The following is a 60,020-nucleotide window of genomic DNA, read 5'->3' as shown; positions in this document are numbered from 1 at the left end:
ATTAAAACCAGATTCCTATCAATGGCACTGTTGTGTAGGAAGTGAGCTGCACGAAGCAGCAACAGATCTGTTCTCCCTACTGAGGAAAAGTTTTCCAGAAGTGACCACAAATACACACACTCTGCTGAAATGACATTTTTAAATTCTTCCTCCCTTCCTCTATAAAAAGCACGTCCAGACTAATGCACTTCTCTTTCTTTAAGCAGAAACACAATGTACTACATTACATGTTCCAGGGCTGCATATCTGAGCTCCTCCAGTCAATCATTTGCCTTCATAGGGCAGCAAGCTGATCTGCAAGTTTTGTCTGCAAAAAAAGTAACTAAAACTCTCATACCACAACATGATTCTTTTTCTATTCCATCCTGCAATTATTTTTAGTTAATATAGTTCAAGCACTAATATAAAAAGAATCAAGAAGTGTAACTTAATGCAAAAGAGCTTTTTCCAATAGATAAACAAATGTCACTGCAACATTTGTATCTACAGTGAAAGGAACAGTTCTTCAGTAGCTGACAGTCACTGCCTAGTGTATAATTCTTTCTGACCCGACATATCAGTCATTATAAGAAGTATGGATACAAATACCAATTGGCTTGAAGTTTACTCACAAGAAAACTAAAAAGCATTATCTGTAAAATAGTCAAAGAACAATTGAAATGGGAGGGTCAATACCTTTAGTACTTTAATATGATTAAAATTTCCTGCGCCAAAGAAAGGTTGAGAAACCAATTCTGCAGCCCAGTGCTTCCTTCTGGCACACCCCCAGAACTCTGCTCCCTGCACCGGTAATAATTTTGCAGAGACTGGAGAAAAGCACCCCACGCACTTACAGCTCTCTGGTTAGCACAGCCAACTTCCCCTCCTGTCACCTAAGAGCTAGCTGTTGCACTTGCTCCCAGAGCAGCACACACTGCAGCACCAGGAGCCCAATTTACGTGACACCTATCTTTACCTCCCAGTTTAATAAGAGAGGCAAAAATCCAGTGTGAGAGTATGGGAATGTGAAGGAGAAGGTAACAGCAGGGACAATCCTCCCCAGCAAGTTGGCTGCTTCTAAGACTGCACTGCACCAGACATGATGCCTAGAAATTAAATATTACACAGTCAAATGCTGCAACGCTGAATGTTGCAATGCACAGATCCCAGTTGTCATCCTATCACTCTGAGCCCTGGCAAAAATGCAAGAGATGAGTTTAGATAAAGTCTTGCAAAAGTCCTGTGCTCACCAGCAACCCTATGCAGGGAGTGGGCAAGAGGAGGCAATGTGCACCCAGTGGGGACAGCCCACACCTCCCTCCACCAGCACCCTGAGATTTGCAAAGGCCACAGCACGGGAGCATCTGGTGGTTTGCAAGAGGGATACAGCTAAGTATGAGCTTGAAAACACTTGTGTGTTTGAGAATGAAAACCCTATGAGCATTTCCAATCTGGCTGTTAGTTGCAGTATCAACTACAGGCTTGCAGCAGAGTGGCTGGAAAGATGCACAGAGAAAAAAGAATCTGGAGATGATAGTTTACAGCCGGCTGAATGTGAACTAGCAGCATGCCCAGATAGCCATGAAGGCCAACAGCATCCCAGCTTGTATCAGAAACAGGGCAGCCAGGAGGAACAGGGATTGTCCCCCTGTACTCAGCTCTGGTGATACCACACCTCAAGTGCTTATTCAGTTTTAGGCCCCTCGCTACAAGGACATCAAGGTCCAGGAGTATATCAAAAGAAGCCGTGAAGGGCCTGGAGCACAACCTTGTGGAAGGTGGCTGAGGGAACATGGATTGTACAGTCTGAAGGAGACTCAGAGGAGACCTGATCACTCTTCAATACCGCCCACATTGTAGCAAGCAACTTTGAACCTAATGGATGGCTATGGTTGTTTGTTTTTTTTTTCCTTTTTGTGAACACACAATCCTGGCTGCCAAATTGCTAAGACACTTGATCACCTCTGAAGTATGCAGTCTGAGCAGCCCAGTCAGTCTCCAGCTTTGGTCCCTCTGTAAATTTGCCTGATGACTTTCTGACTGGAGACAAGTTTATGCCTGTTCCTGGTTCCTTTAAACAGCCTGTCACTTCTCTCTGTTATGCTACTGCTGCTGTCAGAAATGCATGGTAAGAAAGGAAGAAGCAAACTCATCAAAACAATGAGATTTCTATTGTGAACATGAGACGGAAGTCAGCTCACATTTACACACTCACTAGCTTTACTGTTATTTGAAAAACCATTTCAGCATCAACCGAGCTAGAAACCGTCAGGTATTTTCTCATGTCTTAGAGTGATACAAGGACCCAACAGCATGATTCAATAGCACTGTAATTTATTTTGGTAGGCAGATGGCAAGAAAACATGCAAAGCATTCAAATAATCAGTGTGGGTGTTGCTAAGACATGAATTAAAGTTTACAGGCCATAAAATCTAGGATTTTATAGAGATGAACTGCATTATAGACACATGCTTTCGGTGTGGGCTCATCAAAGTTATGAAAACGAAGATCATGGGAAACTGATGGATGCTTCTGGGGTTGATCTAATTATGTGTCACCAATCCAGCTTTGCCTACGTCTAGCTGCTTCCTGCTGTGGGAAACCCTGTCAAGCTGAGCCCTCTGGAATGTTTTCAAGGACTGAAACCCATTCTGTAAGGTACATTAAAACCAAATGAAGTTGTGCCCTTGCACAGATTCTTTCAGATCAAACGTCACATAGGAGACTAGGAGTTTCATTTAGTTCAGACATTTTACTCCAATTTTACTAGAACTTCACTGAAAACATGTTTGGGGCAGGATGCAGTCACCTAAATCAGTGCTCTAAGTACATTCTAGGTGCTGAAGGATCCTGCCTGGATTCCAGCAGTAACTATAAAAGAGACTTTAGGCCTCCCTGTGAGATGTTGCATCTACCTGTTCTTGCAGATGCCTCGACACCAAAGGTCACATTTAGTACTTACAAATACCTGTACTTAGGCAACTACATCCTTCCTCAGCTGGCTAGTCAGCTGACTTGCTATTGAAGATGTGCGGGATACAACTTCCATTGGGCCATTAGCTTGCAATGATCTGTGAACATCCACTGCCTGTGGTGGCAGGTCAGACACCTGGTGCTTATGTGGACACTTGCTGTTGTCTCATACCAGTTCCTATAGAACAATAGGCAGCAGCAGCCAGCACTGGCAGCAAGATGATGTGAGGAACAGAAGTTTCACAGACCACGGGAACAGAATCACAGAAACTGTTCCTTAGTCTGGCTGCTGACAACAGAGAGGAGATACCTGTTAGTAGGATTGCACTGGGAGACTTCTGTTGTCCCTTCAAGGGATAAAGCGAATGTTTTAACATCAGCCCAATAATTACAGAAGGAGGCTATGGGCACCTATCAGCATCTCTGTACTGACCACCACTAGCAGGCTATAGATGTAGGGCTATGTAGGGTCTGTAGATAGCCACCTTTGGGAGCGCTACCATTAATGCCTCACCTGTTTCCTAGCTGAGCAGCATTATTACCAAAACGCATGCTACATATCAGCGAATGGCTTCTAGAGCCTGGCACAGAGCACATGGGTTGTACAGCACAATGTCAGGCAGTGGTGACAAGAGGAATGGAGTAGGTCTTACATATGACATGCACAGATGTCTGAAATCATTTCTCCTCTGAAGAATTTACAATATGGATGGAAGCATAAATAGAGCCATGGTTCAATACAAAATCAAAGTGTCTCTATTCTTTCCAGATCCTAAATGAATATGTTACAGAAAAAAAAGACTACTTAAGAGTTCAGCAGCGACAGCTTATGCCTACTGCAAAAGATTTAAAGACTAACATTTTGCGGTAATAAGAAATACCAACCATTGTGGTATTAAAGAGTTTAGTTTTCAAAATGATAGAGGTATCCCAGATTCCTTGAATATAGGTCCAGATGCTGCTGTGAGATGGCATAGCCTTGGACACAGTATGTGCATAGCTCTTGCCACACAACATGCAGTAATGTTCTGCAGAAAAGGCTTGTCTTGTGCACCTGGCTATGTTCCTTAGATCTGTGTACTTAATTTTGCTGTCACACTTTGGCTGCATTGCCACTCAGATTCACAGACAACCAACTCTCGTGACTTTGGTCCAGGAAATCCTTTCTCTTCTCTGCATGAACCATCACAGTTACACGTGGAGATGTTTGCTTACTTGAATCATCCATGGTAGGCCAGTGCTAAACCCAGGATACCAGACTTAAAAGGTTAATGATCTATCCATTATGCTAAATCCTCTGCAGCAGCACTAATTCCTCCTATTCAGTCACACTTTTCCCAAGAGCCTGCGACAATACCATAGACATGGAAGGGTAGCTGATGTATTGCTTACATGCAAAAGGTCAGATAAAGGAAGGCCAGACACTAGAGGCTGTTGCCCTATAAACTTAGTTTCTGACTGGTCTGTTTGCCTTAAAAGTATTCTTTGACACTGAGAAATTACTACAAAAATAACACAGAGCCTTTCAGTACTCCAATTATCTGTACTCCAATCAAATGTGAAAATAGGTTTTGTTATAATCTAGCATCACATACTCACTCTGCAATGAAAGATAAGACTTTCAGATTTACCATGCTAGCTACGTGTTCATGTTGGGGAAAATGATTAAAGTTATAACGGAAGATAACACATAGTAAGGCTGTAGTTAAGAGTTGTGTTATTAATCTACAATAATCAGTGTCAACAGAAACAAGGAGTAAACATTTTTCCTTTAGAATAAACAGGTATATGACACTTTTCAGCTCAGAACTGCAATTTATGTCTATGAACAAAGCATATATCAGTATACATGCATGAGTACAGAAATGTGCTTGGATGTAGCATTTTTGTTTATGTATATACAAATATACACATAATATAAATGTATTAATTATATATAAGCATGCATATTCTCTGTAAACAGAGGGGACACAAAAGACCTGAAGCCATCGCTTCTGAGCTTCTCTCTGTAGGAGAGTTAATTTCTGACAGCAAGATAAATGAAGGGGCAGCTGTGTTCATTCTCCAGCGCTCATGTTTATTTAGTATCCTGATTAATGATGAGTGCTATACTTAGTCTAATTTATCTCTTACAAGCCTTTATACGCTGTTCAGAAGCCAATGTAAAGTTTATGTGCAGATGCACCCACACAATAAAACGATTCCATATTGAAAATGACCACAGTTTAATTTCCAAGTGAGTCCCCAAGGAACTTAATGCTAGGGAGGCAGTATCTCCGCCTGCCTTGTCTTAAAGCTCACATTGCAGATTCATTGGCAGCCCACAGGAGAGTTATAACATGCCATTAAAAAAAAGATGCAGTGGAAATTGTGAGAAAACTGTGACACCCAGTCACTTCCAAGATAAATTTTATAGATTATTTCGACTCTATAGAAAGAGATGGAAGGAAGGGAGGATACCGATCGAGAAAAAGCTTTATATACTAAAAGCCCAGCCTCAGAAGACATATCTGATTAAGCCAAGAGACTCCAACCTGTATCCAAGGACTCCCCCTTGCTTTGTGAAGTCATTCCATCCCAGAAAAATGTACACGGGATGAGTCTTCAATAGAAAAAGCAAATTAAGGAGATCTGTCGTGCCCTTATAAAAGCTTTTTAATGACATTTCCTTTTTCAACTGAAGAAATATTTTAAAGGATGAAAGTAATTGACAGAATGGCATAAGTGGGGATCACCAGAAGGGTTTTCAACTCCACTTCATGGACCAGTTTATCGGAAACCTTTGCAATGACAAAGAACTCTATGAGCAAACTCTGCATGGTCTGAGCACCAAGAGCTTGAAGAAGCTTGGAAATGTCCTTTGGTGGGAAAGTGGGTAACAGGAAGAAGCCATTTCATAATAAGGCCAAATGCAGAAGATTAGCCAAACGCTAACTCAACAATATTACCCAGTTTTTAGAAAGTCCAACAGAAATTGGGAACAACTCCCAAACTGGTACGTAAGCTCTTAAAAGCAGAAGAATTAGTAGTCAAAAAACAAAGGACATCCTAAGTAAAAAAATTAGAAGTGAAAGAAAGTTCTTCACAGTAAAGAAAGAAAGAAAACAGCAAAGAAAAAAAGCCAATAGAGTACATATGTGTTCTTTACATTTAGGTAATTCTTGCTTTCTGATGAGATGAATGACACCATCTCTTTGGCAGGATACAACTGAGACCTGCTAAAGGCTTGCACTTCTCTATTGATTGACCCACTGGACATTGAGCTTGAGTCTAATCTTAGAGTTGCATTTTCAACTTTGTGTATTTCCTCTTTGTTTAGTATTTCACTTTAAGTTTAAACTGACGCCTTTTGAGTGCAATTTCCCTAAATAACACTACTCTAGGATGATAGAATCATAAAAATCACAGAATAGCTTGGGTTGGAAGGGACCTCGAGGATCATCAAGTTCCAATCCCTCTGCCATAAGCAGGGTTGCCAGCCACTAGATCAAGTACTAGATCAGATTGCCCAAGGCCCCATCTAACCAGGCATTAAACACCTCCAAGGACAGGGCATCCACAACCTCCCTGGGCAACTTGTTCCAGGACCTCACCACTTTCTCAGCAGATAATGGATATGGATATTCTTCTATTCAGATTTTAATAACAGTTGGTAAAATATGTAAACAAATCAAATTCATCTTTAAACTGTGAGATTTTGTGATAAATATAGCATTTATTCTAGTCAAGCAAATCTTCTCTGACACGTCTTGTAGGACATGGACACTGATAAATGTAATGCAGAAGCTGCAGTTTCCATGAGAGTAAATTGTTGACATTTTTAAAATCAGATTCAATTGAACTTACAATGACTCAAATATTCATCCTCTCAAGCATTTGTGTGGCCATATTAATTTTTTTTTTTTAACATTGTAGGTAATTAGAATAACAATAATGCATATTCCCTCCAGATGTGTCTCATTTATAGCTAATGCTTTCAAAATTTTACCATTATGGCTTCTTCATAGGCTATTCTTTTATTATGTTTTTCCAGTTTTCTACTGCAACAAAATACTTGTAAAAACTTGATTGACAGATAGTCTACATGTGGGATACAGCACCCGCAGCAAATCCTTCAGCCCATCTCCCAGAGCCCTCTCTGGCTACTGTGAGCCTCAGCTTGGGCACTCACCAAGCTGCTTCTCAGAGCGGATGGAAGCATCCAGGAAAAAGAAAACAAACCTGAACTGCTTCCTGTGGTGCCGCAGCTCTGAAGGCTACAGAGTCAAAGATCTCCTGCTGCTTCTGAGTCTCAGAAATTCTGAAGTTTTTACCAAAAACCCACAACCCCCGCTGACGCTGATTCAAAGATGCTGTGCAAGGCCATCATGGCACCGTGTAACAGAAATGCTGAGTCACGGCATGAAACAGTGACTGAGCACCTGGTGGGAAAGCAGGGCCAACCCAGGAGAGCTCAGATATATGCAATGCACCTGAGTAATCAGAAGGGGTGGAGCATCCACCCCTTCACAGACCTCATTTAAGTCTTGGCAGTGGAGGATATCTTGCTGGAGATCCCTGCATACTTGAGGCCTTTCAAGAGTGAGCAGTTTCTCCCTCCCCGCCTTTGTTTCTGTCTGCAGATGCTGCATTTGCGCATATTCTCACTTGCTGCAGCCTAGGATTTAGCTACCCCACCATCATTGCTGTGCTTTCCATTGCATTACGGTATTACACATTTCCTCTACCAAAGAGCCTCAAGCTCTGTTTTAATGCCATCAGCTGCATTTTAGTTGGAAGCAGCAACTCAAAACAGCTGGTGGGAAGTATCATATCAGCTACGTGTATTCCTGCTCCTCCTGGACCATGTTTTCCCACCTTTATGACAAAACCCTGCCTTCAGGCACCTCTCCAGTGTTCTTCCATAATGAAACACTGCTACAGTGATACTGAACCTGTGAAATACATACCACCTCTTTCAGAAGTTCAATACAGGAGAATCAATTATTTATCCGGTTCTAAGCTTCCTCCATTTGATGTCTGTTTCAACAGCCTCTTATGATTTATTAAGTATTTGCAATGTTTTGCTTTGCTACACTATTATAGCACATCAGTATCACATTGAAAGGGATGGTTTCCACTGTTTCCAAGGGGATGCAACAGATCAAAATAATGTGTGATTACATTACGGTAATCCCCAGAGCAATACACTTTAAATACAATTCTTGCTGTTGGTCAGTGAGACAGATTCATTCAGGTGATTTAATGAATCATGATTTACTAACTCCTTTCCAAGAGACAGTGAAATAATATGCATTTAATGCTCCATTTGTTCAGGCTGATTTGCACCAAAAGACTACATGGGTACAACCTTCTGATATTGTCAGAGTTCTTTTCTGAGGACAGGATGAATTAGATCTCTTCAGGAGGAACTTCAGTTGCTTTCTTCTTGCAGGAGGCATTAACTGCTTCCCACCAGCAGTCCTACCTGAAGAGGCACATTTCATATTGCACTGTTGGGCCCAAATATTTCTCAGAGTTATTTGTGCCTCAGTGATGTGCAGTGCTACTATAATTAATATTTTTCCATCCAGGTTAGAATTTTCTGTCTCAGTGAACTCACCTTGGATTTGGTTTTACAAAACATGAGAAGTTCTCTGGGCTGTGGTCAGTACTTGGGCCTACTGTTTGAACTATGCAAATCAGGATTTGTAAATACACCCTTCAAAATAGCTCTGCAGCTGTGACTTTGGAGGATGGAAGAATGATTTTCACTTCCTTTACTGCAATAGCTTAACTTTATGGGTTTCGGTAGTATCGGCAGATGGAGTAAGAAATTAAGACTGAATGCCATATCCTCCTACACATAATACCTGATGTAATCTGATGGTGAGTCATAATCTTCTCAGTTGAATTAGAGCCAAGGAAAGACTTTGGTAAAGGTGCTAACAAGTGTGGTCACTGGAAGGCTTGCTGTGCTTTCCTGGGCTATTTGTTCTTAGCTTATCTTCATAAGGATTACTGACAACCTTCAGTAGTCTCAAGTACCCTTCCAGGAAAAGATCATTTACCTTGTGATTTCCTCATTCACAGAATCACAGAATGGCCAGGGTTGGAAAGGACGCCAAGGATCACGAATCTCCAACCCCTCTGCCCCAGGCAGGGCCACCAACCTCCCCATTTAATACTAGACCAGGATGCCAAGGGCCCCATCCAATCTGGCCTTGAACATCTCTAGGGATGGGGCACCCACAACCTCTCTTCCAGCACCTCACCACTCTCATAGTAAAGAACTTGATGAAATGCAGAGCAGCACGTGTGCACTGACTTCAGCCAGTCCGGAGAGCCTCTTGAGAGGGACTCACTTTAATTCAGCCACAATATGGAGGAGAGGAGGGTCAGCCACACACAGGGCCATGGCATCGCATACCAGCAGGAATATCACTATAGCTGCTGTGCAAGGGAGCACAAATACGCATCCTATTCACTTGAGGCTGTGCTTTATGGAGTGCTGTGTAAAGGGGCATTTCTAATTATAGCTATGTATAGCAATAACTTTAATTGATGATTTGTTTTACTTTAAGAATACTTTTGTTATGCCAATTAATGTACAAAGAGCAAAGGAAGTATTTCAGCTCACAATAGCGGGCCTTTCTGCAATTTTTCTTAAGTTCTCTTTTAAATGATATCTGTTAATCTCTTACTCAACTTCTTAGTGAAATGTAAACATCAGATCCTCTTCCTCAGCCCAAAAATAAATGCACCATATTTTTTATACCTTCAAAATAAGGAGATTAATATTTTATAGTAAATAAAAATTTCTTATGAAACAAAAATGAAGTACCTCCTTTGAAGGTGATATTTTATGGAGGAAGATGAGCAACCATTTTTAAATTGAAACTAATAGCATGTGAGGAATAACCTATAGGGTCTGTCTGGAAGAACCTGAGTCATCAAAACTCTTTACTAACATTCACAACAAATTTATTTTGCCCTCTTCAGCTTTCTATTTGTGGGATCAGTCAGATTCACACATTAGGAAATTAAAAGATGCTGTTTACCCTAGAATTGCGTTTTACTGTCAAAATGTGACTGAATCTTATAATCAGAAAGGAAGAATCACAAATGAATGACTGAGCTTGTACTGAGCACAACAGCAAGACTGTCACCTTGACATTGCACCAACAGAACCAAATAGCCTTCACCTCAGAACTGGCAGAATAAAAGTTCAACACAATTAGTGTATATGCAAAGCAGGCTGTAAACACAAAAGCCATAAAACTGCACATCACCACAACAAATTTGGTTCTAAATCAAATGGTTAAATAAAAAAAAAAAAAAAGAAAAGAAATAAAAGTGGTCCAGCAGACATTAAACTAGCGTGATGCCCTGGTTCTGAATCTGTTCAGGGACAGGAAAAAAAGACAACCTGTAAATTTGTTATCAGAAAGTGCCTACAGTGAGGGGAATACAAAAGATGTTATCACTGCTTACAGATGGCAGCCGCTGTTTCTCAGGACTGCAAGGAGACTGATGTTCAGGATATGCTGAGCATACAGGTGTGTTCCTAGAGTGAGCATGAGACACAAACACCACCTTTCTCAGTTCTGCATGGGGATTTCAAAAGATAAAACTGATAGCATCTTTTAACATTTTCAAGCACATTTTCTTCAAGTTCCCCTGAAGAATACTAAGCAATTACTATTGAATAAATGCAAAGAATTCCTGAAATGTTTTTTTGAGTAAGAGTGTAAGCTCTTCAATGTATAATTTTAAAAGTAGCCAGGGCAGCATCACCACCATGTTTAATTACAGCCACCTAAATACTTCCATAGAAAGACCAATTATGCCATATCTGACCTTTCAGGTTCTTCTCTTATTCTCATGTTGTTCTTTAATATATTTAGTAATGCCTGATATTAGCTGCATTGAAATAAGCCTTTTATTTATGCTCCTAGGTTAAACTATTTTACAGACTAAAACATGGTCTCTCATTCTCTGAGGCGATCTCTCTTTTTTTTGGGTGGGAAGAAAAGTATCTGAAAAGTCATTGCCTTCACTCTTTAGCACAAAGAGATTCCGTAGAGAAGTCAGAGCTCTGAAATAAGACCCAATTCTATTTTTTCCAAACAGTTTTTCTATTACTTTCAGAATATAAGCACCCTCTGTAGTAATATCTGTGCAGTCCATCTACTTCATTGTTCATTCATTAACACATCCAATAATAGTCACCACCCAAGCGCAGTCAATATATCAGCAGCATCTCGCACAAACACATGCCAGATACTGCATGCCCCATTCAGGCAAACTTCCAATAGAAATCAACAAACAACTTACATGGAGAAAGGAGTGTAGGATTAAAGATAGCCTTAAAGCCAAGAGTTGCATGTATATATGCATACATATGTTATTCTATACAACAAATGTATTTCTTAGAAATACAAACAGTACTTAGAATGAGATAGAAAATGTTGGTGGTTCAACTACGACTTGATTTCAACCAAATCTCACTTAATCAAGAAAAGATTTTAAAAAAAGAACCACTGCCTTCCTAGTCAGACTGATGCACTGAAGTTGGTTAAAACCCTCAACCCTGTCATGTTCACCATCTCCTCCCTCCTGCTGGGCTGCTCAGCTGAAGAGGTCAGGAGAAGAAGCAAAGAAGCATCCTGAGCCTGCCAGCAGGTTCTTTGGGGAAGCAGGCTGCTCTATAATAACCGCCACATGACATGACATTGGGAAAGATCGTGATCTCTTTCTCACACCTGTTTGACAAAGGCAGGAACTACTCCTTAGTTACCACACAGCCTGGTAACCAAGGAGTAAAAATCAATATGTCTGCAACTGGAGATGTTTTGCATAGGTACATAATCCTAAGTAAATTTCTGGCCTTTTCCACTGCATAAATAATTTCACTTCTTTAACTACTGTTCTACAATAAGGAACAAATTACTCAATCAGCTCAGTCTTTCACCCACTACAGACAGAAGTTAAATTCTGCTCTTAAGCACTCCCTCATAAATGAATCTAGAGTAAATCTGCAGAAGTTAAGGGCTAACGTCAACTTGCAGTGGTGTAAATGAGGGAAACTGTCCCACCAGATTAGTTAAGATCTTCTACTATTAATTTGTTACATATACCCTCTGTTTTAGAAAAAAAAGAAAAAATGAGTTGAAGAGGAAGAAAATTAAAATAGAAACAAATCTTACTAGGGTTTTGGAACCTGAGTACTGTCAAAATCTTGAACAATCAGAGCAGCATTTTATTTGCAGGAAAGTAAAATAAAAATAAAAAATTAAATCTGTAAGAAAGGGGAGTAGAAATGTAAACAAAAATTCAAAAGTGGAGACGGCTAGATCTTTCATTTTTTTTCTGCTCCTTGAAAGATACAGAGGAAAAACAAAAGAACAGAATCACATAATCACAGAATCCTTTGATTTGGAAGGGACATTTAAAGATCACATAGCCCAACTCCCCTGCAATGAACAGGAACATCCACAGCTAGATCAGGTAGCTGAGGGCCTGATTCAGCCTTGCCTTGAAAGTCTCAAAGCCACCAATGTACTTGTTATAGACTATTGGGCATCTTTTCAGTAACTTCAGCGCAACTCACAGAATAAGAAATTCTTTCACATTGCCCTGGTATCCTACAACACTACCAACCAGCTGTTCAAATCCCAGAGCACTGCTAAACCGAGTACAGTCCAGACAGCCTCAGGAGCTATGCTGTATCCTGTGCCTGTTTGGTGGACTTGGGTATCATCAGTCAGTCCTATATCTGTGCTCTGTCTACATCAGGCCAGGTAAAATCAGGTAACATCAGGTCAGTGAAATAGGTTCAAGCCGTTACCTCTCATTGAGCTTAGACTCACAACTCACAATTACATCTCCACTCTCTAAACTGATTCCTGTCCTGGGATCCACTGTGGCCTCTAAATCTCCAGGTTAGGTTACTGCTGGCTGGACTACAAAAACAAAGAAACCGCATACAAGTTTCATACAATGCATACAAGTTTATGTATGTCCTACTCTTGCCATCCTTACAATGAAAAGCATCTCTTCCAGTGACCAGCACAGCTCAGCAGCTAAGGGAGGAGGAGTTACTCAGTGTTGTGCTCTGCATGCATAACCATGTGGAATTAACTCATTTAATCTCCCTCTCTGCAGGACTGTTCCTGCAGACAACATCCCAAGGGAAGCTACAGTATCTTTCTGAGTTCCTTACTATTCTGAATACGTGTTTTTATTAAAATACCAACTTGCAAACGACTGGAAAATATCTATGTAGCAACTGGACAGATCAATACAATGGAAAGGGTGCTACAATAGAGGAGTGATGACGGGAGGACTGGTACAATAAAAAGGTGCTATAAAGGAAGGGATGAAGATTGCTCAGAAGATTCTAAGTTCACAAGAGAAAGCCTCACCAGGGAAGGATCTCCAGAAAGAGATCCTTCCTCGGGGGGGGGGGGTCAGCCCTGAAATGAGGTCTAAGAAAGGTGCAGCCAGGCTCCACCCCTTCTGGTCACACAGCTGAATTGCCTTCACCTGTGCTCCCAGGGCTGACTGGGTCTTTTCCCCAGATGATCGATCAGTGGTTCAGGCCATGATCAACAGTTCCCATACGGTCTAGGAGAATACTTCCCCAACTAACGTGTATACGTTTCCCTCTCCAAGATGTTGATGGCATCCAGGTTGGGATACGTCCAAGCTAAATTATGTGCAAGTCCCATTTAATGGAAAAGGATTCAAGCAGGAAGCTGCCCTGCTTAATGCTTCCTTGATTATGCTGTGCTAAACCCTTAGAAGCCAAGGGCAAAAACACTCATGGCAGCTTCTGCTGTTAAGGACCGCATCGTCCTTCTGTTCCATCATGCAACCCAAAGTCCCTGCCTTCATATTTCAAAACCCTCTATTGGACTGGTTCAGCTATCAGAGAATTCCCTCATAGGCCCACAGTCTGACCTAACAGCTGTGTTTCACAAGACCATACAGCAGGGATGGCCTGCGTGTACTGGAGACTGGGCTGACGCCTACTGGCTGCCAGCTGCAGGCCTCTGCCCCGCAGCAGGGCAGGCTGAGGGCAACAGCCTGATTTTCACAGCTGCATGCACTTCCTGTCTCTTTGGCCTGCTTTTCTATCAGCACCTCTTCCCACTGACAACTCAATAATGCGCTAATAGCATGGAAAAAAACCACAAGTATTGCTCTCAACTTCCTTGTTACTTTGTGCAACTGCACCTCATATCCTTGCTTTACCACCGCCTTTCTCCATACCAAGCTGTGCTCTCTTTGGACTCTGTCTCCCTTTTAAGCATTTCTGTACCACTTTTATCCTTACACCTCCTCCCTTGTGCCTCTGGTGTTGCTCAACTTGTAGCTGTTACATCAATTTATTATCTAACTCTTCCATTTTCATGCAACTGAAAGCAATGCACCACAGCCATGTGTGCTAGAGGCAGCCTGAGGTGATGGCAGGGCTATGGGCAGCGCCAAGCTCTATCTGGAAGGAAAGATAAAGAACATGTATTTGTGTAAAGTAAAAGAGAAGTGGAGACGGTGAATCTAAAGGGCTAGTTTCAGTCTGTATCATATTGACAGACTTTAGCCATCCTCAGGCTTAAGCCAAGTCATCTGGGACATTTCCAGGAATCAGGGCAGAGGAATAAGACCTCTTCTTCCCACTTCTGTTTTAAATGCCAACAACTTCTATCTGTAAAAATTCAAGGAATTTCAGTGGAATGTGGCAAAATTTCCAGTTAGAAAACAGAGTGTGATCTTTTATCAAAGTATATTTTTCTTTCAAAAAAAAAAAAAAAAAAAATCTGGCCAAAAATTCATTGACAGGAGAGACATTGAGCTTCAACTATCTGAACTTGCTACAGGTCTTATCATTACTGCACGTGTGCTTCAGTCTGAGAGCAAGCAGGATGACGAGCTGTGTGACCAAGGCTTTAGTCTATGGAACCAGCACTAAGACTTCTCTTTCTAACGTCACACTCACATAGCGGGCCTATCTGCACAAGGGCACCAATGCCCATTTCTGAAGCAGATGGCAAACCCACAAGAGATGCTGGGACGAGATGTAGAACTGCAGAGACAGCTGATTGGACCTGGGAACCACTGCACACCACGTGGGAACAGCGTGAGTCCATAGAAGCCCTACTGCAGTAACAATCACCACAAGTTTACCACATGCACTTCTTTGTTTCTAATATTCTTCTACCAACTATTCACAGCTTCTGCTGTGATCACTGCCCAGACACCTGCACCCCAGATATTGCTGCATGCTGGAGCCCTGAAATGTTCAAAACTCATGAATCTGTTTACTGTCTGACTTGCACAAACTAAAGTCCATTCCCACACAGGTGAGACACCCACTTCTAGACACTGTCTCTCGTTCTATGCAACACTACCCATGCTTGCCCCTACCCCAAATCTTGGTATGCAGCAGCCAGGCACTGCAGCGACACAAAGGTGCTGGCTCTACATCGGCTTACAAGTCTCGCAGACCTTGCTTGCAAGATCTTTCTTTTAAGCAGAAAAGCCTGAGAGGAAGTGGCAGGGAGATAGAAGGCTAGAGTGAAAGACTCAGACACAGTGGCGTAGCAAAGCATAGCTGGGGCAAGCAGCCGGGCGCGAAAGGCGTCAGCTAATGAGCTGGAAAGACTCCTCGGAACCAGACCTCCCGGAGAAGCAACTCGGCTCCTTTCAGCCCCGCCCCGGCCCTCGGCGCCCCGCCCGGCTCCTGCCCCAGCTCCTGCGCGGTGGCGGTGCGGGAGCTTTGTGCGCCCTGGCCGGGAGATGTGACCCATGGGCACCCGCCAGCCGCGGCGGGGGGCGGCTTGGCTGCCGCTGTTGCTGCCGCTGCTCCTGCTGCCCCCCCCCGCGGCGCACACAGGTGAGTTTGGGTGAGATGCGATGCCATGGGTTCGGCGAATTTTGTTTTGTTTGTGGTTTTTTTGTTTGTTTGTTTGTTTTTTAAATCACTTTGCATCGGTTCAATTTCCATATTTCTGTCCTCTAATATTTAGGTGGGAGAAGAGTGTCGTGTGTTTCTTTAAGGCTCCTTCCTCTTCTCTATGACTGTGCTGGAATTAGGTTTTACAACTCTGTGTGTTTTCTGAATGCTAATTTACTTTCAGTTATAATTTGACAGCATGCTCTTGGAGTATTTCTTGCTCTATACTTTGCGTTAATTCCCTTAATACTTCTAGTATCTTCCTTTGTGCTTGACAGCCACCAGCCCTCAGGGTCCCACCTGAGCAGTAAGAGACAGGTTACAGCATGGGGTGTGCTGAGTTTTGGCAAAGTTCTGCTCTGAGTGCCAGTCCCAGCGGTGCTTCCCAGCAGAGCAGAGCAGTGCCCCCATAGCAGCCTAGGTCAGGGCAGCACACGGGGGAGCAGGAGAGGAGTGGTGGCTGGAACGAGTGAGCGAGCAGTCTGGTTAGCAAGGACTTGGGCAGAAGCAGAGATGTCACCAGGTGAGAATAAGCTCATACACCTAAGCTGCTGAATGTATGCCTGTGGTGGGGCACTGCTGCTGCCAGAAGCATCTCACGGGATTTCTTTGTTACATCTCTCCAGTATATACAATGCAAGGCATTAAGGAGATTAGCAGAGCTTCTAAGAAGGCTGTGGTCTTTGTGCTCTGGCTGTCTTCTGCAAATATTACTGCCCAAGCTAAGTATGTGAGGATGATCTTCCCATCTAAATTCACAGCAAAGCTTCCAGATCTGATGAGAGCTGGGCTGTATTAAGGGCATTCTTCGTCCCAGCTCTTGAGCATTGCTGAGAAAAGTTTCAATTAGCTTATTTGACAGACTATTCTGTTATGCATCAGTTGTCTGGCTCTCAGGGAGAGCCATGCGTTCCTCCCATAGGGCCAGTTTCCTTCCAGGCAGCCGACCATGCTGTGCTTATCTTGTCGGTGTCTGCTGAGCATTGGGTCAAGTATTTGGAAAATTTCTATAACTTCCAGAGAAGGTTTAGAAAAATGTCAAGGGGGATGAGTTGGCTTTGGGTAGTAGCTTTACAAGGCAGGAGGGAAATATCTTGCACAGTCCTGAGTTTTAGCTAGACCTCTTCACTTGGTGTGCAAGACAGTAAAAGTTGTATTAATACATTCTGTCAGGATTTTGCTAGTAACGGAGAAAAAAAAAAACAACACATGAGGTGCTGATCCATCGTAGCAGCTCTCCCGCTCTCTTTCACCAGTGAGGTTATAGGTACATCAATCTCCTTTGGGTCTTTTCCTCCAACAGAACAAACCTGGGTTGCCAGTCACCAGCAGAGGCAATCCTGCAAATGCCACAGTTGTCCAAAGGCTGGGTCTGGTGCTGTTCTAGGACCAGATCACGCAGGGGCCAGGTGCTGTGGCAAGCAGTCTGACAGCGGCACTTCACAGACCTGAGTTCCTGCATCTGGCAGGGTCTGTACTGTGCATGTTCTTTGGGAGTCTGCTATTTAGTTAATCTCCAAACAAGTTAACAAGCATAAAGCCTTTTATGGTGTGTTATTGGATACAGTCCTAGCCTTACTTGTGTATGTTAACTGTTCTCTGGGTCTCTGAAAGTTAGGTACTGCTGTCTGGGGCTGTGTGCCTACCTCACAGGTAACTTTGCAGTACACACTTAGTACTGTACTTCATTGGGTTTTTACAAATTAGTGCTTCATTCACTGCTAAAAATCTGTGCTGTAGTACTAATGCATAAGCATGGAAAATGGAAAATGAAGTTAAAAACAAAGGAAAATCCATTGTTTAATTAACAGGATCAGGAGATGCAGCAGTTTCTCTTTACACATCAGTTTAGCATTTTTTTTTCCAGCAGCTCACAAGGTTAGGGAAGGAAGGCTGGGATTCTTGAAAGCAATAGAATGTCATTCTAAGAATTTACCAAACTCTATCTTAAGTCCTTCCATATACTTCGAGATGAGGTTTCCTTAACCATGTTTTTCTGTAGTTGGAGAAACCATTATATCTATCTTAGTAGATATATACTTATTCTGTACTGTAAAAACAGAAATATTGTGCTGAACTTCAGGCACGTTTGCTATTTCCATTCAGATGAGGCACGTGATTCTCTGGAAGCAGATCTCTCATTCCTTGCACTTACTCTACTTTTCTCCATGTTGGGAAGCGTTCTTAGCATTGGGTTTCTCTTGGATGAAGCCGACCTGGAAGGAGTGTTCCATGAGTCCATCTAATGCGAGTACAGCTAGTACAATCTTAAAAGGAAAAAATAATGGAATAAGTCTAGAAAAGATTCTTTTTTTTTCAATATTGGTATTTCCATGTAAGAAATCTACTTGTACTGGCTTGCTTTATTCACCAATGTAGACATAGCTGTAGATGCAATTGAGTTGGTAGGTGGCTGTACCAATTATCTTATGGTAGGATATTGAAAGCCTCCCCCTTTTAATGTTCTCTAATCGTTGCATAAATTACTTGGTCTGCACTGAGACATCTAGTTTAATTTGCTTCTTTCTTCTTCCACTTTATCATGGCATGTATTTTATTTTTACTAAAAAATATGTCTGCATTTTGAGAAGCAGTCATCCCTTTAAGCAGATTTGTTTTCTTTCACAGTCACTAGAATGCTGAAACATACAAAACATCTCTTTTAATAAAGGAATTATTCTGGGAAATACAAAATAAAAGGATTGGATCACAGTATGGGCCCTGCAGTTAAGCTATGGAGCTTGAGATTCGGAATCTTGCTTCTGTCCAAGCATTGTATTTTATCCTGTGAAAGCCATCCAAAAGGCGGGCAATGTTCAACACTAATAATCTGCTTCTTTTCCTCCTCACCTATACACAGTAAATCGCTGAGAAGGCGTGCACCACATCTGAATTTTTGAAGGAAGGGCAGAAAAGAAAAGCCGATCTCAAAGTTCAACAGTGCAGAGATGTTTATGCACTGACACAGGTGATCTAAGGTGTATTTTGGATCTGAGAAAAGGCTGATCTGTTATGCATACACAGCCAGTAAGTATTAGCTGAGGTATTAAATAGCAGACTGAAGTGTCTGATATTTCATATTGAAGGCATGCAGTATGTGTGTTATACACAGGCTGATTGTCCTGCGGTTGTGCTCTGTGATGTCTTTGTGCTGTGAAGCTTCACTACTAATAGTGGAATTGTATGGAAAGGCTGAGCTTTGTGTTCTGCAGAAAGAATTTTGGTGTCCTTTATTTTTGTGTTCTGTTATTTCTGTCTCTCTGCAGTGTGAAGGAGAGAAGAACAAATACAACATAGCGATAATTAAAAGGATATGTTGGCTGAAAGCAGACTACAATATATGAAGGAGTATTGTGACCATACATTTGAAAAACTCACCCTTATTTTCTCACCTGTGACCTGCTGTCTCTGGTCAGGCTGTTTCAGATAATGCCACAGTCTGTGCCCTATGTGTTGGCTCTGCTTACAATTTCCACAATTTCAAATTCTTATTGCCTGTTAATTAAGGATGTAAATAGTGAGAGTAGGTAATTCATCCCATAGAGAAATTTGAATGCTGTTGGGAAACTGGGATTAAAGCCCAAAACTTATATATGTTTTGCAGTTCCCAGTGTTACCAGTGAGGTTCACCTCACTAGTTTATAATCTTATCCTTCCTTCACAGTTGTTCTCTAGCAGCTTTTGTATTTTTAATTCCAAGACAAGCAAGTGGTTAGTATTACTCAAGTCATTTGTATTTGTGTGGTGTGGTTTCTGTTTGTTTTTGTAGTTGTGGCTTGTACAAATTGATTTTTACTGATTGATTTCTCTCCAAGATTTGGTGTTGATTGTCTACAACTAGAAGATTAGTAGCTGAGGTCATCCTTTATAACCCAAGCAAGATCTTTGTTTAAGAAGTTGAGATTTGTAGAAGCCTGAATTTTGGAAATCAAGTCTATCTGTAGATAAAAATGACTTTTCATTAGAAAGCTGTGTTTAAACAGCACATCTGTTTGTGCTTTGTTCTTTGTGTACTAGTAATTTACGGAGTTTTTATCCACTGTTCATCATATTTTGAAGAGTACAATTAAATTAGATGGAGCAGAAAGACATGGCAGTGGGATGTGGGACTGGAGATATAGGGCAGTTTACATATGAATAGATTAAATAAGCTCTGCCTCTTTCTCATGGAAAATAGATGACTGAAGGGGACTATGTTCATCTGTTTTTTTCCTGGCTAGCTGGCTAACTTAAAGAGTATTTTAAGGTACAGGAAGGGACAGGAGAAATACCATAGTTGCCCCTACTTCATTGCCCAGCATTTTGAGTTACATCTCAGATGGCAGCTGAGCTGTTATTCAGCCTCCCATTTTTCACTTCCTTTTCTGTGATGGAAATCCAAACATGTCCAAAAAAGAGTTACGAAAAGGATGTTGCTTTAGGAGAGGGAAAGAGGTTACTCAGGTTTATGTATTTGAGCTTAATCACACTCCATGCTCAGAAGCTCTGTGGTGAAAGGAGGTACTTTATGTCATAGTAGACTTGTAAGGGCTGGAGAGAGCAGTAAGGCTAATACTTATTATTTCATGTGGTTTGGTTTTTGGCTCTCCTTGTACTTTCTGGAGATATATCAATATCCTGCTGTTAGGGTGTACTGAATCAGAATAGTAATGTGCAGGATGTGGCTCAGAAACACTAAAACTGTGCCTAGAGAGAGCTGAGACACGTATAATTGCTGGCAGCTTTTTCACATTGTGAGAAGGTAGTGGACAGACAGAAGTAGAGCTGTGTGACTCCTCAGGTGTGAATCAACCTGTAGCAGTCAAACAAGATCGACAGCGAACTTCTCCATCAGCACAGTCCATGGGCAGGAAAAACATACATGTGTATGCTCTTCCACTGAACTTCAGAAATGAAACACTGTCCCTTGGATCCAGCTGTGTGTTGCCACCTTGAATAGTATTTCTGAGGCTTTCCTAAGTTGTAAAAGAAGTAGATGATTACACTGAATAACTTCCTCTGTACAGCGAAGTCACTTTGGACCTGTAGACGGGGTAAATAAGGCAGAAAATCATGTCTGGTGTTTTTAACAGAAAATACTTGCGAAGTCCAGGAAAGACACTAAAAATAATCCCATACCTCTTATTAAATGACACTGTCTTGTTCACATCTGAACTTACCGTGGGAGCACTCTGAACAGTCATACAGTGCCTCGAAACACACCAGTGTGTACCTCAGAGATTAGCAGAAATGGGCAGATACCCCAGAAAACCTTCCGTTCTTGTGAGTTCTCTACAAGCGCTAGCTTCCCAAAGGCACAAGAGATGAGGTAGTGCCAGCATGCTGGGTGCGTTAGCCCTGCCTCGCAGCTCTCTAATGCAGGAGGAAATGCTTAGCCTTTTAGAGCTAGCTTTCCCTCAGAAGTGAGGGCTTTTCTTCCACTGACATCACGTTCAATCTCTTGTCTAGGGGAAAACGTAGATTCAGAAAATAACATTTCACTAATTCAGATTTCAAGAAAAACAAAACCCCTTGTCTAGACAAGCTGTTGGTAGGTTGGAGAGCGAGGAACAACAGCCTTTAGGAATAAATAAAATCTTAACCATTCTAAATGAACAGCCACTATCTTATAGATATAAGCACTAAATAGTGGCTCAGTTTATGTAAATATATACTTTATGAAAGGGTACGTTAGGATTGGTCTGCAACACGTTGTGTCAGAATTCAGCTGATAACTCTGACACAGCAGCAGTTTTACAACATTTCCTTTTCAAAAAGAAATTTACTTAACCCTTGCATTTTGAAAAGTGTAAGAAGTCAGAAATATTTGAATTAAGCACTCATTTTCTTGGCTGCTGGGTTGTAGTTGGTCTAATAAGCAGAAGTTTTTCATGCTAAGTATGTTCTCAGGAGAAAAGAAAATCCTCAAACATTAGGCAGTTTGGCTATTTTTAATATATAATTTCAAAACATCTCTGTTGAAAAGCAAATGAGCTTTTAAAATTAACAGTTATTTTTGACAGAAAAGTACTTCTGCATTTCAAACTTAATAAAATATCATTCAAGTATTTTTCATTTTTGTAAAAAAAAAAGAAAAAAACCCACACACTCTGATGAGTGATGATTCTCAAAGTCATAACGGGGTTATGAGTAATCTTAGACTTCCTATCAACTTGTTTCATTCCAATATTGATCACTTAAAATTAATAGAAAACATGCAGTAACTTTCTCCTATTTGACTGCATCAGGGGCATATTTTTGCAGTAAGACATTGTTGGGTAATATGAGCTCTACCCTTGCACTTGCAAACTTTCAAAGTGGTGGGGGAGAAGCACTTGGGTCTCTGAAACATGGCAAGGCAGGCCACACCTTGTATTGGCACCCTCTCTTCATCCTACCCTCACACCTTTTCCAGGTGATCTGCTCAGTCTCACCTGATTCCAATGGCAGCCTGCCTATTTTCTTCTCAAACAAATCCACATACCTGGGTCTCGTCGCTCACATTTTCCCATTTCTTCTGCCATTATTTCTGCTTTTCTGTCTGCTCCACCATCTCAATTTCATTTAGTCCAATGACACTGTTTCTGTCCCCATCTTTCTCTCCCTTTTCCACATACCCGTTATTAAAAGGTTGTTACTGGTGGGTTTGATTCCTCTTCTGGGAGGGCAAGAGTTTGCTCTGTGGTTACCTCTCGAGCACTGCTATGGTTACAACAGGAAATCACCTCCACAGTCCTCCTCCAATTCCCACCACCACTGAAGTAAAAGGGCTTCAGTAGCCCAACTTCATGTGCAGAAGTCCCAGAGCTCCAGCACCCACCAAGAGAAAGGCAGGGATGCTTCAGTGACTCCTGCCTGCCTCTTCCTCCTCACTATACAATCTGTTGAATTCCAGAAAAGAGCTTATAAGAATCAGCACAAAGGAAATCTTTCAGGCTGACTTTGTTAAACAAACAAACAAAAAAGTTCACTCATCTCTTTTAATTGTTGTAAAGATGACTAATATCAGGCAGTGACATTTGCTAACGTGTATTCCTGGCTCTGTGGGGTTTCCCTTCCTCTCTGTAACTTCTGAGCTCCCGTTTTGGCTCAGTTCCCCTGTTTACTATCTCATGCACTCCCTCGCATTCCTGCATGGCCAGTGCCAGCTTGCTTCAGACTGTAGATATGCCACAAAAGACAGTCATAGCGCTCTGCTAGCAAATACCACTAAACATTATGTCAGCGGACACTTGTTCTGAGTACAGCCATTTTTATAATATACTTAAATGTGTTTGAGGCAGTATTTTTCATTTCAAACAATGTATTCATCTAAGCAGATGAGCTGGAAGAAGAAAAAAAGAGTATGAATTCAGCAGCAGAGAAGGAGCAAGCAAGATTGCACAAGAATTTGGTGGAAGTCACCCATAGCTGAACAGAAAGACAGGGCAGTGTGTTACAGCACAGCCAGGAGTGAACATCCGATGTGCTCCATTGCTCCTACTTTACTTGGTATTTCACTGGTGGTTCTGATGCCAGTGAAAAGGTGAATCAGGAACTTGGCATCTCTGAATGTCTGCTCCCTTGTGGACATGTGCAAGTTGGATTAGATCAACGGCTCTGAAGTGGCAGCTGCAAATCACAAGGCATGGGGAGTGAATGTCCATTGTGATGCCCTTAATCTCAGCGCCTGAGGCAAAGGAGCCGCTACCATCAGAGGTTGTCCCAAGGGCCACTTCTGCATAGGAAAATGCAAAAGCAATTGAAGCCAAAGTCTTCTCTGTCACTGTCAGAAGAGGAGTTCTTCATTTGTAGAGAGGAGATTGATAAGGGAGGAGTACCTGCTTTTTACTGCCGTAGGTATTGGAAAAAGCTGTGTTGAAGTAAGACTTAAGACTCTCCTTTCTGTTTCAATTCTTTCCACATCTCTCACTGACTTAAATTACATCAAATAGTTGTCTAGAGAAATGCTCCAGCTTTCTAAGTCATTTTATTTTGTTGGAAAATTTGGTGGGACAGCAATCCTCATGGCCATGACACAATAAAATACAACAGGTGATCATTTGTATTGAGAGCAGCACAGTCAAACACCAGTACTGAAACAATACACGTTTCTGTGGCAACAGCTCAGTTTTCAGTGGTTATTTGTCTTCTCCCCATCCTATAACTTTAAAAAAACCAATCTATATGTTTGTGTATTTATGTATTTTTATACTTTGCAGCTGCTAGGTTGTCTAAATCAAGAGACACGTTAACAAATGTGTTTACAGTGAGAGAGCTGAGGCAGCTGTATTTGTCCTGTAACACTGACATTAAACACAGCCATTTATCACTGCATTAGGCAACACTGCCTCCGTACAGACAGAAGGCAGACACACTGAGCAGATAATAGTTATAACTGGAAATTACATGTGCTTCTATTTGTGTAGGTGTGCACACACATATTCAGGTGTGTATAGATAGACGTGGCTGTACCCAAAACCAAGGTTTGAGCACTAACAACTTGAGCAAGGCACGTACAAGGTGCTGAGCTGCATGCACTTAAAACCGACCGCATTTCTCAACCCAGCAGGCACTTTCACAGAGAGAGGATGAGGCACCTGCTGTGAAGTCCTTTACTCATGTGAATAGTCTCACTGACGTCAGTGGGCTTTTTCGCTCACATGTGAAGGTGTTTTCAGGCTAAGTCATATCTGTTTTGAAGAGCCTCGCAGTAGTGTATTGTAAGATCAGGACTTGGCTCTTCAGTGCGGTGGTGAAATTTACAAGCCTATATTAGTACATTCCTTCCAGCCCAGGTGTGCAAAGAATTATAAAGATATGAAGAACACCATTGCTCAAGGTTTGATTTACAGTATTTCCAAACACAGTAATAAGAGCTCCAGGTTTTTTTTTGCATCCAATAAATAAATAAAGGAAATTATTTCATTATACTGGAAAGTGATGACAGCCATTGCAGACTATCTGTGAGGCAGGCTGAACCTAGAAAAGCACATTGCGTGACTGATTTGTGCTCATGTAGGCCACTGTAAACTGAAAACACGTGACATCCATGCTATTAATCCATTAATGGAAAGAAAATTGGAGTATGGTGGGTTATATTTTGTTTAGAGATGAGATACTGAAATAAGCAGCTGATAACTTTGGGAGATGCAAGCTATGTCTACACTCTATTTTATGCACATGCCTCCTGATATTACAGAGCATCATGGAGACATGAAGGAGTTCTTTCTTAGCTCTTCTCATAGAAATAGTGGAGTATGGCAGTTTTATTCCTGTTTTACAGATGCAGAATTGAGGAATAAAAAATGTGCGTTGTTTATCCACAGGGCAAGCAGATGCACCTACAAAAAACACATATAGAAAGTAAATCTCTTCCATAGCAGCTGATGGAAAGTTAACGGTCTCTGTCCCTTTGCTCCCAAATCACATTGAACTTGGGGTAAATTGGAGTGTGCTTGCAGTGTGATAGTGCTTTAGATCTTGTAAAGATAGAGCCTGTGGGTTCTGTTGGCTGAGATTGGCTCATCTACTGCAGTCAGTGTTTCTGTTTTGAAACTTCATTTACCACATCAGAAGCCACGTTAGGCAGAGAAAAAATTGAAAAAAAATAAAAATAAAAAACACATGTTACTAGTTTAAAAATGTTTGAGTGTAACACATAAGTTCATGACTCCTGCTACTTTAAAATGTGCTTAAGGAATATAAATGTTTTTATTCAAGGTTGGGCAAATGTCAAAAGGTGCAGGTACACAAAACCATTTAGAAAACCGGAGGAAGAAATTTGCTTTGTTTGTGATGAGCTGGCTGGTTCCATTCACTGACCATGCATTAGCCCCATTTTTTATAAAACTTTAAAAGAAAAAAAGTGTGAAATGTGAGCCGACAGGGAAGGCTTCAGCTGTCTTCTACTCAACTCAGATATAACGCTGGCTAATTTTTTATGAGGCTTATCAAAACAGGCCTGGCAGTGACCTTAAGATCCCACCTGTCCCACTACCCTTAGGCAGAACCAGCTGTGTTGTCTGGCAGATAGCACCCTGATCTGCCCTTTGAAACATCCAGAACCCTCCAGATAGTCAGCCTTGTGTGTTCTCTTCTGCCCATCAGGCATTTCTGCTGCGACTTCTTTCTATCTGAAATGAACTTCCTTTCTTCTTTTCCTTGTTCATGGATGACATGGAGGATAAACTGTCCCTTCATGTAAAGACTTGCAGCGTTGCCCCAGCTCCCTGACAAGGTCTATCTCTTCTAAGTTCACTGTCAAAGAAGCAGAGATGGGGGCTGACCAGCATGGCTGCCATCTCCAGGGCAGGGAGGGAGAGGCATCTGCATTGGTCCATCCTAACCAGAGAGAGGAACCAGTGGGGGGGGGGGGGGGCAGTGCTCACTGGCTCTTTTGCTTGTAATTAATGCAAAGCAGATGCCTCCCTCAGAGAGTCTGAGTTACCAGAGACATATCTCTTCCTCTTCTGCTGCTAGTTTGGGATTTTTTAATCTTGGCTGTGAGGGTTTTCAGACCCTTCAGTATGTACTTTATTTTATTCTTAATTCTCTCCTTGTTGGTCTTTCAGGTTTTACCTCAGTGTTTTTTAATGAGAAGCTTTTTATACGTTTGGTTCCCCTCATCCTAAGAAATAAATCCATTTTCTATATCCTCCTGTTTGGGAATTGCAACAGAAAGTTTATTTGTGCTTCAGTATTTCCCCTGCTGTCTACACAGATTTCCCAGTTGCCTTCTCCAGGATTTGGTCATGGCTGTGTCACTTCTGTTTTTTTCCCTTCTTGTTCCTACAATTGATGTCTTCCCTGTAGTCTTATCAACAGTACTGCAGGGATTTGGTACAAATGATGAAATTTGATGCACGGATGATTTCTTGCAATCTATGTAGTACTGATTTTGATTTGTTCTTCTTAGTAGTTTGCACATTAATTAATTAATTAATTAATTGTTTCTCCACTGAACAAATGTTGCCAACTTTAGGATGTTTATTGGGCAGCTTCATGCTGACATTTGGAATAGTTTCACCTAGAGCAGGGAGGTTGTGGAGGACATTTATTTTGGTGGAAAGTAAAACTTTATTTTCTAGGTTATCTCCCGCTTGGAAGAAAATGTTAGAGTAAAGCAAATGCCGAAACCTTCTTGGAAGCCTCTTTCTGCTGCTTTTACATCCTCTGGCATCTCAAACTTTTTGATTTCATTAATTGAACCTGTAATTTGAGCCCTTGTGAGATTACAGTCATTGGGCATTTCTGTGTCCAGGACTTTCTACATACCATTTGGTAAATAAGTAAGCTTGCCCTAAGGATTGTGCTTGACAAGATTCATTCTCCAGAAAAAAAAAGAAGGAAAAAAAAGAAATTGAAAGTCACTGAATACCGGCGAAGATCTGGGGAATAAAAGAGAGCAACATTAGAAACACGCTCCATAAACAGGTTTATGGAAAGCTGAAGATAGAGATGCAGGCATATACTGAAGTTTCTTTTGAACATTAATATGCAAACAGAGGCTTGGAAAACCCAGGATTTCTACCATGACAATTTTAAATATTTGGCCTTTACAGAATAGCTTTTTCTGACTGTTTCAAAGACAACTACAAAAGAGTCAGTTAATCAGGAAAATGGTGGTGATTTTTACTTATAAAAGCAGCTATGTGTTACACATGGTATTTTATATGCAATTCATACAAGAGAATGAACACTTTAGTAATAGTGAAATATATCACCAAGAAAATAATAAGGTCTGCTTAAGGTCAGAGTCTGTTCATTCAGATAGGTTCCCACTGTTCATGTTAATGTGTTGTATTTCCTCCTTTCTTTGTCACTTTTTGTTATCTTAAAAACTCAAATTGCATCTCTGGAGGAAGAAGGTTCTGAAAAGTCCTGAAAGACCACTGATTCACTTTTTCTCTTCCTTATTATGATCTCGTGGCCACTTGCACAAGAAGCTGCTCCCCAGCAGCTGCAGCTTCAGGATTGCTCTCAGGGCTGCTCGAAGTTGCTGGGAATTGGCTTGCAGCTTGAAGCTTGGGATTCTGTCCCAGCCCCAAATTCCTCTGCTTTGCAAGTAACTTAGCAATGTGAACATAGGAAACTGGGCTCTGAAGAGTCCTCAGACTTGCTTGCTCTGCTCATTTATGGTTCAAAGAACCGTAATTTAGATGAGTGACACACCACTAAGTGTTTGCTTTTTGACTTAATCAAGAATAAAGGCAGTATGTAGCAGTTTATGGCTTATTTAAAAAATAAGCTCCTGTTTGGTTAACTTTGAAGTATATGAATCTGCACATTCTTAGTGTATATTGTTCCTTTCTTATTTTCTTTCTCAGGAGAGTTGTATTGTTCTTTGCCCAACCCTAGGAATGTTCATTTTGAATCTACAAACATGAAGAATGTCCTTCACTGGTTAGCACCAGAAGGTACAGGAGATGGAGTACTCTACAATGTGAAATATTCAGTGTAAGTTGGCTTCTTTATTGTATCCTTCACTGTTTTTTTTTTTAGCATTTTAAATTAAAAAAAAAAAAAATCTTCCTGCAAGATAGGGCTGCTAAAAAGTAAAGAAAGAAGAACTAAAGCATAGCTTAGATTTAAGCAATATAGTTTTTAACTTTTACTTCTGGTACTGCTTACTTCAGATCCAGTTAAAAAAAATTTATACGGAAACTCTTCCTATGAAAGGAGTGTGGGATGTAACCTGAAGCTTTCAGGGCATTCGGCAGAAATGAAGCTAAGGAATAAGCAGGGACAGTGCTGTGAATTGGCATCATAGTTGCCTTCTATATATGCTTGAATGGATCTGAGGATGTAGTATTTAAAGGAATATTGTAAGCAGACACAGTTTCATCAGTCTTTTCTAACAGACTCAACACCCACAGGTTTATTTCCATCCCCAAAGCTTCTCCAGTTTGGGTGTCAATCTGATGAAGTTTTCAAGTATTATAAACAACCAAGTAACATGATCAGAAACAGAGCTTGACTCTTCGTAGGATATCAAGGAATGTGAGTGAAGACCAGAATCCATTTCCTTCATTGCCACCAAGAGAGCGCTAGGTCATCGTAAGAACAGTATTGGAAGTTTAACTTATAAATAGGTGTAGTTCTGTGGACATGGATGTTATCGTGCTCCTAGTCTTAACCCAGTCTGGTAGCTTTTTCATGACACTAAAACAAATTTAGATCTCCAGAAGTTTCCTGCAACTTGTACTGATTTAGCAGTTAGAGTGTGCAACCTTGTTTCCCAGATCTTGCCGTCTGTGCTAGCAGAGGAGTAACACAGTCCACATCCCTCGGAAAGGCAAGATAGGCAAGATTTCTTGACTGTAAAGAAATGAACAATAATCATATAGAAGATAAAAAAACTCAGAGAGTGTTAGCTGTGCTGACCACAGGTCAGCAGTAGAGTAGTCATAGTTATGGGCCATCTTTCACACAGAATACAAAAATGCTCATCTGTATCTCCAGTTAGCTAGAAAAGCAAGACTTTGAAAATGCAGTTGTGTAGATGCTGCCACATTCCCTTATTAATTAGCAGCTAAATTGGGATTCTTCTTAGCATAATGTGAATTTGAGGAGTGGGAGCTCCTGAGAAAATCCAGGCATAAATTTTCCAAGGAAACTTGGATTTCTTCTGCTTGTGCTTAAGATCAGTACTGAAGCGTTATTGTAGCGTGCTAATGCTGCTGCTTCAACAAGAAGGATTTTGAAATGCATCATATTACAGATGGAGTGTTTATATTAAACAAGAAAAAAAAGTGACCAACAGCTTAGCACACATCTTTACACAGCAGGAAGAGCCACTCTACAGAACATTTTATCATTAACAGTTATCTTGACTCAGTTTAGAGTTTAAGCCAAAGCTGTGGAGACTGAAGTTGAGAGTTCCATGTAAGCGAATGTGGTATTGCTAACATCCCAGTTACCTATTGCCGTTTTTGAAAAGGACCTACACTGGTTTATTTTTCATTGAAAATTCATGTTTTTATCTCAGCTGAAGTTGGGAGTTCCTTGAAATAGCACATTTCTGCAAAACAGGCAGACTGTTCTTATCAGCTTGATCATCATTTCTTTGTATATAATCAGGTGAATGATACGATGTCAAGAACATTTGTACAGCTCCCTTCTCTTTCTCTTTCAACACAGATATGGGGTTGGCAAGTGGATTAGGAAGCCAGAATGCAGGAATATCAGTACAACATGGTGTGACCTCTCCAGTGAGACTGCTGACCATGAAGAGCAATACTATGCGAGTGTGAAAGCCTTCCTAAAAGGGAAGTGCTCTAACTGGATAGAGACAACACGATTTAACCCTCTTACAGACAGTAAGGAAAGCTAATCACAAAGCCAGGTGTTCATGGCCTTGGTTTATACTGTGTGCTCAGACTGCATCCTCATAGTATGCGATACTTTAATGTGTGCTTAGATTTTTTTGCTGCTGTTTGAGATTTATGCTGCTAGCAGCAGTAATTGCAGTCGTTGTAATTTGTAATTTTTGTAATAAATCTTTACTCAAAGGGAAAAAAGGGCATGGCACATATACTTTATGAAGAACTCTGATTTTGAAAAGGCCCTATTAAACCAAACAGTAATTGTACTCTAAAGCATCATATCTCTTATCTGTACCAGATAATATGACAATATACTGGTAATTCAGCTTGTTTTAGCAAATTGAGTTTCGATGTTGCACATTCTGCAAAGTCACAGAACTTCCTAGGCAAAATTCCAAGTCAGTGTTCAGCTTCTTACTGTGAAGTTTCAGTTACTTACGTGGAAGATATTTTTATATCAGTATAAATAAATTGTTCAAGGTTCTATTTAGACTACCCAAAATATTACAAAAATATGATTGCCTTTAAGAAGTTGCACGGTCAAACCTTCAGATTCATGTAACTATTTCTTATAAGTTTTTATTTTTCCAGCTAAAATTGGCCCACCTATGGTAAATGTGTCTTCTACCGAGAAATCTATTTCAATCACACTGACTGTTCCTGAGAAGTGGAGAAGTCCTGATGGAGAATCTATATCTCTGCTTCAAGTATATCCTGGCCTGCAATACAACGTGTCTGTCCTCAAGAAAAAGACAAAGAAACGAGTAAGCTCTGATAATGCTACAGAACTTTACCTATTAAGTCTGTGCACTGTAACACCAAGAACTGAAATAAGGCTCATAACATGACAGGAACCGTAGGGTCATTGTCCATCTTCCTGTGTCAGGCAGACCAAAACTGGATGCACTACTCTAGATGTGGTCTGATGAGCACGGAGTGGAGGGGCATAATCCCTTCCCAGCACCTACAGAATCTTCTCCTTTTGACACAGCCCAGGATGCTATTGACCTCCTTTGCTGCAAGGGTGCATTGCTTGCTCACGTTCAGCTTTCTGCCTATCCCAGCCCTCTTCAGCAGAGTCTCTCCTCAGCCAGTCAGGCTCACCACACATCACAACAAAGTGCATCCTTTGCCAACACATCTGAAAGTCTTCATTCATCTCTCTCTCCAGATTTAAATTCCATAAGGGAGTAATTTTCACCAAAAACAGTAGATAAGGAGGCAGTTAGTGATTATTCACAAAAATATCCATTCTTCTCCTCCTGTCCTCCAGACACAACACCTATCTAGCAAATGTCTGCATTTCCAGAAAAGAGGAGAAAGGGTCTTACACCAAAACAGTCCCCTTCTGTCAAAGGTATATTAAAATGCTGAGATTAGCATTAGCTTGACAAAGAGCAGTTACTTTGAATTCCAAGACCTACATAAAAACTTATTTTATGGCTCCTAACTTTACCAGAACATCCAAATTTGAAAGATTTTCAGAACCTGTATCACGTGCCTTTCATTTGCCTACACATCAGGAAGGGGCTAGTGTGGTATTTTATCTCTACTGCAACATCAGCATGAGAACGTGGGCTGGTGATGATACGTGATCCTACTTCACATAAACTGTGATGTTGTGCAGTAGTAGTAAAAGGGTGATTGAATGGGAGATAAAATATTCAGAAATTATGTGACATAGTGAAGACGTTGAGTTTTGATTGCATTAGGAAAAAAAAAAGGATACAGCTGGCAGTTATTGGAGCATTATTATTTATTTCGGGAAATGTGTTCTCGTGACAAATTTTATCTGTAACATTTTTACCTTTCTGTATGTGAGGAGTTAAAGAGGAAAGACAGACTTTTTTTGTATGTATCTTCTAGTGGTTGTTCTCCATCAGCAACAGCACCTTGGTTGTGCCCTGGTTAGAACCTGGAACAGCTTACTGTGTCAGTGCGCAGATCCATGTCACTACACCTCTTCTACACAGTGGGTTTTCCAAAGAACACTGCATTTCTACTTTGAAAGGTACGTGTAAGCTGGCAAATTACAGAGTTAGAGAAAATGGTGAATGAGTTTGTAATTTTTGCTGTCTATTCTCTCTCTGTGGATTCACACTATTGAACTTATTTTTGACTTTAAAACATAGTTGGGTCCTGCTGACTGAAAGATAAGACAGTACCTTTGAAAAAAAGGCTCTGCATTGCTTGAGTCTCAATGAATGAGATCTTTTTTTTTCTCCTTGAATGATGCTTGGGAGTGACAGAGCTGGGACAATCTGAGGGGGTAGAAACTAGCAACAGGAGAGCAAGAGGGAGGGATTGTTACTTAATTTTACAGGTTTTTTTTACTTTTTTTTATAGTTTAATTTATTATTTAGACTGAAATAATAAAAGATTGTTCTGTAGCTCTTTTTTTCCCCAGATTTCCTGTAAATTCCTGTTTTATTTAAAATATTTGCATCCCATGTCCCAAAGAGCAGTATGGTAAATGTGAGTGTTACTGTCTGAATACATTATGAAGTTAAGCCGTACAACAAAAACTTTTGCTTTGTTAACAGATAAAACAACAGATGAGACTATAACAGTTGTATTTGGATACATTCTGCCTATCGTGCTAGCTGTCCTTTTCACTTCAGTGGCATGCTGCTGTGTGCACAGGTACATTCATGTCAGCAAACAGAAGCATCCAACAAGCCTGGTATGTATTCTTTGTTGCCGGATGACGCTGCCAGCTTTGGATCTCACAGCAGAGTTGTGTGTTTTCCAGGAGGAAACCAAGGCTAATTGCAAATGAAATCTCTAGTTGCCACTCTGGTCAATTATAAAACAGAGGAATAACTCCAGTTAGCAACTGTGACTAGATATGAGAAGATGACCAAGGGTAACAAAGATTGGAATAGATCTGTTCGCTTGGGAAGGTTCAGTGCCACAGGCAAGGTCTGAGATGAACTGAGGCAGATTCTGTAGGAAGTCAGCACTCCTGAAATGCATTCAGAAAGAAGCACAGAAGAGAGTTAGTGAACAAAAAGTTGAAATCAGAAACTAGAAGAGGAAGTAATTCAGCAGTGCAGAATCGCCTTGATATTTTCTTGGATCATTACTAGGTGCTGCCACATTTTCCCATGTATTTGGGAAGGTTTTAGCACAGAAAGGTTATTTAATCTGAATTTCAGGAGGTCGTTCATATACTGGATTCTGTTTTTTTGCATCCAGTACATTACCAACAAGCAAATTCTGTTATTTTTACTCCCCAGAGACACTTTCTATGTAAGAGTGTTTGCAGATTTCTTAAAACCACTCTTTAAAGTTGGTTAAATTTTGGAAGGAACACATGAAGTTTACGAAACGTTATCTGTTTCCATCCAATAAGCCCAATGAAATTTTCTTACAGCTATCTATCTGTAAACACGTTGCTCAATCACAAAAGTGCAGTTGATGAGCTCTGATGTTAATCCAGTCTGCACGACACGGTGTGGTGGGAGGTATAAGGGAGGTAGTTTCAACACTTTGATCTTTCTAAAGAAATCCAGACCAGCAGAGATGATAGAAGTGTTTTTCAGAGGGACTGACTGCTTCTTGAAAGGGTCAGAAGGAAGTAGCAGAGTAGCTGCTGCTGCAGTGTAGTCAGGCATGTGCCAAAACACCTGCAACTGACAAGGTGCCAGCTTTGTCCTGGGGTACAGGACATGGTAGGGGGAGATAGCAGTTTGCCACAGTTTGGAAAGCTAGAAGGACAAAGGTGCACAGCCAGAGGACTACTTAAAGAGAAATTTCCACTCAAAAGTAGATTAAACTCCAACTCCAGGAGTCTTTTCTCTTATAGCATTGTGTTGTTTTTGTGGGTCTTTGGGAAGTTTTGTTGGGATTTTTTTGCATCCAGTGAACTTTATGTTCAGCTTGAAAGCTTGAGTTTTACTTCTGCACCTCTTAATTCAGCTCATGTAAAGATAATGAATGAATATGGAACTGCTGTTTTAGCGATGGGTTTTGCTTCTCCCAGTCTACAGACCATTCCACACAGCCATCCCTTGTGGTCACAGGGAGGCAGAATAAGCAATTTGGTTTGGTCTGGCACTTCTGACCCGAGGAATCTTTCAGACTACGTAGATTAGTGGTTTTAGTCCTCCATTCAGGTTTGAAATGTTGAAGTGCAGCTTTTCGTGGCTGTTATTCTATTGCATTTTCTTTTAATGTCTGCTATACAGTGCTTCGATCTGCTATCTATGCTAGAAATACTAGTCATTTCAAAAAGATTGTATACTGTTGTTTAACTAGATCATTTATTGCATTCATAAATCCAGCCTGTGAGCAAACGCAGAGTGCAGGTTCTGTACACTGCTGTATTTTCCCTCTCTGAGAGGAAACTTGGTATTATTTAATCCTCTGTAAGTCGCGCCTTAGCATGGTAACCAACTGTGTGGGATGTGGTGACTGCACTTCCTTTTTGCTGGTTAAAGAGAGTGGAATAGATTTCTGTAGTCTGTGACCCACGTGCAGTTCCGATGTTTTCTCAGTCACTTGATTTTGTGCTGGTGGAAACAAAACCAGAATTTTGACAGAATTGTTCTAACCATTATTTTGGCATGGAGAAGATGAGAAAAAGGAAATTAGAGCTGATCATAATATACTTTTACTTCTGACAGAACAACAAAAGCAGAGCATTTTAACAGTCTTACAGGTATACATGATGAACTTCCTTTTTCCCTAAACTGAATTATTCACTCCTAATATGGTCTAAGAAAGCCTCATCTTTTAAAAACAGACAGTAGTGTAAGAGGAAGCAATATGGTATTTTTATTATACTTAAATCAAAATACTTTTTGCTTTCCAGGTATGGCACTATACTGATAAATGCAAGGAAAAGGTTTTTATACCCTGTGAAAAAATAGTGGTCAACCTTATCACAGTTAATGTGGATGAGCACAGACCGTCTCAGGAATCCATTCATCCATCAGAAATGAAAAGCCCCCGTTATTATACTGTTTACAGTGGCACTGAAGGGAGAGATTTGTCTCCAAAAGAAGTGCTGGAAATAAAATACTTGCTGGATATTTCTCATGAAGAGATTTCACAAGAAGAGGACATTTTAGCTGAGGGGGACAAAACTGGAACAAAGAATGACCAGCCTGGAACAAAGAATACTTTGAGACAAAAAAATGGAGGGACTGTAGAGTATAAACTCAGCGTAAGGGCTGAAGACTTCGGTCCTGGCCAAAACCTAGAAGAACTCAGTCTGAAAGAGAAGACTTCTGCACCTGGGGAACTAGGTGAGCCACAGACTGCTTTGGGAAACTTAGTTAATTTTAATACAGGAAAGGCATATTGCCCCCAGCTGGAGGTGAGGGCAGCAGACCCTTCTTTGGGACAGGAATTAGAGGAACTTAAACTGAAGATGGCTGATGCAGTGGATGAATTGCTAGGTAAGACCTGCATCAACTTGGTGGACTCAGATGATGAAAAATCTGGGCAGACATCTTATCATTGGCTGGGAAAAATAGCACATGGTGTCACAGAGAATGAGAGTGAACAGACCATACTGGTAGACTGGGACCCACACACTGGCAGATTGTATATTCCTACTTGGTTCACTGTTGAAAATGAGGTGTGTAAAGGAGTATTTAAGTGTGATGTTCCTAACAAAGAGGGAATTTTGTCCAGACTGTATGAAAAACAGGTATCTGAAGAACCGTCTGAGGACCAAGAAATGTATCTGCTGCAATTTCAGGAACAATGGGGACTGCATGTAGAAATGGAAGACTGAACAAAGATTTTCTAGAATACTGTAAACCACAAAACCCTGTTTACTTTGCCAGAGAGAATGGTGGACTCAGCAGAGAAAACATATCTTAATGTATTGAAAGTTTTTAGAACCGTCACAGTTGAACAACTTATTCATGATATTTATAACAACTTCCAGGCATGATATTGGTGATTTCAAATCCCATTATATACCTCTCTGGTAAAATATAATGGTTGTGAGATTACCTTCTTTTTAAAAAATAAAAATCTCTGTAAAAAGGGTGCATATTGTAATTGCTACTAAAGCAAAATATTTTGGTTTGAAAGCTGTTATTTTTAGCAATAAAAAGCAACAGTATGATATTTTGCTGGGATGTGCCAAGTACCTTGACACAACATAGCCTTTTTTATGTCTCATTCCTGCTAGTTTTAATGGGTGCAGTTGATTTTTTGTGGAAGTAAAGGGCACCTCCAATATATGGTTTCTTTGTTTTATCTACATTCTATTTAGTGAGGACATTCTAATCTTTTTTTTTCATGAAAGACTCAACTGGAATGCACAGTCACTTCCCTACTGCTGCTCAGATACACATCCAACAAAATTTCTTCTAGCAGGTACAGATACAGGTTCAGAAAACGTGGTGGAGAAGGTGGCAAGCACTAGTCATATTTTACTCTGAGGGAAAATGTGGTGTGGGGGAATTTAGTAATACACCTGCAGTCTTACTGGATGGCCTGTGCCTCACCCAGCCTTAGCCACTAGCAGTATAGAAGCTGTTTCATGATGAAATGACTCACGTCCTGCAAGTGACTGTTCCTCCCTAGTGACTCTAATGGCAGGCTAGCATGACTAGCTCAAATGGAGAAGTCTGCTCTAGGCTCACCAGTGCTTTTCCAGGTACATCCCACTTAACACAGCAGACCCAGAAAGCGTCCTGGTGAGCTTTCTTTTCCTATCTGATGTCCAAAACAGGACTTTCAATACAAGTTCACTTTTTATCCACATTCTGTAATATTTACTTAGGATAGTAAAATTACCAGACATTCTAGAAATTACCTACTGAGGCAGGTGACACTTCCTTTCAAAGCCTGTTGGACCCTCTTTTTCTTAACAGACTTTTTTTCTTTAGAACACCAGAGTAAATCACAATAATGATATATTTAGTTTTCAAGGAGAAACAACAAAAGAGAAAACTTTTCTGTTGTGTTTAATACTCGTAACCTCCAATACATGGTGTAATTTTGAAGGAAGAAATTTAGCAATATCTTTTTTTATTCCAGTAATTTATTTGCTGCAGGACTTTGGCTTTTTCTTTGAGTATTCATCCTCCAGAATATGTTAGTTGCAGTCATAGATTTTAAAACAAGAAATGACAGTCAAACATTTCACACTGATGACTACTGATGTAAAAAAAAAAAAAAAAAAAAAAAAAAAAAAACACCTCTCAACTGTCTTTATAATAAGGATATATTTTGCAGCAATGTTACATCTAAATGCTTATATCATGTATTTATCTTCTGAGAGATTCACAGAGGAAGGTCACAGCTCAGGGTGGAGTAAGAAAATAGTTGGAGAGTGTCATCTGAGAAGCTGGGAAAAGGACAGAATTTCTACTGTTACACACCAGCTTCATTAAGCCATCCAAAATAGTCCCACTATTTCCTAAAGATTTCTTAACTAACCTCTGGGATCACAGTCTTCCAGTTGACTTCTGTGATATGGGCACTTGTTTTTTTCCTCCCAATGAATAACTTCCTTTTCTTTTCCTATAGCCCACTGAATTTTATTCACTTATTCCTGTCCTAAGATCAATTAATTGTTCATCTTGTATGTCTTTCATACAGAAGAGTGAAGATGCTCCAACTCCCCTACTAGTTTGTTTCTGCTGCCAACCAACATTCCTTGAAAAGGAAGGCATCTTTATTTTTGGTTTGCATTTTCTCTGGTTTTATTTGCCAGCTGTTGATGTGTGCAACAAACTTTGCCCCAGTAGTTGTGCAAAGACACATACCACGATCATGTCGCTGCTGATTAAATTTGAGAACTTGATAAATAAATCATACAACTTCATTTCGTCCAGTTCTTTGGTCATTTAATCCTCTTCCTGCACATATAATTGTATTTTTTTAACCTTCCACTTATAGTTCAGTTGCGTAGCAATTAATTTCTCTCTTGCACTTGAAAAAAGGCATCACCTTCGTAGCTAACGTTAATTGTGATCATAATATACGGTATTGAGATTCTTGTAATCAAGCTGCATTTTCAGGATAAAATTTCATGATAAATAAGTTTGCAGATGACACAAATTTGAGTGGCAATATCAAGCTGCCTGTCAGGCTAGAGGAAAAGGATGCCATGCAGAGGAACCTGGATGGTATTGAGAGGTAGGCCCATGCCAATCTAATGAAGTTCAACAAGGCCAAGTCAAGGTTCTGCATCTGGGACGGGACGATCCCAAGAGCCAAGTACAGACTGGACAGAGAATTGCTCAAGAGCAGCCCTGATCTGGGGGTGTTGACTGATGAAAGACTCAACATGAGCCAACAATGCATGCTTTCAGCCCAGAAGGCCAACCATATCCTGGGCTGCATCAAAAGAAGTGTGACCAGCAAGTCAAGGGAAGTGATTCTGCCTTTCTACTCTGCTCTCATCAGACCCTACCTGGAGTGTTGTATCCAGTTCTGGGGCCCTCAACACAAGAAGGTCATCGAGCTGTTGGAATGGGTCCACAGGAGAGCCATAAAGAAGAAGAGAGGACTTGACCACCTTCCCCATGGGGAGGGGCTGAGAGAGTTGTGGCTCTTCAACCTGGGGAAGAGAGCACTGCAGGAGGACCTTATAGCGGCTTTCCAGTACCTGAAGGAGCCCTACGGGAAAGCTGGGAAAGGACTTTTTTTTGAATGCCAGGACAAGGGGAAATGGCTTTAAACTGGAAGAGGATAGGTTTAGATCATATATTAGAAAGAAAAGGGGAGGGTGGTGAGACACTGGAACAGGTTGCCTGGAGAGGTTGTGGATGTCCCTTCCTTGAAGGCTTTCAAGGCCAGGCTGGATGGGGCTTTATCAAGCTGGTCTAGAGGGAGGTGTTCCTTCATATAGCAGAGGGATTGGAACTAGATGTTGTTAAAGGTCACTTCCAACCCATTCTATGATTCAGTGGTGAATTTATGTTTCAAAATAGTAGCTAATTTCTGGACAAATATATTTGCAATGCATTTTTTGCTTCCTTTTAATCTTAATTTGTTTTGTTTTGTTTTTTATGCAAGCAGTTCTTGTTTGTTTTCATAAGATATACTTCCAAAGTTTTCTCAGGATAATCACAACTGGAAAAAAAAAAAAAGAAGGGGAAAAGTGCTAATAACTTTCTTTTATATGCAAATAATTTATCTAGTTACTTAGCCAAGTTCTCGAATTGATTAGAAAGGAAAACATGCATTAATTTCAAGCAATACTATAGCAGTAGACTGTTGAGAGCATTTTTATTACCCTCAAGGACATTCATGTTTTGCCTTAAAACTTTCTAATTATATGCAGCTGGTCAGGTATGGTAGCTTCAGCAAGTCAAACAGTCAGCAAGTAACAAAATACTTCCACATCAAACTGTTACTCTACCTACAGATTTCAGACCACAGGGTTGATTTCAAACAACTATTAATCACATAGAAGATCCGAGCAGTAAGAGAACTGATGCTTTCTCAGTCTTTAATACTTCATTAAACTTTGGTTAGCCACATTTAATGGACTCAATGCAGCCAAAAGCAAGGTTATATATATAGACTATACTAAAACACAAGCCTACCTATAGCCTTGAAGTCTATGATTTTGGAAACAATGTGGGAGGTTATTAGAACTAAATAATAGTGCATTGAGTACAAAAGAACATACACTTAAGCACAACAGCAACAAAAACAGCACTTTACCTCTGTTTGTACAGTTGATGTGGCCACTACTAGAAAAATAGCATCCAGTGTACAAACTAAGCAAAGTCATGAAGATAGAAGGTAAATGCTGCAATGGAGGTCTAGCAGTGCTCTTTTGAACTTGAAAAACAGGAAGTCTAGCTATCAAAAATGAGTTCTAATGGTGATGAAACTGATAGCTAGGTGTGGGCACACACCATTTTGGAAAAGGAACTGTAATTGTAAATGTGGCTTGCTGCCTACAATTCAGAGGGAGTGACAGGGTTCTCGAAGGAGTGACTGAAACAGGCATGTGAGCACAGGATACACCTGTGGTCTGACTTACAGCAGCTCTGGAAAAATTACTGCACAAAGAGAACATGCTGATGGAAAAATACGAACATGGCTTGCAAAAATACAGCTTGAGCTGTGCACATAGTACAACACTGACTGCAGACTGAGAACCCGTACAGTGTGGGAAGTTAGCCAGATGAGGAAAACATGATAACTGCCTAATACAAGATGCAGGATAACATGGAGAGAAGTGATCTAATTCTTATAAGGGTAGCCAAATTTCACATCTGTTGTATGCAAGCAATCTGGACTTCACAGAGCACTCCAATCACCTAACAGAGAACTGCTGCATTCTTGCTCTGCTGGATGGATAAAGGAGCATGTGTGGCTGGACAAAGCTGAGATGAGCACGTTCTCTGTGAAAGTGAGATCAGAAAGAGTTCTGATAGGGGCAGTGGACAAGAAGTTACACTTTGGAGAAGTCAGCAGTGCATTAGCATCAGTGATGATCCAGTTATTTGCAGCACACAAACAGTGCGTTGATTAGGAATTAGCTAATTAGATCTGGAATAAGCTGCTTGCACTGCTAAACAGATAGCACAGCTCTTCCTATGGAATCCAGCAAGGGCTGTAAAAAACATTCTCAGGGCCTAGGAAATTCACAATACAAAAACATATTTGTCCCAAACAAAGAAATTCTTCAAGTTACATTATTAATTGATAGTACTCAACTTCCACTGATTTCAAATTAAAATGTAAGTGAAGCTTATTTTTAAGCGCTTCACTGAAGAAAGATGACTTTCTGAATTTGATACTGACAAATTCTATCAATTTTTATCAAAAGAGAGTTAACTCAGAGTTCTCTATGGCCTGACCTGCAGCTACAGGCTTAAGCAGACCAAGTGATAGAAAAGTGAAGCAAAAGAAATTTAAATAGAACTGTGCCACAGCTTGAATACAAATCATACAAGATACATACAAGAACAACTGTTTACTAAGTGCTGTGGAAACTCTCAAGTGACTGTATAGAACTTTCAAACAAGCCTGTCTTTCTTCAACAATAATACTAAAAGTTAGATGATACTTCGTGACCTAGAATATGCTAGATGGTAGAACAATGCACATGTTCTATGAAGTCTGAAAACTAATCTTTTTTTTCCTTTCAAATAAGAAACGTGGTTCATCCATACAGTGGAATATTAACCGTTTTTCCAAGCGTCATATTTTTGAATTAGCTGCAGGTTTTTGTTTGATGTGATTCATTTTTACAAAGTCTAAGATTTAAAACCATTTCACTATCTCCCATTGGCCGTGTGAAATACCAATGTTCTCCTTAAGGGGAAGACAAGGCAATAAGCTAAGATTTTGCTGTTTTGGTTTTGCATATAGGTTTCAAGCTTCATCAGCCCAGGATCAAATAGCAGTAAGCGTAGGAAGTCATTTTCATGTTTAGTGTTATCTACAAACCATAAATAATTTGCGTAATTTGTATATGTAGTATACAATGATAATAGTGAACTGTTCTTAATTTCTCACTCTCTTTTCCTTTTTCTGGTTCAAAGAAAAGGGAAGAAAAAGTACAGACTTCTGTTTTTGAAAACCTCTAGAATCAGTTTAGCTGATACAGATTTTCCTAGTCTAAGCTAGGTTTTAAGAAAAGGACTTACTCCTTAGCACCATATAGCTGTGAGAACCTCAGGTAGGGAATAGGGATCAAAAGCTTCGCAAGATTCCCCCAACTCTTCCTCAGCTCCACCTTTTGTATCCATTCTGCTGGAGGAGCAGTATCCTACATAACAGTAATGTTTTTCCATCACACTTTTCTTGCAGTGAATGCTGGGTGCTTGCCACTGCTTGTGACATTATTGTAAGCTCTGTGCAGGCTGAGAAACCAGCAGAAAGTGAACAGTTCTAATTCCACAGCACATACCATCTTGCCTGCTAGGTCTCACTCCAAGGTCCAAGGCCTCACTCATTGCCTTGTCAAAGTTACAATTATTTATCCAAGCAGAGAGCTAGCACTGCTCCTGACAGAAGCTCTCTACTAGTATCTGGAATTGCCACAGCAATGCCCATCGTGCCAGGAACTGTCCTTATTTCACAGCAACTCACACAGGCACTGGTGAGCCCAGCCTGTGCCATAAACATGCATCATCAGCTCTGCCTCCCAAAAACTGGCTTCCAGAAATATCTTCCAGCTGTCCAAAGTCAGCTGGCATGCTGACATAGCATGCCCCATGCTGATAGCCTGCAGTGCTGCTCTCTTCCAAGTATAAGTAGAACAGTGCAGTAGGGAGGCTGAGAAAAGCAGACACTTAACATGCTAGGGAGCAGAATCCTGTTTTAGGTCTGTGAATGTTTCCAGACAGTACTACAGTACACTGTAAGCTGCTTCAGTTTAAACAGAGGCAAACCCCATTAGGCTGTGTGGCTATCAGCAGAACTGCTTCTGCATCTTCCCTTTGTTCTTGGCCACAGATGAGGCATGGGATGAGGGAAGTGGTACTTCTCTGTAAACCCCTTGTTTGGGCAAGATGGGCCCCCTCCACCTGTGCTCCAGTGTCTCAGTCCTGCCCCTCACTGCCTGTGCCTGCTTCCAGACTTCTGCTCTTTCTTAGCATCCTCAGCCCAGAGCTCTCCCTGCATAAGTGCTGATCTACAGCTCTGAAGAGAGAGTTTTTTCACCAATATTCTGTTGGAAAATGTTATCTGGTTTTTTTTTTAATGCACTTTTTTAATGCATTTTGATGTTGGTTTAATTATTCTCAAACACTTTATATCTATTTGTACATTTATTTCTTACCTCACATCTGTAAGAAGAAAATGAAAAAAAAAAAAAATTCCTTGGACAACCCCTTGCTTCCTGTAATGTAAGCAACTGTAGCTCTACTAAAGATCACAAGGATTCAGATTTTGCAACATTATTTACTGTTACCCCATTGGACTTAAACCCATGGTGTGCTCTATCTGTCTCTGCTCATCTGACTTAAAAACAGCCCAAAATATTTGTCCGTCTAAACTGAGTATGTTTACATTTTCCTGTATGATCCTGGACACATTTTACAATTTAAGCAGTTACCAAAGAAAACAATTCTGTTTTTATCATAGAATCATAGAATGGCCTGGGTTGAAAAGGACCCCAAAGATCATGTAGTTTCAACCCCCGCTGTGTGCAGGGTTGCCAACCATCAGACCAGGCTGCCCAGAGCCACATCCAACCTGGCCTTGAATGCCTCCAGGGATGGGGCATCCACAGCCTCCTTGGGCAACCTGTTCCAGTGCGTCACCACCCTGATGATTAGGATGAAAAACTTCCTCCTAATATCTAATCTAACCTCCCCAGTCTTGGTTTAAAACCATTCCCCCTTGTCCTATCACTATCCGCCCCCATAAACAGCTGTTCCCCCACCTGTGTATATTCAAGTACTCCCTTCAAGTACTGAAAGACCGCAATGGAGCCTTCTCTAAGCTAAACAAGCCCACCCAGTTCCCTCAACCTCTCTTCACAGGAGAGATGTCCAACCTATTTATGATTAAATAGGTTTCAAAAACAAAGCATAACAACTGTTGGGGTGAACTTTTCCCTTGTACGAACATTTACTATTTACCTGGCTTCATAAACAAACAGCACAAATGTCAGTAAATAGATCTTCCATGGTCAATCCTACTTTTTAGCTGTGGGAAAACACAGATCACAATCTGTTCTACTGCTCTTTTCTTTCTAAGCCCTTTGTGCAAGGACTCACTTTTTAAGCAGTAGCCAAAAAGCAACCAGCCAGCTAGGAATACCCAGCAGTTGTTCAGGGGTAACACGCCAAATTAATTTTTAGCAGTGCTGTTGGTGTGTGTGGCAAAACAGCAAAGGAAAATAGTAAAAGCTGTTTAAGGGAAGCTTTCTGCTCTATAGAATCAGGCAATTAATTATGACTGCGATGAGTAGAGAGGCCTTGCATCTTCCCCAGGTTAACAGCAGGAGCCTTCTACCCTCTTCTTGGAACTGGTTGCCACCCAAAAATCAAGGTGCCTGCCTCCCAGCACTGACCTACTGGGGTTCTAAATGTGCAGAAATAAAAGCTTTTGACAAGGGGCTACAAATAAATTACAGGGACAAGTTTAGCCTCTACCTTTAGTTGTCACTTGAAGTGTTACTAAGGATTACAAGCAGAGATACTTCTAGAGGAAAACAGGAGTAGCGACAGTAAATTTGACTCTTGCTCCTTTCTCTTGCTCTCTAAGGACCTCATTGTAGCTGCTGACAAATGGCCTGCAGCAATGTCACCTGCTCTGTAGAGCCTCTGCACACAGACACCAGCAAGGAGCTCTGTATGCTCCTCTTCTGTTACAGAAGCAGAGATTATCATTAAGCCAGCTCATGGCTTTTCAAAATGAATTTTAAAAAATATTATTTTTAAAAATCACATCTTTGAACACAACCCTTACACTCCAAACTGCCTATTGTACTAATGGATTGATGGCTAATCCACCATACATTTGGGGTGCCTTATACCAATATGTGAACGTTAATTCCATTTGTGTCCCTCCTGTATTTATAACATCCTTAACTTCTCATTGCCAGCATAAATATTTCACCATGACCTTTTGGGATAGCTTTAATTCTACCAAAAAAACACAGGTGTCAGAACCATATACGCTCCCAGCCCTGCCAAAACATTCCCAGAGCTCTATGAACACATTTCAGTCTGACGTGGAGGTGCTGCAAGACTGTTGTTAGCTTTTACTCATACAGTAAACATTTCATTTGTGTCACAAAAAGCTCTTACTTCCACGACATCGACCAGTAAGTTTCTTACATGCAGAGGCCTCACATAGGATCAGTTCAACCCTACTTACACCAATATTTTTAACAGAAACCTTTCTACCATCAACACAAGTTCAACCTAAGCCCACTTCTGAAGAGAAGCAGAAACCCTTTGTTTTACAAAGCACACAATATGCTCTTGAACAAAAAAAGCACTCCTGGTTTTCAGGGCTTTATCTATACTGTTGATAAAAAGAAGCTAAGGAGCAATACCTGACCCAAGATTCAGACAGAGCAGCCAACCCACAATCTCTCTAGAGCAGAATGACTGTGCAGTGTTATACTGCATTTGGCCTTAGGCCTTCTGAATACTGTATGATCTATTTTTCGTCATTCTCAAGTACACCCTTATAACAGCAGATGTTTTACCCTATTACTGCTGCCATGCAATGTTTTCTCATGTCTGTTGAGGATTTTCTTTTTCTAGCGAACCTCAATGGAAATCTCTTCAAAAATCTTGGCACTTCAGTGCTGCTGTCAGACCCACCATGCAGTAATTGCTGAATGACCAGGTTCCTTCTCAATACCATGTTAAAAAGGAGAGAAATCTATGGCTTCTGCCAGGGTTGTAACGATGGAGCCTGAAGAACAGTGTGGTCAGGGCCTGAGATCCTCAGTGACTGCACTGAACACTGGACACAGAAATGAGCTCAGTCCTGAGCTTGATGGAAAATGCAACTAAACATAAAAAAGGGAACACCAAATAATTTCTTGTGGGCACTCAGCAATGCAGAATCTCCTACCATTTAGTATCTTCCTCATACCTATGGCTGTTTTTAAGCAAAACCATCTCAATTACCATTTACATTTTAAGCATTGATGATGTCACATTACTACTGTCTGCCTTAAAAAAACAGCAGCCTAAGTAAGTGTCCAGAACAGATGAGGCATGCATGTTCAAGGATCCTGACTGATCCAAAGCCAAATATTCCAGTAAATGGCTATAATGAAAATCCATTAAGAGGATGAATCAGTTGCAGCTTGTTTTCCCTTGCTTTTTACTGTTGTGTTTTTCATCATTAAGAAAACAGCTCTGTTCCTCATAACTTTGTTAGCATTTATCAGAAAGCTATCTGTTATAGCAGATTAAGAGTTCCTGGGAAAAAAAAAAACAAACACACATACGACCAAAACAAGCAACTAGATTTGTAAATTTCCTTATCTAACTCCTGGTCACCATAGCACACAGCAGATGGCCAGATTTGTTCCAGTCTTATTTGATTACTACTCATGTTTGTCTTTTCTGCAAAAGAGCACAAGATGCTATGCTGAGTTAGCTGGGAAGGACCTTCTAAAAGTTAACTGATCTTTCTACTCAGTTACACAGTGCCCTATCCATTGCTGTAAGTAATAAAGAAATCAGGTCTTGTACTGAGTTGAAAGTCAGTTCAACTAAGTACCTGAACTAGGCAGTCTGAATGTTATCCATTAAAAATGGAAATCTCATAGCAGCAAGCATGGTAAAAATATCAACAAGGAAAGTAACTCGAGTCAGGGATGGAAAGTTGTTTGCAGTTAACTACCAAGACAGGAATTTCCCATTTAATCCACATGCTTGCAAAAAATTTTATTAGAATGTCAGGCAAAACAATTTATTTCTTCCTGTTTTCTATTTGTTTCTATTACTGTGAGCTTATTGTTTATACAACTTCACAAATCTCTCCCTGATTTTCTGCCTAATGGAATACATGCAGAGCCCCAGTTTGATGCCTCAGGTAGCTTTTGCCAATGTCAGAGCAGGAGTAGGCCTAAAGGAAACACAGAAGTGTTTCAGCTGCCAAGACGCATTGCAGCTAATTATAACAATCACCAGGAGCTTCAGGGGAAATCCTTTGATTCATCCTCTAAACCACAAAAGCTGCTTGGCAGAGATGTGTCACACTACTGAGCGGGAAAGCCAAGGCAGCACCTCAGATTCTGCTGGCCAGCAAACGCTCCGAGACAAGGAGGCACTCCCACCTTTCCACTTATTAAAGCAATAAGGAATTCTCGAGTTTTCCCATACAACAGCTGCTAAGCAGTGCTAGCCTACACAGGAAGGGTACCCACTGACTGAAAACATCTTCACAAGCAGACCACAAAGTGCTTTCAGATTATCTGTATCCACTGTAGTTTTTTGATTATTTAAAGCTGTTGCAAGCAATGCAGGAAAACACAGACAACAAGTCACCCACCAATTACAGCTTCAAGGAAAGCAAATGACTGAGAATCTATTCAAAGTCATACCAAACTCCCCATTCACTCCCATTTTTTTCCTCAACTACTTCATTTCTGAATTATATGCTCAGGTCATAAGAGCATCAGAGCACAGGTCATACATACCTAGTTTTTTCTGCACTTTTTCAGTAACAGAAAAAGCACAAAATTAGTCAGCTTAGATTATCCAGTAGTGGCAGACTCAATATGAATTTTTCTGCTATGTAATGAATGCCAAGCCAGAAACAAGCAGCAGGTGAAATCCACATGCTACTTCCATACCTAGGAATGTAAATCAAGTGGAGTCACTCACTATGATTTATAAACATATAGTAAACCTAAACTTGGCAGGCTGCCTGGAAGGAGCACAAGTGTGATACGTAACTGAGGTTAGTACACAAGTCTGAAGCGTTCTTGACTCTGCAAGTAAATGTAAGTTAGCACATACACTGTTCAGGCTCACATTCATCAGTTCATTTAAATTCACTTTCAAATTAAACCCCTGCAGCACTTTATGTAGGCCATCTCATGATTTTGCATTTGATCTCAAGGGCTGCTTATTCTCTCATCTGATTCCCATTAATCAAAATGACAGTCTCTAGCTAAATAATTTTACATGGGTCATCTAGCTGGTCAGTTTTATCTGTGAGGTGTTCAGCATTGCCATGAATTTTCCTCTACAGGCAGAACTTAACCAACACAACTGAGGCAAACTTCAGGCAAGTTCATCCAGTTGTTCATCAAAACATGGAGCAGCAGAAACCTGAGACTGAATGTACACTTTTGCATTAAGGGAGCAGAAGCAACATTTGGCAGGTTGAAGTGAAGGCAAATGTAAGAGCATCTGCCAATCAGATGCATTATTGAGCCCAGGGTCTCAGCTCACACTCTCACTTGCAGAATAAAGGCAGTCATTAAGAACTTGAGATACTGGGAGAGCTGAAGGTAACGAAAAGATTTCTCATCTGCCCTTTCTCAGAATTTCACTAGCAAAAAGCAAAGCAGCCAAAACACATTGTGCAATTTCCCTAAATACATTTTTGTTTCTATGTGTTTATTCCTTTGTTTTTTTTTCCCCTTCTTTGTGTAACCCAAGTGGAGTTTTTGTGTTTGTGAGACCTTGACGTGGGTTGATCCTGGTGTGCAGCCAAAGCCTTCCCAGCCAAATGAGGGACTGAGTTGGAAGGGCCAAAGAGAGAAATTGTGGGTTGAGACAATTTTACCTTTAATAGTTAAAGCAGCAGTTGCACACACAAGAAAAAAGAAAAAAAAAAAAAAAAGTGAGCAATTCACTCACTAATTACCATATTCAGGCAGATATATTTATCTATTTCCAGAAAAGCAAAGCTACATCACGCGTAACAGTTGCTTGGGATGACAAACAGCAGCCACAAAAATCTGTTCCTCTTTCTCCTATTTTCCCCAGCTTTTAATACTGAGTACAGCACGGGGAATATCCTTCCTGTCAGTTGGGGCAGCCATCCTCGCTGTAGCCTGGCCCAGTGTCCTGTGTACCCCCGAGCACACTAACTAGCATGAGAAACAGAGCCAGTAGCACTGCCCACCAGTAGCTGAAATATCCCTCCGTTATGAATACTGTTTTGGTCACAGGTCTAAAATGTAGCACCGCACAAGATACTTAGAAGAAAATGAATTCCACTGCAGCCAAAACCAGCACAGGTCTGCCAGAGATTTTTCAGAGATAAACACTATACAACACAGCTCTAAACAAAGTTGCAGACCCAGGACGGACAAATCACATGCCCTGCTTGCAACCTTTTTGCAAGATTAGTTAGCCCAGCCTCTTGTCACAACGCTTTTAATGGTCCTAGTCACCAAATCATTTTGTTGTAGGCACTAGTATCCCTGAAAAATATTTTGCTTTGTAGGTATAAATTTAGAGCTAGTGGAACTACTTCTATACTTGTAAAATAGGTAACAAAAAAGTACATTCTGTGACTGAAAAAAGGGCCATGCATATAAGTTTCTATACTTTGCTCTGGTAGTCAGTCTAATAAAGATGCAATCTCAACCTCAAAATTCACTCATGGCATAAAGGCAAATCATATCATCCAGGACATCTCAAAGAGGCATTTTTATAAGTAAGTCTGCTAAGCTTGGCACACCATGTGGAAAGATGCAAATCAAGGATTCTGGAGCATTTCAGGGCTAAGTTACTGCCATTTAACAGTTCTATAGGAAAGATGCAGAAATGCACACATCTAATACACCTCTCTAATATTCATAGACCTGGCACATTTGGAAACCCTTCTTTATCTTTTCTATAGCCTATAGATGAGAAGCTGCCTTATCAATACCTTGCCCTCCACACGGAAAGGAAGCTTTAAACCAGTACAGCTAGCAACTGGGCTTTCCAGGTGAAATTATTTACCACAAGCAAATAAACTGTCCTTAGGGGCCACACCCAAATGAATGGACATGAATCTGCAAGCAAGTTTTTAGGTGGGGCAAGAGATTTTTCCATTTCAGTACCTTGTTTGTGCCAGTTATTTTGGTGTGGGTTAGCATACCATCAGGCTCTTGGAAGTTGTTTTCCCTTCTGCACCTCAGTTGTGGCTCTCAGAAATCTGCTAGGTAGCTCCTGCAGGTGGATGAGAAATGATCAGGAGTTGCCTTTGCATATATATATATATACATTTAATAAGACTACGGCGTTTTCAATCTATTTTCTGCTTGCTTTAAGTACATGGTATACGCATGTAAAATGTTATCCTCAATCAAATGTTGAGAAGGAACCCTTACCAGGGCCCCTGTACCCCTGAAGGCCAGTACGTGGGTATTCAGCGCAGCACTACCCTCAGACACGGCAGCATGCAGCCACAGCCCCTGCTCCGGGCACCCACACACGCACGCACGGGCCCTGCCCGCGGCAGGCACTGTATCTTCTTCAAGCCCTGTGTGCCTGGTTCTAGCCATGATTGCTCTTATCTGGCTCTCGCCTGAGGGGTTCACTGCAGATAAGACTGCAGTTCAGGTCCAGCACCGGTTATTTCTCCATTTCTATTAATTAAAACATGCGAGGCAGGGAGGAGGAGGTAATAGATACAAAAAAAAAAAAAACCTACCCAGCGCCGGCAATCTCTCTGACCCGCGGCTCCGAGACGGGCGGTCCCCAGGCAGCCCCAGAGCGCACCTCCAGGCCTCGAGCGACGGTACGAGGAGGGGCTCCCAGCCATGACCCGCACGGCCTGGCCGGCGGCTGCCGCCATCTGCCGGTGGCGCTGAGGGGCGCTGGGCCGGGCCGGGCCGCGCGCCCGCGGAAGGGCCGCAGCTCTTGGCCTCTCTCTGCGAATATCCCGGATTGATTCAGAAAATGCTGGGTCAGAAGAGTGTCAGGTCGGGATGAAACGACAGCCATTTTGTCAGGCACTTTCGAGCAGTTACCTGGCCTGGCCTGGGGCTAATCCTTGGAGATTACCGTTCCCTCCATTCTGGAGCTGTCTTTAAAGACTGTCCGACCGCTCTGTGGCAATGACAGCACCAGCCTATGGCAGTGGTTGGATCGCTCACCTTGGAAGCAGTCACAGAATTTAAATTCTTCCTCTGTCCAAGGTCAGGTTCAAATCCATAAAGATTTGAACACACAGGATCTTTGAAGGCTCTACAGCAATACAGGAACTTCGGAAGCTATAATGGCAATTCAGGGAGGAAAGCTTTGTGTCTCTCTTGAAGAACACAAATGGAAACAACTGTGAGTCACGTTTCTGCTCTCATTACTGCTTTACTGTTTTATCCAGAAGTGTAAATGCTACTTATAATGGAAAGAATAACAATTCATCTGAATGTTTTCTGGATGGAGAATATGGCAGCTAGCATACAATTTGTGTGGGAGACTGACTTGTCAGTGTGTATAAGACATCCTCTGAAAATGCAAATGGATAAAGCCCATAGGGAGATTAGGCCAAAACCCAATTGATTTCTGGATCCCAGTCAGGCTCTGACATTGTCGAAGCATATCTCATGCCAATACTTAGACATTGCCAAATCTGAACCCATCTATCTTTTGCAGCATTTAAATACCCCAGTTCCCTCCACCCCATAGCTCCAGCACTGAAATAATAATATTTTCAATGAAGTATATTTTGTCTTTAAACAAAGGAAGGGGAGCCGTAGAAGGCAGAGAAGTTCCACAGCAAAAGTTGTCTTAGAGAAGAGCGGGATATATCCCAAACACTTGAGAAAGTCCAATCCAGTTAAAAAGAGCAGAAGGACTTAAGAAAAAAAAACAGACATAAACACAGGAATGATCCAAGGATGGCAAAAAAACTTTTCTTCATTTGTTACTATAGTATAGAACATAATATAGAATATGACAAGTAGCAGGACATAGCCAAACTGGCTCAGGGAGCTAGATATGCTAAACTGCTAATTGCTATCCATGATTTGGAAACCAAGCATGTAATAGCAGAGAGAAAAATAAGACTAGAAATGAGAACAAAGTTTCTTACTATTGGAGAATTAAAGCTGTGCCCAAACCTGAACGTTTTTAAGAGCTTCATGAATCAGTGAGAGGTATTCTATTTGAGATTGGATATAAGTGACCCTCCGTATTGTTGGCAGGTATAAGGTTATTTTTATTCATGGAGGAGAGACTCAACAAAGTCCTTGAGAGACCCACTCTTCTTCAAAATCAAAAAATACTCTTAGAACAAACTAGAATTTCAGCCAGATTAAATAATAATGCAGACAAGGCCAAGCTTTGCTTCTAGGTCTTCAGATGTTAAGGTATCTATGGGTGAAGTTCCCATTCTTAGCTGTAACTATCTATATCTGTAACAAATTTTGGGCAAATTTTGGACCACATTCTTATTTCCTGTACGTGGTGCTAGAAGTCCCCAAAATGAGAGAGAGCATTTTGTTGACTTCATACTGAAAAACGGGTACGGATAGCAATCCTCCATGTTCTGTTCCTTGTTCAGTGAGGAAAACATAATGCCAGGCCAGGAGCTCCGGTGATGCTAGGGAACTGGCAATGCCTCGACATGCAGTGATGGGAAGGATACCTCTTCTGTAGCAAGTGCTTCCCTCTGCTGGAGTAATGCCATAAAACACATTTTATGCTTGGAAACTCCTCACGTTTCACTAGTGCTTGGGCGTGTAAGTATAGTCCTCTTAGTTTCTTTGTCAGTGCAGCAGAACATAGTGCTTGCATCTTTTTCTCTTGGAATTACTAGAAAATGAAGGCTCTGCTCTTGGAAGGATGAGCTTCAGACAAGTGCCTTTGAAGATAAAGCTGGTATTGACCAGGCTGCTGCAACAATTTTACTGGTAGTACTTTGAATTAGTGCCTCTAGATTCGTGGATTTTTAGAAGTTATGAATGTGATAGGTGGACTGGAAGTGTGAACTTGGTATCAATCCTGCAGAGATAATGATACCAGGAATTCAGATTTTGCCTTTAGATTACCTTCTTTTTTCTTCTTCTTTTTTATGTTTAAATAAAAGCAATATCTTTTTCTGAGAAATCCAAATAATCAAGAGATCTGTCGAGACTTCTCAATTGCTTTTCTCTTTGAAGATAAATAGCATGCTTTTATGTTCATATGCACACTCTTTCACTATGACAGTTTCAGCCTATCAGATACACTGACAGTCTCTGAAGAACAACAAAAGTGAAGGAGTCCTGCTTTCATTGTTTGTAGTCAATACATTCTGCAGTGTAGAGTGACTGTGGAGAAGAACTGTAGGTAAGAAGACAAAAGTACTGTATTCCATACAATTACCCATCTTCAAAGAAATAAAGGCTTTGCTGATATATAAAGAAGAACAAACTGTGGTGCTGTAGTTATGCCATATTTGCTGCAACCTGTATGAATTAGTTTCCTACAACTATGAACTATGTTGGTGGTTTTCTAATTTACTTTGTCCCTCTGAGTGCTATTTTGTACTGCCTTTTGAGAAGAACTTAGGGTTTTAGACAAATTGAATATTATTCTCTATTTCATGTAGATCATCCAGCTCCAGTCAATGATTCAGTTTTCTATAACCCTTTTAAAATTTCGTTACATTTTTAAAATACAGAATTTTTTTCAGTTTGTTGGAGCTTATTCTTTTGCAGAAACACATTGCTCTAGAAATCACAAGTGGCTTCCCATAAACACACAGTACCCTTCCAGAAGTATCAGAGACTAGAGGTGCAGTAGAGGCTGTAGAAAAATGTGAGGCTGGAGTATGGCACTGCTATCCAATGACATGTGTTACAGCAATTATCAGACGAAGTGGAAGAGGTACTTACTCTTCAACTTATTTAAAACCTTTGCCAAGCTTGTGACTTTGGGCAGGGAATGGGGGAACCAGGGAGCCTTCTCTTGCTCAACAACATGGCAGTGGCAGCACAATCTGAAGGAAATAATTTGCTGTGCTCAGCTATGACAGAGCAATGTTTCTGTTTTCCCTGCCACAGGGGAGCCATCAATGCCTCTCGTGCAATATAAGCCGACAGAAGAGAGCTCCAGCTCCAAATTTCAAACCCCCAGACACTCTGGCTCAAGGGACAGGGAAATTGAAGCCTGTAGCCTGAATCTGCTAAGGTACTTTTTCTGTCTCATAGCCCTAGACTGAACACCATAGAGGGAGTCTCTGGAGAAGTGGGACTTGTTTCTTCCATTTTTCTGCATCTTTGTGACAGTTACTACCCAACAATTTCCATTTACACATATGCCACTTACATCCATTTCACTTTGGAGGCTATGTTTTTCTCCACAGTAGGTTGGGTCTTTGGGTACAGTCTGTGACAAGGACAGCATGCACACTGTCATAGACATCTGGGTAGGTACTTCTGCAGATTCCTTAACACAGTTTCTACTATGAGGAATGATAGATAGACAGGTTTAAAGAAAAAGCAAAATGAAACAATGCAGAGGCTCAGATAACCACCTCACCAGGATTTTCAGGGCCAGGCATGTGAGTTCAGGCAGACCAGAACCGGTGCAGCTCCCTTCTCATGGTGCTACACCCATGCAAACCAATCCAAACAATCCCACGATGACACACAGAGCAACCTCACGTGTCCACACCTAAGGCAATCTGTGATTGAGATAATCTTCCCAGGAAAAATGAAGACTTATTGTACACTAATCTTGAAAGCAGACCAACCCAGGAGTGTCACAACCTGTTTTACAGAGGAGGCACCTGAACTTCAGCGCCCTGCAGAGGGCTTTGGGAACAGTATTGCCCAGTTTTGAGACTGGTGGAGTGGACTCCTGGTGGAGTCCTCTGTTACTGAGGAAGAATACAAGCTTGCAGATAGCTCAGAGTGGATGCCAACAAAGGAGAGAGGACCCATGCAACAAACTAGGACCTGCTAACACAGGAAATGCTAAGTAGAGCAGTGAATCTTAAGATGTCTATTGACAAGGTATTCAAGTGTTAGTATTCATTTGCTGGCCATGGTAAATTGTCCATAGCTTGAAATTTACAGTTTTGTCATTTTTTGCTTACCTAATAAGTACTAACATCTGTATTCTACACACTGTAGCTGCTCTTCCTTTGATATGTTACCACAGAAAGATCAGGAACATTTGCTATCTGTACTATATATGTTCAGCTCATTGCTATAGAACACCAGACAGTGCAATCCCGTGCAGCAGCTTGGCTGACCATTTCACAACAAACAACCTATCATAGGCTCAGAGAATTTTTGTGTAGAGAATAAGAGCAGCTGCCCTATAGCAGAACTCTGCACTCTCTGCACCTTCTTTATCTCACTTCTACACCTGTGAGTTTTCTTCACTATTTCATTTTCTTCTCTTCACATACAAGTCATTATAAATTGTTGAGGAATACTGCATAATGTATTTACTAATAAGAAGTAACTCACATAATGCAAACCCACTTTAGGTGAGGCAATGTTATCTCTGTGCCCTGACAAGTTTATGAACTGTGAGTAATTTCATTATGAACTTGATGTAGTTTTATCTTTCAGTGGCATATATAGCTGCAGAGGATCACTCAATAGTTTATTTTGATTGCAAATTCTTTGGGCAGAGACTATCTCTTGTATAGGCAGAGCCTACCACAATGGAGACTTGATTTCGTCTGCGTCTTCCACATACTTCTGGGATGCAAATGTAAAGTACTATCAATTCACATGGCTGATTTTTTCCTAACATGCATTCGTGCTCACCCCACAGACACCATACTCACAGTGTACACAGACACAGGATAGAGAGTGAGGTGGGACAGAGAGATGGATAAGAAAAGTTTTAATAAGAAGATAAAAAAAGACAGGACAGACAGCAGTGACTAGGCTTAGGGCTTTGCCAGACAAGTGCAATGGCTCTGTTTGGTATTTGATATTCTTGACCAGAAATCTTATAAAGGGGCAGATACTCTCCTTCTGCACGATCGTAGATGTAGAAGCATATATAAATTCAGTAGGCACACAGAGGTGAGGAGTTGAACCAGCTGAGATCCATGGCTCCAGGAAAGGGACTAGAAAAAGAGCTCCGTGGGAGCAAAGACTAACTTAGCTGCTAAAACAACCTGCAATCATTCCTGTCCCGCATCAAAGCAGCATTTGTTGGCTCTAGTCTTGCTCCAGCACTTGGAAAATCACCATTGTGACTGTGATTGCTTCAGCTCTCTCCAAGGCACAGGACACTACTGGCGAGCTCTGAGACAACTGATGCAGCTGTAGAATAGAGTGTTTTGCTCCTGAGACAAGAGTTAGATACAACACATGACTGCCTCCATCCCCTTTTTTGTAGCCCTGTTGGCTAGAAGTAGCTCATGAATGCCTGCATCTCACCCACTCAGCAAATATACCTGCCTTTGTGCCCTCAGGTGGAGCTGGAAACCTTAATGTAGGGCTGAAAATCTCCGCAGGTTGAAGAACAATTAAAATCATGTTTTGCTATGAGCAGCCATACGTCTTTGTACCACTACCTGTTTTGTGCCTTGGGAAAGTTCAGCACTGCACATCTATAGCCGTGTAGCTTGTGATGCTTTAACTGATCTACCAGCTATGTGAATCAAGTTGTTATTGAATCCTGTCATTTCAAATCAGATCAGGTGTTAGGCTTTGAATTAGAATGCTAAATATAAAAAATGTTTTACCCAAAACTTAATGGTTTATAGGGATCTTTCTTTATTTCTAACTATGCTGAGTCACTATTTTGACAAAGCAGAGGAAAAAAAAAAAAAAGAAATCAACTGCAAGTAAGAACGGTTGTTAAAACACAGTAAAGTCACAGAAGAGAGTGAGTATAAAACACTGAAGGAGAGGTCATCTAACCTCTGAAGCTGTGGTGATATCTTGAGGAAACCTCTACAAGTTTTCTTCCAAGTAAAGACTTCTAATTAACACATGAACAAATAAAATGTGCCAGTCCAAAGGTCCATCTTCCCTGGCATACCATCCTCAACAAAAACAGGTGCCTAGGATGAGAACAAGAGGCTATGAGTACATCCTTTGAATACTCTTCCAGCCTCAACATATTTCAATCTCAAAGGTCTTTCTGATCTATGTATGGATTTATTGATTTATTAACTCTCTCAGGACTTCTCTCGTATACTTGGGTCACAAGTGCTACTAGTCTACTGCCTTGTGTGAGAAGAACATTTTTATTTGTTTTGAACTCGGAGTTGCAGCACAGTCCTCACATTGGCTAATTGAACCTGAAAAAAGCCACAAAGAAAGTGATATTTAAACCTCAGGGCAATGAGACCCAGAAAAAAAACTCGCAGCTAAATGTGGACACGGCCAGTCTGCAGTTGATGGGACTAAGTAGTCATATAACAATATATATAACCGAGTTATATATATAACAAAATATATAACTGAGTAGTTATGGGCACAACCATTCTGCGCCACTTGCTGTGTAGATGTGGCCAGGAGGACCAACAAGGCAAGACAGGCACAAGAGATGACAACGTGAAATGCAGTGGAATTGTAAATAATAGAGGAAAGAGACTTTCAGCTACAGATTAACCATTTCGGATCGTTAACTAACAGTCATTTAATTTAAGATGTTCCCACTTAATGCTAATTAATTCGAAATAGTGTCAGTATTAATGCTCTGCCTTTATTTCCATGTCCCATTTTGCACTTTTAATGTACCAAACTACTAAATTAAGACTTCATCAGTCAATGGCCAATCACGCACCTCTAGACTTTCTCATCAGGGATTAGACATAAAAGAAGAAGACCTCAAAGTCAGTCCATGTGATGCATATATATTTATTATAGTGGTTTTAGTCTCTTGCTGTTTCAGATGCTTGTCAACAGCTACATGAAGTCACTCATCTCCCAAAGAATTGTTAGAATAACTCAAATAAGTACTTTTCCCACAGGAAACTGCTCCACAACTTAGAAACTGTAACAAGAAAAGATCCCTAAGCAGTATCTCAGTAAAGCCTGTGACAGGTATACCAAATCATACTTCCCTCACAGCAGCTTTTTTACACTCCTCTCTGCTGCACAGCAGGGAACTCTGCAGCTTTATGTGCATCTTTCCTAACCAGAAGAGATGCTTACAGCTCATAAGGGACCTATTTTCTTGAACCAACTTCTTTCCAATCAGTTTAATTCGTACTGTGGGACCATGACTATGTAGCATAATAGAACAGGCTCTTTACTTTTTTTGAAGCACATTGATCTCACCAAATCTACACAATTAAATCATAGTACAAATCAATGGATGAAAACTCCAGTAGTCGTGCCTCCTTTTGCAAAAAGAAGTAACAGCACAATTTCAGGAGTGTAATTCTGTTTGCAGTTGAAGAGAGCCCCTCAATGACCTGGCTGCTTTCCAAATCTTTATTTATTTAAATAGGCATACTGGTCCTAGAGCACAACAGCTCCTGTCTCAACAGCCATAAGTAACACACTCCCTTGAGAAGCTCATCTAATCTTTACCTCACATTATATTAACAGACCAAAAGTGCACCCAAATTCTTCAAGTCATTAAGAAACAAGCTAGCAGAAAAAAAAGATGAATAAAATAGCCTGAAATCCGTAGGCAAAAAAAAAAAAACAAAAACAACAACAGTTAACACTTTTGGTTTCCTTTTTTTTCTGGCAATATGGTAATGTGAATGTCATTTTATATAATGACACTCTGTGTTATTGAAAATATATCACAGATATTTACTGGAGCTGCTAGCTCACATCATGTCCATATATTGCTGCTTCCAGCACATGTGGCAGCAGGAACACTGGGGCTGGACATGGGGGCAGGTTTGCTTCTGAAAGAAAGAGAGCAGCAACCTTATATGGTTGTGAGGTTTAAAATTTCAGCTGCATATACAAAGGCATAGGCAGAAAGAGGCAGCAGATGTATTTATTTCAAGCCTTCCAGGTTCCAGTGTGCCCTGGATGGGGTCTGCCCTGGTCATTTGTAGGCTCTGGTGCCAGTGGTTCCAACCCAGGTAGCTCCTGTGGACATGCTTCATGGGCTCCCCACTTTTACATTTGGATCAGATAGTGCCACTGCGTTTGAAGTAATCAAAATGGTCTACTTCCATGTCACTAGACTCACTTCCATGTCACTAAACTCGAAAGTTTATTCACAGTTTTGGTTGAAAACTGTAGGGCAACAACACTGTGCATCTTTAGAAAAGTCCCTCTAGTTTTTGGCTTTCTTCCTTTCCTGATAGTTTATAATACTCTTAAGTTATTACTCAAACTTATTATTTTAGTCAAAATTAGAGCAGTTTTTTGCATGAATCTGCAAAATTGATCTTGTGTGTCTCTACTGGCAGCCACCCATAGTCAGATTTCATGTGCCCTAATGCTGGAAATGCACTTACCCAAATTAGATATCCCATCACTGCAGAGTGCACTGAGAAGAGGCATATCAGTGCTGCCTGAGCCCTGGGAATCAGCTGCTTACTCTTTATCTTGCAGCAGATTGAATTTATGGCATTTTTTATTCTAAGGCTCAACTGTAAAGATGCCAGATTTGTGTGTCAAGTCAGTTCAAGAATAATGCTAAATCTCTGATGTTTTCAAATAGGTTTTAAAGCTTGCTATAGCAAAGCCACTTTGCAGAGCTAATTCTTTATCACAGTTCTTACCTTTACATCTTCGTTTTCCCATACACTTCAGAGGCAATGAAAATAAAGCAGCCACCAACCTAATCCATTCCATACACTGAATTATTTTGCAAGCTCAGCCAGTGCTGTACAGCCTGCAGGAGCTTGCTTCTTCAATAAATCTTTTTTATTAAAAAAGAAAGCTAAAGAACTATTAGATTTGCATTTTTCCTTTCAGAAATACAGAGGAAGCTGTGATAGAAAAAAATATAAAAAATAAAAAATAAAATAAAATAAAATAAAATAAAATAAAATAAAATAAAATAAAATAAAATAAAGGAACAATTTCTGCACTGGTAATAGCCTGTCTGGTCAGCACAGACAACATCTGTACTATTCCTCTCTCCCACCATGATGCCACCAACTGCCTATGCTGAGATTCTCGTGTAGGACATTGGCCACAGTGAGCAGGGGGGTGTAAGGAGGCTGTGGTCATAGAATCATGAATTAATATGCCATAGAATAATCACAGAATAATATGCCAATTTGGGACACACAAGGATCATTGAGTCCAACCCCTGGCTCCACACAGCACCACCCAAAATCCAAAACCTATGCCTGACAGCCCTGTCCAGATGCTCCTTGAACTCCGGCAGCATGGGGCTGTGCCCACTACACTGGGGAGCCTGTTCCATGCCCAGTGCCCTCTGGTAAAGAACCTTTTCCAAAAACTGTCCTGCCCCTTCTCTGACAAAGCTCCATGCTGTTCCCTCAGGTCCTGTGGCTGTCACCAGAGAGCAAAGCTCATGGCTGCCCTTCCTCTCTCTGTGAGGAACAGGCCTCCCCTCAGCCTCCTCTGCTCTGGACTGAACAAACCAAGCAGCTTTGGCTGCTCCTCACATGCCTTGCCTTCC

General features: G+C 40.9%; 1 protein-coding gene and 1 long non-coding RNA gene across 6 annotated transcripts; one reads left to right on the top strand and one right to left on the bottom strand.

The window, feature by feature from the left end:
* The first annotated feature begins 15,752 nt into the window (after positions 1 to 15,752).
* On the top strand, positions 15,753 to 37,972 carry IL20RA (interleukin 20 receptor subunit alpha). Of its 4 annotated transcripts, none has more exons than XM_042895161.1 (7): positions 15,753 to 15,832; positions 28,180 to 28,309; positions 29,993 to 30,171; positions 30,769 to 30,941; positions 32,044 to 32,188; positions 32,721 to 32,860; positions 34,994 to 37,972. In XM_042895161.1, exons 2-7 carry the CDS (start codon positions 28,236 to 28,238, stop codon positions 35,921 to 35,923), a joined length of 1,641 nt encoding a protein of 546 aa, XP_042751095.1. In that variant the 5' UTR covers positions 15,753 to 15,832; positions 28,180 to 28,235; the 3' UTR covers positions 35,924 to 37,972. The 4 variants fall into 4 exon arrangements, with proteins under 4 accessions (XP_042751095.1, XP_042751097.1, XP_042751098.1 ...); XM_042895163.1 differs by having other exon boundaries at positions 15,776 to 15,832; positions 28,211 to 28,309; XM_042895164.1 differs by lacking the exon at positions 15,753 to 15,832 and adding an exon at positions 18,779 to 18,919 and having other exon boundaries at positions 28,211 to 28,309.
* Positions 31,919 to 50,298, bottom strand: LOC122194231. Of its 2 annotated transcripts, XR_006183073.1 has the most exons (4): positions 50,197 to 50,298; positions 49,604 to 49,712; positions 32,762 to 33,142; positions 31,919 to 32,199 (listed from the first exon to the last, which is right to left on the bottom strand). It is a non-coding gene; the product is annotated as an uncharacterized LOC122194231 (long non-coding RNA). The 2 variants fall into 2 exon arrangements; XR_006183072.1 differs by having other exon boundaries at positions 31,919 to 33,142.
* Between the last annotated feature and the right edge of the window lie 9,722 nt (positions 50,299 to 60,020).

This window comes from Lagopus leucura, unplaced genomic scaffold (assembly GCF_019238085.1).
Source record: "Lagopus leucura isolate 7727_CA_CO unplaced genomic scaffold, USGS_WTPT01 Super-Scaffold_73, whole genome shotgun sequence".
Classification (NCBI taxonomy): domain Eukaryota; kingdom Metazoa; phylum Chordata; class Aves; order Galliformes; family Phasianidae; genus Lagopus; species Lagopus leucura.
The sequence above is the reverse complement of the archived record's forward strand: the minus strand, read 5'-3'. Positions and strand labels throughout refer to the sequence as shown.

Excerpts from the sequence above, each read along its gene's own strand:
- IL20RA (XM_042895161.1), top strand. The coding sequence starts at position 28,236 with ATGAAGAATGTCCTTCACTGGTTAGCACCAGAAGGTACAGGAGATGGA. Across the intron at positions 30,942-32,043 it reads AGAAAAAGACAAAGAAACGA|TGGTTGTTCTCCATCAGCAA; the intron begins GTAAGCTCTGAT and ends TGTATCTTCTAG. Across the intron at positions 32,861-34,993 it reads AGAAGCATCCAACAAGCCTG|GTATGGCACTATACTGATAA; the intron begins GTATGTATTCTT and ends TTTGCTTTCCAG.